At 48.0% G+C, this 72089-nt stretch overlaps 2 protein-coding genes and 1 long non-coding RNA gene across 6 annotated transcripts; 2 read left to right on the top strand and 1 right to left on the bottom strand.

Moving 5' to 3' along the window:
• Positions 1-9490: 9490 nt before the first annotated feature.
• Positions 9491-12382, bottom strand: LOC143473434 (uncharacterized). Its single transcript, XR_013120529.1, has 4 exons — positions 12304-12382; positions 12160-12202; positions 11010-11122; positions 9491-9687 (listed from the first exon to the last, which is right to left on the bottom strand). It is a non-coding gene; the product is annotated as an uncharacterized LOC143473434 (long non-coding RNA).
• Positions 12383-26812: 14430 nt separating this feature from the next.
• Positions 26813-63003, top strand: ccny (cyclin Y). 4 transcript variants are annotated; one of them, XM_076970981.1, is made up of 12 exons: positions 26813-27553; positions 47672-47746; positions 48541-48561; positions 49816-49850; positions 50880-50903; positions 51587-51690; positions 52252-52287; positions 52461-52518; positions 52696-52815; positions 55898-56064; positions 58833-58995; positions 59340-63003. In XM_076970981.1, the coding sequence occupies exons 1-12, from the start codon at positions 27400-27402 to the stop codon at positions 59454-59456; spliced, it is 1074 nt and encodes a 357-aa protein (XP_076827096.1). In that variant the 5' UTR covers positions 26813-27399; the 3' UTR covers positions 59457-63003. The 4 variants fall into 4 exon arrangements, with proteins under 4 accessions (XP_076827096.1, XP_076827097.1, XP_076827098.1 ...); XM_076970982.1 differs by lacking the exon at positions 48541-48561 and having other exon boundaries at positions 26835-27553; XM_076970983.1 differs by lacking the exon at positions 50880-50903 and having other exon boundaries at positions 26837-27553.
• A 2687-nt stretch (positions 63004-65690) lies between these two features.
• On the top strand, positions 65691-69712 carry gjd4 (gap junction protein delta 4). The gene is made up of 2 exons (XM_076970825.1): positions 65691-66121; positions 66854-69712. The coding sequence occupies exons 1-2, from the start codon at positions 66067-66069 to the stop codon at positions 68044-68046; spliced, it is 1248 nt and encodes a 415-aa protein (XP_076826940.1). The 5' UTR covers positions 65691-66066; the 3' UTR covers positions 68047-69712.
• The last annotated feature ends 2377 nt before the right edge of the window (positions 69713-72089 follow it).

Below are 72089 nucleotides of genomic sequence, written 5' to 3'. Positions count from 1 at the left end.
CTCTCTCTCTCTCTGTCTTTCTTCTTCCTCATTTCTGTCTGGAGAGAGGGAAATGTGGTATCTTAAGAGATAAGGAATCGGCTTCTGTTCCTTTTTGATTGGATCAGATCTAGCGCGGTAATGCTTCAAGGTCTCCTCTCCCTCTCGGTCCGTGCTCATGTAAAGTGAATGATAAAGTTGCCTGTGACCATACATAAAGAGGAAATGATGCTCTCATGCTAATCCACAGAGATGGATGTTCTGTGCTGGGGGATCTTTCCTTCCATCGTGTCCCTGGGTGGTTCAAGGACACGCTTTTTTCCTCCTTGATTTAAGTTTGATTAAAGGTAAGAAAATGACAAATGGCACGAAAGATAAAAACTGCATACGGGCTATATAATTATCAAGGAAACAACACCAAAAAAAGTCATTTCAGATTTGAGTGATGATGTCAAAACAAGTAGCTGTTGCTCTCTTAAAGCACACAGTGCTTGACTGACTGCACTAGAGGTCTCCGCAGTGCCCCCGCAGGCCCAAAAGTGCCCTGCGCCAACACACCATGGAGGTCAGAGGTCAACAGCAACATTTGGAAAGTACTGCTGTCCAATTAATTCTGCAAACATATTTTTGAACAAGGCAAGAAAAGTTTGAGAAAACATAAATATGAGGATATTAAGTTTGACTGTGAAGTGTGAAGACTTTTTATTGTCCTAAAATATTGCTTTTTACATTTTAGAGTGTGTGGCAGAGTCTGTTGTTTGTGTGCTAGTTTGTATTTATACTATAGGAGTATAAATGTGATGTCATTGGGCAGTAACACCCCGATCCTTCAGGGCTCCGGCTTGGCTGGGGTCATCTTGCTAGGGTCAACTCTTCCCCCCTGAGGTCAGAGCATGAGTCAGATAGGTGAGGATTCCAGCGTATCCTCCCCTCATGGCCTACACACAGGCACACGCACACAGGGACACGCACACACAGGGACATGCACACACAGGCACACGCACATAGAGACACGCACACACAGGGACACGCACATAGAGACACGCACACAGGGACATGCACACAGGCACACGCACACAGGGACACGCACATAGAGACACGCACACACAGGGACACGCACACACAGGGACACGCACATAGGCACACGCACACAGGGATACGCACACAGGGACATGCACACAGGGACACGCACATAGAGACACGCACACTCAGGGACACGCACATAGAGACACGGACACAGGGACATGCACACAGGCACACGCACACAGGGACACGCACATAGAGACACGCACACACAGGGACACGCACACACAGGGACACGCACACACAGGGACACGCACATAGAGACACGCACACAGGGACATGCACACGCACATAGGGGGACACACACAGGAACACACATACAGGGACACACACACAGGGACATCTCTCTCTGAACAGAGAGACATATACATGAACACAGATGTATATACACAGGGGTATGAAAACGGGTATGTACACATTGGTATGAACACATTGGTATGAACACAGATGTATATACACAGGGGTATGAAAACGGGTATGTACACATTGGTATGAACACAGATAGATATACACAGGGGTATGAAAACAGGGGTATGAACACAGATATATACACACAGGTATATACACACAGGGGTATGTACACAGGGGTATGTACACAGGGGTATACACACAGGGGTATGAACACAGGGGTATGAACACAGATGTATACACACAGGTATATACACACAGGGGTATGTACACAGGGGTATGTACACAGGGGTATGAACACGGGTATGAACACAGAGGTATGAACACAGGGGTAGGAACACAAGGGTATGTACACAGGGGTATGAACACACGGGTATGAACACAGGGGTATACACACAGGGGTATGAACACAGGGGTATGAACACAGGGGTATGTACACAGGGGTATGAACACAGGGGTATGAACATGGGTATGAACACAGGGGTATGAACACAGGGGTATGTACACAGGGGTAGGAACACAGGGGTATGTACACAGGGCTATGAACACATGGGTATGAACACAGGGGTATGTACACAGGGGTATGAACACAGGGGTATGAACACAGGGGTATGTACACAGGGGTATGAACACAGGGGTATGAACATGGGTATGTACACAGGGGTATGAACACAGGGGTATGTACACAGGGGTATACACACAGGGGTATGAACACAGGGGTATGAACATGGGTATGTACACAGGGGTATGAACACAGGGGTATACACACAGGGATATGAACACAGGGGTATGAACACAGGGGTATGTACACAGGGGTATGAACACAGGGATATGAACACAGGGGTATGAACACAGGGGTATACACACAGGGGTATGAACACAGGGGTATGAACACAGGGGTATGAACACAGGGGTATGTACCGGTGTACTGGTTAGTGTTCCATCCGTCTCTGCTTCAGAGCAGAAGTAACATCCGAGCCCACATGTTTCTAACGCACGTTTCTTTATTTGTGTTCTGACTTAATGGACAGAGAAGCTTAACACACCAGGGAGCCCAATAAATCACTGCACCCTAGAGTCCATATCAATCCCTCAACCATTATGAAAAACAGCCATTTGCTCAATATGGGTCACTCACCCGTGTTTGCTTGCTAATGGCACAACATTTATTGTGAAATTTTCAAACAAGACATGCAAAGAGGCAGCGATCGAAAGGTAATTTACGCTGCATTATGCACCTGCTCCATGTACAGACCTGCCACACAGACCTGCTACACAGACCTGCCACACAGACCTGCCACACAGACCTGCTGCTGCACGGACTTTGAAACGTTCTGCTACCTCCTCTGATGTTGCCATCTCCTTTCTGCTTATGTGACTCAGCTTTCAGTGTGAAATGTGATTGGAAAAGCAGATGTGAGTCTAAGCGGGTTAATGAATTGTTCTTACAGTAAATGACGTCAGTAGTCTTAACTTGAAACTGCTGACTGATCTTATCTTTTTGTAAGGGTGAGGGGTCACGTTTCAAAGTGCTTTAAGGTCAGATGGCATTGCCAAGATAACAGGGTCACAAGGTCAAGGAGTGCTGTGTTTATTTCTCCAAGTGATACCAAAACTGAAAACATAAAAACTCCTTCAAAAGCCCTAAAATCCCCCTTATCAGTTCTGTCAACTTTCCATGAAGTTTTATTAACTGCTAGAACAGCACCTAGCACTGCATATCCAAGAGTGACTCACACCTAAACCTCTGGCTCCACAAAAACCTACAAGTGACCTATGACCTCTGCCTGTTCCTGCTGGGGCGAAGGACCGAATAACAAGAGCAGACCTCTGGTCTCGTCATGGGCGCAGGTCGGTGCGATGCGGAGATAGGGTCCGGTTCAGCCCCGCTCTCCCTCCACTGGGCTGGACAGACACGCTCCAGCTGTCAGCACGGCATGTTCTCCGGTCTGATCGAGATCAGTCGTGGAAGGGGGATGAACCTCCACGTTCATGCCGTTTCTGCATGGGTCTCCACACCGCCGCGGGCCTTCCCAGATGGTCACGTGACCAGGCTCACCTCCACATCAAGCCTCTGCCGCTGTGATTTGGTTTCAACATGTGACGGCTTCCACAAGAATCCCAGGAATCCCAAAAATCTACAACAAATGGTTGTTTTGCTTCTGTTGCAGGCTGCGTACATTTGACTGCAGGCAGCAGGGTGGATCGGGGAGTGTCCACACATCTGTTCAGCATAAGAGCATGTTGACAGCTGTACTCTCTCTCTCTCTCTCTCTCTCTCTCTCTCTCTCTCTCTCTCTCTCTCTCTCTCTCTCTCTCTCTCTCTCTCTCTGTAATACAAACACACCCTTCACTCAGTAGGCCATACGTAGGGATCAAGAATGAATAACTCTTGAATCCCAAGCACGTATCGCTTGGCAACTCGCAGGAAAGGTTTTGGTATTGCAATAACAGAAGAATTTGAACTACAACAACTTTACGAGTCCTCAACATTCCAGGAGGAGTGTTGTGGGGAGTCCCGCCTCCTCGCGGGTCTGTGTTCGGAAAGCTCCGCTCCACCACCGGACCACATTGTTATTTTCGCTGCCTTTTCTTCTGCTTCTGTGTAATAACACAGATTGTTACTCACTGGAGAACTCTCAATATATCAGAAAAAAAAACAAAAGCAGGGAGAATTCACATCATTAAATGAAACGTCCACCAAGATGCCAGACAGAAACAATGGACACACATTTATACCTGCATGTCATTCATTTTAGTCATTAACGTATGTAAAGGTGTTTCAGTGCTCGCTGCTGTCACTCCAACGTTACAGCAGTCAAGAAGATCTTCCTCGGTGAGGATCAGAGTCCACTTGGGTTTGTAATTGGGAAACCTGCCATCTGGGCTTTTGGAGACATCCATCTGTTTTTAAAAGGATATCGACCGCTAGCTGGCATTAAGGAGATCTGCAGATCTAAACGCTTCCACCAGCGCTGAGTGCATTTCCTGTTCTCCAGATATGTGCTGTTAATTATTGCCTAGGAGTGCCAGTTCCGAGTAGGCTGTTCGGTACCACGCACTCATCACGTGCCGTAAGCCTCACCCTGCACACAGCCTGCCTTGGCATAGCAGGGTTACATAAACAGTACATATGTAAACAAACAAACAAAAACATTGTTGTTATTTTCGCTGTTGCTGGTTACCACTCAAGCTTGATATAGTATTAGTATAGTATTGATATAGTAGTATTTCAGTATGCAGCAGTGTAACTGTGAGGTAATTGTAATTGGGTTTCTGCTGGTCCTGCTCTACACTGTGCTTCTATACTGTGGGAGTGTGAGGCTCGTTCTCAGTGTGTTTCACTGTGCCCTTTTAAAAATGGCCAGCACAGAGAGGACGGAGAGAGTGTGTGTGGAACCAGCAGTACTTCACTCCACTGTGGGCCTGACACACACACACACACACAGGCCCAGAGTGATCACTGTGGGCATTGACACACGCACACACACACACACACACACACACACACACACACAGGCCCAGAGTGATCACTGTGGGCATTGACACACGCACACACACACACACACTCGCGCACGCACACACACACACACACACACACACACACACACACACACACACACACACACACACACACACACACACACACACACTCACACACACGCATACATGGGCCCAGGGAAACCACTGTGGGCTTGACAACACACACGGGCCCAGAGTGACCACTGTGGGCCTGACACACGCACACACACACACTCGCACACACACATACACACACACACACACACGCACGCACACACGCGCACATGGGCCCAGGGCAACCACTGTGGGCCTGACACACACACACGGGCCCAGAGTGACCACTGTAGGCCTGACACACACACACACACACACACACACACACACACACACACACGGGCCCAGGATCACCGTTTGACTCAGGACAACGTTGTGCAATTGCAGGCGTAGGTGAAATAGAAGTGAATGTGTTTATGAAGAAATGGGGAGGGGGGTATTAATAAACATTTAAAGCCAATAATTGTTGGCAACCAATGATGAAGCAGTAATGCAGTTTGAACCAATGTTTGAATCCACACAGGTGGATGAGAGCTTAAAGGAAAACCAATAGAAAAACATAACCCATCAATATAGTGATACACATATAGAAATGCAGACCATCCCCAGCTGACCTCGATTTTAGATCAAGATGGCAGCGAATCATTTGATGAGTATGACAATTATGTAAATCAGGTGCCATGGCCTTCACAGTCAGCAGATCTCAGCTGAACAATGGTGGGAGATTTTGAAATGGCAAGTCAGATCATTCTTTCTACCATCAAAACCTCAGTTGTGAGATGAGGAGAATGAAGAACACAAGAATGGATGAACCCCTGGAGGTGCAGAACTTCGCTGGGTCCATGTCCAGGGTCCCAGCAGCTCACCTTGGGGGACTAGCGTTTAACTAGGACTAGAGTACTTTTAACTAGGACTAGAGGGAGTAAGTTTAACTAGAATTAAAGTAAGTTTTAGAAAGACATTGATTTTTCCAGTCATTGAGCCTTTGGTGCTGGCTTATGTTAAATTAGTCAATGGTCAAACATCTAAATAATTGAATAAGCTTTAACATTGCAACAGTGGTGACCTTTCTCAGTGGTATTTGGGATGCTCTGACTGAACAAGATTATACAACATGGTTCACTGGCATCACTTTTTAAATGTTTTTTAATTGATTGCAGTAGTGTCTCGTTGATGATCTGATCCATTATGTGTGTTTTGCAGGTAAAGTTTTTGAAGTTTCTGAGTTAATAGTTTTCATCTGCTGGACAGAGATGCATTTTGGTGAACTGAATTCATCTTCCTCTAGACATGGTCTGCTAGCGCTGGCCAGGCGCTGATGCTACCATCTACCTGGGACTGGGGGAGGCAGTGGAACATCTGTTTCACAGTGGCGTGTGAGAACAGTCCCACGGCATGCCACAGGAAGCGAAGCAACACAGGTAGTGACACGCCTGTGGTGACACGCCTCAGAGTGTGTCCTCTGCTTGCACAGGAACGCCACTCACACCGTACAGGCTGCGGGTTTTACGTGCTGCTGTGCTACGCATGCCAGCCGCACACAAACCCTCCGCACCGATCCTCCCGTGCTCGTTTTCGACAGGACGCGGGCGTGTGGGTGAGCGTGCGCTCCCGGTCACGCGCAGCAGGACGACGTCTCGACGGCGGGTCGCCTGACAGCGCGAGACAGCGTGATCCGTGTGAGTGGCGGGTGGGGTTTCGAGCACAACGACAGCAGTACGTTCTCACCTGTCAACCTTTCACTGCCCCCCGAAGGTTCCTGTGAGCTGCTGTTAAATTGGGATTGATCGTGACAATGCAAGTCACACGTTTGAAAAAAAATGAGTGTCATCCCCTCAATGCACACACACACACCCACACACACCCATTCAGCCTTGAGTGTCTATCCCAACACACACACAAATGCGCGCACACACATTCAGCCTTGAGTGGCTCTCCCAACACGCGCACACACACACACACACACACACACACACACCATTCAGCCTTGAGTGTCTCTCCCAACACACACACACACACACACACACACACACACGCACACACACACACACACACACACATCTCCTGTTTTGTTTGACAGACACATGGGGCTTGTTAAGGCAAGTGAAACTGCATGCTCTCTGCACCTCTGCAGTACGAGCTGACCAATCCCAGCCTCTCTTTCTGTGCGTGTGCCAACCTGATTTGACCCTGTGTGGAGCAGAAGTCTGTCCCAGGCTGCAGGGTGTGGACCACCACTCACTCACACACTGCAGCACTGCACTACTGCTAACACACCGCCCACGCTGATCAGTTAAATGTGACAAGTGCATCAGAAGTGGCCTCCTGTTGGTCTCTCTCTCTCTCTCTGTCTCTCGCTCTCTGTCTGTCTCTCTCTCTCTCTCTCTCTCTCTCTCTCTCTCTCTCTCTCTCTCACACACACACACACACACACACACAACCCCCCCCCCACACACATACACACTGTAGCTAAATAAAGCGTTGTACATACCTAAACATTTCAGTAACCAGAAGAAAATTTTATTGTTTTTTTAATCAGCCAAATAGCTCCAAATATGTATATAAATATGTGCCCTCTTTATGCACCCACCCACAGAAACACACACACACATACCCTCACACACACTCTCTTATGTTTGTCATTCTTTCACACACAGACAGACTGCGTTGTAGAAACGTCACTGAGAGAATTAAAAGTATGTCAAGTGCAGATTCTGACTAGACAGTGGCACGTTCCCGAGGGGGGCTTCATTCATTCATTCAGTCAAATGCAAACCAGCGTCCAGGAATGTTCTAGTGAAAATGAGCATGTGTGGAGAACAGAAAGAGAGAGAGAGGGAGAGAAAGAGAGAAAGTGAAAGAGAGGCAGCAACAGCAGAGATGATGGCAGAAATAATGACTGAAAGAGAGCCAATGAGAGAAGGTGTGGGAGGAGGTCTCCCTGTCTTCAGGCAGGTGTGTGTGTGTGTGTGTGTGTGTGTGTGTGTGTGTGTGTGTGTGTGTGGATGAACGTGGGCATGGCCTCTCTGCTGTAGCTGTCATCCAGCCTTTTGTGTTAACCCCACCGCAGTGCCAACACTGTGCCCGTCTGCCAACCTGCTGTCTGTTTCCCTCCCCCAGCCCACCCTTGTCTCCACCCACACATGGAGATCTTGCCACGCCCACTTCCCTGGGCCCCACCCCCTTCCCTGTGTCCCATCCCCACTCTGCTCACACACCATGAGGTTAGCTGAGGGCTGTCAGGCCGTGGTGATGGTCCACACGTCTGTCTGAGAGCAGGTGCTCCTGCAGAGCTTCCTCCTGCATCCTGTGTCCATCGGCATGTGGAAGTGGAGGTTCTTCCATTGTGGATTCATGATGAGTGTGTTCAATTTTTCATGAGGGACGTGGTGTTGAAAATACTCTCTTTCTAATAGCACCATTCCTCAGCCCATTAAAATGAGATCTGAGACACGAGTGTGCACACACACAGATGCACACATACACTCTACCTACACTATCAAGAATTACGGTTATTTCTACAGACTTTTAATCAGTGTTTAATCAGAATGGACCTAACTTTATTAGGGGTTGGGGGTTCTGAAATACTGAGCTAACTACTGCTTTATTCAGCTGTTTCATCTTTGCTCTCCCTGTCTCTTGCTGTCTGTCTCTCTCTCTCTGACTGTCTGTCTGTCTGTCTCTCTCTCGCTCTCTTTCACTCTCTCTCTACTGGACGGAGATTGATTTAAGCTTGTGGAAAGTCTTGTAGCAGTAAGTGGGGGCAACTCACCATGACAGACTACAATATTTTTCCAACAGCTGTATTACAGGTTAACTCAGTATGGACAGAAAGTGCATGAATAATATTCAGACGCGTCAGGAGACGTCAGGATGCAGCTTCTCAATGCGCTGAGCATTCACACTACATATCTCACTGACATCTCGGAAAATTCCTGACTAAGGGTTCTAATTTATTGCTTTCGTCTTTTTCCCTGGAAAACACAGCTCTAAGAGCTCCGGGATTAATTTTAGGTACCTTGAATTTCTTGGTAATTAGGAAAAAGCACATATGCATGCACATCCACACACATATACACACATAAAAAACCCTCAGAAGATTTCCCTGAAAGTTTGAAAGAGGTTTTCATGGCAGCCGTAGTGCTCAGATGCGTGTGGCAGGCTTCTCCACGCGTAAGGGTATGTTATATAATGAAACATGACATAGAAATAAGGGTGTTTATGGAAAACCCCTACCGCATGATAAAGTCTCACTTCACTTTATACTGTGGACAGACCACAAATTGCTAATGGTGAAGTGCACTATGGTGAGTGAGTCGGTGGGCACCTCCCTCCTGCGTGTGGGGGCTGTTAGTGCTGACGCTTGATTACCCCCTAGATGTTTCATCAAAAGACCTGAGATCTAACAACCAGTACAGATACAGCGTCCCCATGCTCAAATTTATTGGCCAATATAAACGTCTCGCCGAGTTAAGGATCTGGGCTTAAGTTGAGCTGGCAACCATCTGGACGCGACGTAGGTCAGTGCAGGAAGAGAGAGAGTGAGAGTGGTACGGATACATCTGTAGCTGCATTTCCACGCGTCTCTCCACACGTCTCTCCACACGTCTGTGCTCTCTCTGTCCAAGGGCCACCAGCATGCTAAGACAGAGGAACAAAACCAGGATGAGACAGAACATTCACTTCATGTACTGGTGTGACCTTTAACCCTGTGTGTTTTATGCCCACACATACTATATGTGCATGGTACACAGAGAGAATGAGCAGGAGTGAGTCTGAGATGCAGAGAGTCTGATATGAAGTGAGTCTGAGATGCAGAGAGTCTGATATGAAGTGAGTCTAAGATGGAGAGTCTGATAATGAGTGAGTATGAGATGGAGAGAGTCTGATAAGGAGTGAGTATGAGATGGAGAGAGTCTGATAATGAGTGAGTATGAGATGGAGAGAGTCTGATAAGGAGTGAGTATGAGATGGAGAGTCTGATGAGGAGTGAGTCTGAAATGCAGAGAGTCTGATATGAAGTGAGTCTAAGATGGAGAGTCTGATAATGAGTGAGTATGAGATGGAGAGAGTCTGATAAGGAGTGAGTATGAGATGGAGAGAGTCTGATAAGGAGTGAGTATGAGATGGAGAATGTCAGAGAGAGTGAGATTTTTTTGAGTCTGAGGGATTTCTTGGTCTTTGGGAAAGAGGAAGAAGCAGACTGTCAGAAAGGCCTGCAGGTGGTGTGTGGGTGTCTCATCACATCAGGACAGGTGGAGGTGTTTCATCACATCAGGACCAATGGGGGTGTCTCATCACACATTGTCTGGATTCATTAGTGCACCAGGAACAGGAAGAAGTCAAGCATGCGTGCGCGCTCGACACCTGTGAGCACCGCAGGTTTGAGCCCTGGCCCACGAAGCATCGCCCATGATGCATATTTCATGCTAATGGAAAATGAATGAAGATGAGAGGTTCAGAATGCATGACCATGTGTGTGTGTGTGTGTGTGTGTGTGTGTGTGTGTCAGAGAGAGGCTGTCGAAAGCCCAGTGCAGTGGCTCTGTCCCGTGGACAGTGAAGCACACATGCACAGTTCTCTCTGACTGCTGAAGATATGAGCATGAAATTCCACAAGGCTGTAAAGAATGGAGCAGAGTCTCTAATGCATCTCCCACAAAGGCCAAGTCAGGGTTACATTCCTGCAGTGGGCAAGTTTGTGCGCATGTGTGTGTGTGTGTGTGTGTGTGTGTGTGCGTGCGTGCGTGCGTGCGTGCGTGTGTGTGTGTGTGTGTTCAAGTGTTTAAGTGTTCATGTGTGGTTCTAACCATATTTTCACCAACATTTAATTTGAGAGATAACAATAATAGAATAGAATAATAATAAACTCAAGTCACTGTTCCAGAAAACTACACACATGAATGCACACACACCCACACACACACACACACACACACACACACTGTGTACAATCAAAATTACCCTGGACCAGATTGGAACATCTTGGCGGCGGCCCCAGTCCTGGGCCTCGTCTCTGTTTTCATGCACTCTGGGCCTTGGCAGTAAATGAATGAGGATCTGAGCCGGGAGCATGTCTGAAGGAGAAAGACATCCAGTGAGAGACCAGCTCCTAATAGGAGACCAGCTCTTAATGGGAGACCAGCTCTTAATAGGAGACCAGTTCTTAATGGGAGACCAGTTCTTAATGGGAGACCAGCTCCTAATAGGAGACCAGCTCTTAATAGGAGACTAGCTCTTAATGGGAGACCAGCTCTTAATACGAGACCAGCTCTTAATAGGAAACCAGTTCTTAATGGGAGACTAGTTCTTAATGGGAGACCAGCTCCTAATAGGAGACCATCTCTTAATGGGAGACCAGCTCTTAATAGGAGACCAGCTCTTAATAGGAGACTAGCTCTTAATGGGAGACTAGTTCTTAATGGGAGACCAGCTCCTAATAGGAGACCAGTTCTTAATGGGAGTCCAGCTCCTAATAGGAGACCAGTTTTTAATGGGAGACCAGCTGCTAACAGGAGACCAGTTATTCATGGGAGACCAGCTCCTAATTGGAGACCAGTTATTCATGGGAGACCAGCTCCTAACAGGAAACCGATTCTTAATGGGAGACCAGCTCCTATCAGATGCTCCAGAACATAGCTGTCATCTGCCCAACCACCCATCATGGCGTTGACATGCATGCAAGACTGACAAAACTGCACTCCCTCTCTCATATCATTGTGTCTGTCCCCCCCCCCCTCCCTTATCCTCAGTGTCTAGGAAGCTTTGGTCTTGGTTCACTACGCTCAATAAAAGCCTGGTCAGTGGAGGAGACACACAACGTGACAGAGATGATGTCTCTGAAATACTGCCTCGTCAACCGCGCACCAGCAGAGCCTGACGCTACACACTTACACTCAGACAGCGTGCATGTGTGTGTGTGAGTGTGTCTGTGCATGCACACGCCTCTAGGTCATCACTGTTTTTCATTAATTGGTCAGACATTTTAATTAGCAAGGTCCTTCCAGAGCACCTGAAACCGAAAGGCGCCAGGAGATTCTCAGAAGTAAAGACAGATGAAGGTGATGAGGCCATTTGACCACATTGTCTTCTCATTTTATTCTGATTGTTTTACCTGCAGTCTTATTTCTCTGCTCTTCCTCAGAAAAAGCATGGACCTGCAGAGGAGGCAAATTGATAATAATATATGTCTATTTTTCTGTATGTGATTACATAATATAATTTAAAGCTTAATAGAATTTATATCAAACCCAATCACATTTATAAAGCTGCGAATGAAAGCTGGATGTCTTCATTGTTTTAAAGACGCTCCCATGATGGTAGTGGCCACACTGCCCTCTTGTGGTTGTGAGGGCAAAGCCGTCATTGGTCCAAGCAGCTGAAGTGACACATGAGCCCGCCTCTTCTGTGACCTCCAAACTGTAGGCAGAGGTTCTATCTATGGTATGTTCAGTGGCAAATAGGGAAACCCCAGACAGGTTTTCACTTTCTTTATGCACAGACACACACACAAACACAAATATGGAAATGAAAGTATAATGATCATTACGTAAGCAACATAATGGTGATGAATGATAACCGGTGGAGTTCACCTCAGATGAACTCATTGATTATCAGATTCTGCTGAGGTCACAGGCTCAGGTTTACATTTCAAAAGAGAAGTATGACTAAAAGTGTGAATAAAACCAATAAATAATTGGTGCATTAATATAAATAATGAAAAAATAACCTGTGCATTCATATAAATAATGAATAAGTAATTAGCTCATTAATAAATGAATTAATTCTTTAGTTTAGCATTCTCCATGGTCCTGTCTCTGCAAGCAGGGCTTATCTGAAATCACGTCCCAGATCTGCTGTGAACAGGAAGACTATAAACGGCATCAATGAAGGAAAAAGCAAACGTTCCTCGCCAAGCTGGAAGTGTAAAGGCGTTCCTTCACCGTGTCCTGTTGGGAGGAGTTTTTAAGCCCATGCAAGGGCACCATACTTCGTCTCTCCGTCTCTCCTGGTCACCAGCAGGCTGCTCCCTGATCGTGCCTTCATGGCTGATCTCAGATCAGGGGAAGCGTTTCAGATCTCACCACTATTATGTCATAGGCTGGTTGCTCACGAAAACAATCACTTCTCTGTACAAAGAGAGTTATGTCTAGGGGGTGGACATGAATAATGCTGGCTTAGTTTGCTCTCATTCTTGCTCTCTTTCTCTATTTCTTTCTCCCTGTCTGTCTGATATTTGCCACTACACCATGTTATTTTGATCATACAGAAAAATATGAACTTGATATTTCAAATGTCACCCTTCTTTTCTCCCCAGTAAATCTGGAGTCACTTGCCTGTCTTCTCCTCGTCTGTCTTGGCGTGTACATTGTATGCGTTTATTGTTGGGTAGGACTGCTTGCTGCTTGTAACTCTGCCTCAGGAAGAGGCAGGTCGTTTGAGGACACGTCCACGACAGCCAAAACTGGAAAAAAACCTTCACCACTATTCACCACCGCACATTTTTCTTCTTGCTGGGAACCATGTTTATGACCCAATCAAGATGTGTGCACACCACTTTCTCTCTCTCTCTCTCTCTCACACACACACACACACACACACACACACACACACACACACTCCAGACACGTCATGCAGTGCCCCAGTGAATGCTATCCTGCTGAGGGACTTCCTCTCCACTCTCCTCGTACAAGTACGGCCTCATGGCAGGAAATCAAGAGAAGTATCACTCAACCTGTGGCTGCTGCAGAGCACTAATAACCTCCAGATGGATTAGCGTGTCATCTGGATTAGCGTATCAGATGGATTATCGTATCATCTGGATTAGCGTATCAGATGGATTAGCTTATCATTTTTTTGGTTACAGCTGAGTGATTCCAGTAGGTGCAGCGCCCCCATCAGGAGGGGCAACTTTGCAGCACGTCTGAAGCATTAGAGTGCTGTGAATAGGACCTGCTGCACATTACTGACGGTGAGAAATGGCCTGTCTGAAATATAATACAGCAATTGAGGCACCGCAGAGAGGGGGTTTCCCTCTCTCCAGGAAGCCAAAACCTTCTCGTCAGGAAATAGGTTGCACCGCAGTGAGCGGCATGGCCAGATTGATCTCCAGCTTGTAAACAAATCGATTGCTTTACTCGTGACTAAACACCAAAGGGTCTGGAAACGGAAACGTGACGTTACAGCGGAACGGTTAAGGAACCGACAGCTTCTCCTCAGGGGTGGTGGCTGGTGCCCACAGGGTGGCGGGTCACGTGGCAGGTCACGTGCCGGGTCACGTGAGGTGTCGTGAGGGGGGTGTCACGTGGGGTGTCACGCTGACATGCTGAGAGGGTTGATTGCTGAGGGGTTGATTGTCGCCCCCTTCATCAACACACACGTTTTTACAATTGTGTGTTTCTCTCTGTGTGAGGGACGTGCATTCGCCCTGTGTCTAATGTGAGTGGTTCTGTGAGCAGTTCTGCCTCTCTGAGTGTGAGCTGTTCTGACTCACACCAGCTGCTCCTGGTTGCTCTGTTTTCACGAGTGAAACACTTTCCCCTTCAGAAACTGTCAGACTGCACTTTTACCAAACCACAGTTCTGAGCCGAAAGTCTCCCACTGGTTACAAGGTCAAGTTATAAATTATAACATTATATGATGAGCAGGACATTGTAAAACACCAGCATTTCCACCTCAGCAGAATGTAGAATAGCGGAGTGACAAAGACTGAGGTGAGGAAAACTGAGATGAGGAAGAGGACCAAGAGGAAGACCATGGTGAGGAAGGAGACAAAAGCCCAGGGGGTCTCCAACGTCTGAGCAGGTTCCGTTCATTTCGCCCAAACTGCTTATCTCGTGTCCTCAATAATAGAGTGAGTGCCTGCGTGACGTTTGCCATTTTAAACTCCACACCATTGGGAGCTCATAATGGTGCCCCGTCCTTGGGACACGTCATTCAGACCCTGGGCAGTCTCGAGTGACTGGGGAAACCAATCCAGCATCAACACACATGGAGTGTAAAACCAAAACATGATGAATGAAAACATGTGTGTGGAAGTCTTTTAAAGTAGCTACAACAACACCCTTACACCACCCCCAACTCTCAGCCGCCAGATACACGCTGGGCACCTTAAAGGCTTGTTGGGGGGGCTGTGATGTAAAGACTGTGCTGCTGTGAAGAAGCCATACAGCTGGCAGTGTCTCTCCTGTGTCTCTCCGGTGTCTCTCCTGTGTCTCTCCTGTGTTTCTCCTGTGTCTCTCCTGTGTTTCTCCTGGGTCTCTCCTGTGTCTCTCCTGTGTCTCTCCTGTGTCTCTCCTGTGTCTCTCCCTGCTCAGCCACCTCCACACCACCAGGGCCTTCCAGATGCACCCCAGTCAGACGGCCACACTAACTCCCGCATCAGCGGCGTGGGCAGGATTCCTCCTCTAAGCCTCCACTGGGCCTCCAAGTTCTGGGCCCGCGACCCAATGCGGAGCCGACAGCCTTCCCAGGAGGGACGTAGAGCCAGGGCTGTGACGTGCTCTAAGACAGCTGGCCCACTGAACCATGGGAAACTAGCGACTGCTCTCGCCTACGCCGAACAGCTTCACCCCTGCAGAGAGTTACAGGAGCCCTGCGGAGGTCCGATAGTGGCGTGATTCTTGTGGTGAGCACGGCTACTGATGTTTCTCTAATGTTGAGAGTGGGCTGCCCCCTATAGGTCACATGAAGGAATTGCCCTGATGGACAATCAGCAAGGAAGCCATTCATTACAATGTCGGGGAGACAATAATGTCGGATAGGATTGAACCTGTTGTTGTGTAGGGGCCTGACTGAGTCAGTGCTTTCTGTCAGTGTTTGCAAACATTATTATTGGTAGAGAGATTGGATGAGTTGATGTGTCCTGTGAGTGTTTGCAGACAGAGTGATCTTAGCTGATGTGTGTTGTCAGAATTTACAGACAGATCAGGTTGAGGTGTTTCCTGTCAGACTGATTGGAATAAGTCTATGAGTCCTGTCAGTGTTTGTACACAGACCAGCCTGAGTTAATATGTCCTACAGTGTTTGTAGACAGACCAGCCTGAGTTGATGTGTCCTGTAGTGTTTGCAGGCAGACCAGCCTTCAGCCAGTCGAACCAGAAGACATTCAGTACAGTGTGTGACAGAGCACAAACCCATGAGTCACTCTCTCCTTTAGCCTTCTGAGATCACAGAGAACCATCTGGAAACCTGATACACAACCACATGACCTCACCTGTTTGGACACAAGCCTTTCATATATGCAGTGATGTTCCACTTCAATACACTGTACTGTTTATTTAAGGACCAGAGCTGAAGCACAATTACCTCTAGAATCTAGACATGGATCTGGAGTCGACTGTCTCAAATGGGTTCAGATTTCAGGCAACAAGAAGAGGCCTTATCACAGCCCAAACTGTAATAGCTTCCAGTAGATGGTGCATTATTTATGACATGTAGTTAAATTTACCCCCTGCCACCTTCTAAACCATGTGCATATGACCAAGATAAGGGGCAGGAGTGTCTGTTCGACAACCTCCAGAACCACTCCCTCATCCCTGCTGCCGTTATGTGTGTGTGGTGTAAGCATGTGTACGTTTGTGAATGTGTGTGTGTGTATGTGTGTGTGTGTGTGTAAGCTCAGTGCTGAGTCAGTGAAAACAGGCTGTAGTCATCATCCCGTCCGGCCCAGATGAGTCAGATCAGAGCTGGAAGGACTGGAGCACGTTCTCCAGCAGGGTGGCACCAACGCTGGGGAACTTTCCCCTACAGAGAGTGGGGGGGGGGGGGGTTCACGTCCCCACACCCAGAGGCCAGGCAGGCTGGACACAGCCCGGGGCAGGCCCCACCTGGCACAGGACAAGAACACACACACACAGCAGCGGAAGCTCAGGAGTCTTCAGGGTTTCCAGCTGCGTGAGAACAGTCACCACGAGCACCGGCGCTCAGAACATGGAGACCCCGGTGTGCTGGCCTGACAAAGAGCATCACATCTTGTGGACATTGGCTATGTGGACTGTTCCAGAGAGAGAGAGGGGGGGGGGGGGGGGGGGAGAGAGAGAGAGAGAGAGAGAGAGAGAGAGAGAGAGAGAGAGAGAGAGAGAGAGAGAGAGAGAGAGAGAGAGAGAGAGAATATGAGGTTGTGTTAGGTGGAGAGTGTGAGGATGTGTTAGGTGGAGAGTGTGAGGTTGTGTTAGGTGGAGAGTGTGAGGTTGTGTTAGGTGGAGAGTGTGAGGATGTGTTAGGTGGAGAATGTGAGGTTGTGTTAGGTGGAGAGTGTGAGGTTGTGTTAGGTGGAGAGTGTGAGGTTGTGTTAGGTGGAGAGTGTGAGGTTGTGTTAGGTGATTCATTGTTTTAGTGGCCATAATAAGATGATAATGTGTGTCTTACAGGGCAAGTGTGTGAGAGAGACGGAGAGGGAGAGGATGAAAAGTCATTGCGCATGTATGAAATTCCAAAACTGCAGGGACAGGAAGAAGGGATACATTTATGTAATCAATGAAGTCATGAGTAAGCTCCTGTCTACATTTCACCCTCAGGTGACTGTTCACACACACGTGCACACACACACACACACACACACACACACACACACACACACACACACACACACACACACACACACACACACACACCCATGTGTAACACTTCATCTTATGTAGGTCATGCTGCAGAGAGCAGATCTGTCGACCGTCCGTTCCCTAGCTCAGTATCCTGTAGCACTGAGGGCTGGATCTGAACCGGGCCCTGTAGAGATCAGGGTGGATCTGAACCGGGCCCTGTAGAGATCAGGGTGGATCTGAACCGGGACCTGTAGAGATCAGGGCTGAGTCTGAACCGGGCCCTGTAGAGATCAGGGTGGATCTGAACCGGGCCCTGTAGAGATCAGGGTGGATCTGAACCGGGACCTGTAGAGATCAGGGCTGGTTTTGAACCAGCCTTTGGGTCCCTGGCGTTATAGCCTCCTGTGTGAGTCAGATGCTGTTCGATGGCCACTTACATCAGCTTCCCAGTAGCTGACCTCACCAGAACTCATCACATCTCTCATATTAAACATCACTTCCCAGTACTGACGAGGGAAGAGTCCTTCAGCGGCTCTGCCAGATCTTGTCATGTAGCAGCACAACTGAAGCGAGGTAGATGCTTTTCCACGGAGATCTGATGTAATGTGATCTGATTTAAAGTGAGGCCATAGATGGACATGCCCACCTTGATAATCGCCATGGTAATCACCATGGTGTGCTGAATCAGATCTGTACAGAAATGCCAGAGGTGAAGTGCAGGTCTAAAAATACTCCCCAACTCTGACACGTACGTGATGTTCTCCGCTGCTAAAAGAACGAGACATTTCTAGCGTAAATGCCATCAGAAGAGCCCCAGTGGCAGTAGAACAGATCTTCACTCTGAGAAAGGTTCCACAGCCTCCCTCTTTACCTAGTTCTGAGAACATTTATATTCCCCATGGAAAATATGTGTTTTGGTGGTGGAGGGTAACTCAACTTGCCGGTGGAGGTAACTCAGCTTGGTGATGGTGAGTAACTCAGCTTGGTTGTGGGGGGTATGTCATCTTATTAAAGATCTGCATGAGTGGGAGTGTAGGAGTATGGGAGTAGGGGAGTGTGGGAGTATGGGAGTGTAGGAGTAGGGGAGTATGGGAGTGTGGGAGTGTAGGAGTAGGGGAGTAGGGGAGTATGGGAGTGTAGGAGTAGGGGAGTAGGGGAGTGTGGGAGTATGGGAGTGAGTGAGTGTGGCAGTAGGGAAGTGTTGGAGTGTGGGAGTATGAGAGTATGGGAGTGTGGGAGTATGGGAGTGTGTGAGTGCGGCAGTATGGGAATGTGGGGGTATGGGAGTATGGAAGTATGGGAGTATGGTGGTATAGGAGTGTGAGAGTGTAGGAGTATGAGAGTGTAGGAGTAGGGGAGTGTGGGAGTATGGGAGTGTAGGAGTAGGGGAGTATGGGAGTGTGGGAGTATGGGAGTGTGTGAGTGCGGCAGTATGGGAATGTGGGGGTATGGGAGTATGGAAGTATGGGAGTGTGGGAATATGGTGGTATAGGAGTGTGGGAGTGTAGGAGTGTGGCAGTATGGGAGTATTGGGGTATGGGAGTGTGGGAGTGTAGGAGTGTGGCAGTATGGGAGTATTGGGGTATGGGAGTGTCAGAGTGTGGGAGTGCACTGAGCCTGCAGAGCGAGTTGAGCTCTTACTCCTGCCTGTCTGGTCTCCCTGCAGGTGCATATGCACACGTGTGTCAGGGATCTGCTGCTGTCGGGACATGCAAGACACCAGCAGGAAGACCGTGCCAACACAACCACGGTGAAGTCATACTGTTTATTTCCCCAGGTGTTAGCCACACCCTCCGACTAGCTCAGCCAGAGAAGCTCCATCTTAAATGACTCACCCCTGTGTGATACTGCCTCGGAGCACACGTGTGCTGCACGCAGGTCAGTCCTGCTTTTAACGCAGTGAGATTAAGATGAAAAATGATCCAGGATCAACATTTGTACTCTTGGACTCCTTTATGAATACAGATCCTGGTTAAATATTTTAAATCCACCGCATGGAGCCTGCATAAAGCTGAGAGGTTATTGATACAGTCATCTGCACCCTACACCTCCCTTAATCGAATATGAATAATAATTCCTGCCCACCCGTCAACCCGGACTGATTAATCCTGGTTTGAACTTGCCATGCAGGCCAAATTAAAAGCTCACAGCTATCTTTAGGCAGCAGGAGACAGGCCTAAACAGGTCTCCGTTCAAGCCTTGCAAAACTAACAGGCTTTATGCAACATGGGCGGGGCTTGGAGTGGGGGGGGCGGAGCTGAATGGAAAGTAGGGTGGGGTTTGGAGAACAATGCTTGCGTGTTGCTTTAATTTATGCAGAAGATTGAAGCTTGGCTCTCCGCCCCCAGCCTGTCAGCTCTGTGTTTAGTGGCTGACGGTGTGGCACTGCCAGGGTCTGGACAGCCAATCAGAGAGGATGGAGGGGTTTGCATGGAAGGACAAGACACAGCATAAGGTCACATCCCCTATGAAACGTGTGTCTACAGTGCCAGTGGGTGTCAAGGAGGAAACAGGGGGAGTGCTTTAGCTTGACGTGCTCCACACCCCTGGGCTGAGATCGGTTAAACAGACGATGACTACGTGTGGTCGCTGTGTCCTGAGAGACAACGAAACCTCCTGACCCAATTTCAGTGTGCCGTTTCTGAGCCCTGGGCTGTCTGAGCACGCTCAAATCAAACATCGTCACAACGCTCCGAGTTCTCTCTTTCATGTGACACAAAAGCGAGACAGGAGAGAGGGAGTGTGTGGCGTCTGCACTGGGGGACATATTGCGAGGTGTTGTCTTGGGCAGAAGGCTTCGGCGGTGTCTTCGGCGGTGTGATTCAGACGCCATGTCCCAAACTGAAGGGCATGTCCTACTGCGTTCAGCAGGCTGTATGACAGAAGACCCACCCAGAAAGCAAAGAGTTCTAATTCGATTTGAGGCACCGTGTGAAAACACTGGCTTGTCCTTTTGCTGTGTATCGACATTGACAGCTGCCAATACAATGACTAACATCTACATCATCCCCGAAATAGGAATATACAACTCTGTCAGCTTCCCCAGTGGGGTGGATATCTCCAGTCCAGAGCAAGGGAAAAAAGTGAGTGAGAATAAATCACTAGATGGAAAGAGAGAGAGAGACAGAGGGAGAGACAAAAAAGAGTGAGAGAGAGGGAGAGAGAGAGAGTGGCAGAGAGACAGTACAAGTGAAGGAGTACACTCAGCACGAAGCTGTATAAATGCATAAAGACACTGTATGATATTCATGAGATCACCTGCCTCACCCTCTGGTACATACACAGGCCAAATGAAATAAGCATGCAGACGGCGTCCTTCCTGAAGATAATGTCATTTTATCGACTCGGCCATACCGCCTGCAGAGCGGATCAAAGACTTGACCCTTACAGTTTAACCCCGGGGACACGCGGCGCAAGGGACTAGTGTTACATCTCCCAATCTGTCCATCTGATTGACCTCAGAGCTCTCTGGAGGAAGAGAGGAGCTTAACAAATTCTCCCCCTCCCTACCAGCGAGAGCTTTTCCACATAATGTGCCCACGTCCCACCCCCTCTCTCCCAGGTGAATAACGCGACTTAAACTGCTGGTTAAAATTCAGACGGGTTCTCTACTGAGGACAATCAGCGCGCCTCGCTGGCGGATGATACGGCGCCGAGCATTCGCATCCGTGTCGCGCGCCACGAGGCCCTCCGCCGGTGATGAAGCGTGAACCCGCGGCGCGCGCACCTGCTCCCGCCACTTCAAAAGACGGAGACGTGTGAACGATGTTTACCTGCTCAAACAGTCACGTTCGGCTATTAAGAAGAAAACCAAACACCGCCTTGATAACGAGTTCGATTAATATACGGAGCTGAGCACAAATGCACACAGAACAGTACATGCATGAATTACCTAAAGCCGCTCAGAGCAATAGGTCAATAATTTCCCATTATTCACCAGCCAATTGAGAAGAGGCCGCGGCGAACGGGGGGAAACAACCACAGTCTGAGGGAAACTCGGGCTTTGTGTCGAGAGAAGGCAATCTGATCTCCACTCGAGAGGTCAGAAGTTAATGAAATGCTCCTGTTTGGTTAAATACTCATTTACGTAATATACTGCAGTTCACCTCTCTACTCATAAATCACGGCGATTTAATAAAGCTTAGAAAAATGACGAGACATCCGCCGAGGACACTTACTCGCACAGCTCATCCTAGTTTAATAGGTAGAGTGTAAAACAGGAAAACGCCAGCCCTCGTTTGGATGGAAATACATCAGCGGTAATTAGGCTCAGGAATGAGGTCGACATTCACATATAGCAGCAATATTCGCATATACCAGTTGACTTCCAGTCACCCCCGCCCCACGCGCACACGCGCGACCTCAGTCACATCAGCGCGTTTGTTTGTTGGTTTTGAATTTCTTACCATACGTGCAAAGAATATCGATCCAATACTTGCACTGAAACATGTTTTCTAAATAGCCCCAGTAGTGCCATGGTGACCATATTTACAAGAATAAAATTAATACAAAACATCCTGCACTATTCACAATTAGTTGAAAACACACCATTCCAGTGTGTGAGAAATAAAGAGACCTGAATACATCGAATACAGAACTGCGATCAAAGAGTTTTTCTTGTGTGTGTGTGTGTGTGTGTGTGTGTGTGTGTGTGTGTGTGTGTGTGTGTGTGTGTGTGTGTGTGTGTGTGTGTGTGTGTGTGTGTGTGTGTGTAACAAATACTAATTATCTAATTATACAGTTATCCATTTTTTCCGCATCTTTAGTGGTGTAAATATCCTTTAGATCTACATTGTATTGACTATAGCACTTGCGCGGTCTTCAGAAAAAGAATTGCTTACCCCATACTGCCCCCAATGGGTCGAGAATGAACACTACAAGCTGAAGCAAGCTGCCAAAGACCTGTACGACGTCTAAGGGCCCTCACTGCGTCTAATCGGTCTTCACGAAGCGCTCTCGTTCTGTTTGGAATTGGAGTTTGTGACCTCAGCCCTAAAATAAAATGAAATAAACCGTCGATTAAGAAAGACATGACAACTAAATCTGACACAGCAGTCAGGGAAGCATTCCAGACTTCAGCAATCCAGACTTCAGCAATCCTTTAGCTGCAAATGCCACAGAAACAGTTGTCAAGTCCTGCCATAATGTTACATTTCTCATGACATTTTGGAGCTATTCACTGTAATTCACTTAGATATGCAAATCCAAACCATGTAATCTGATTTCCATAAATGTCATTCAAAATTTGAATGGAAATGAGGGGGTATATGTCATTTCCACAGAAGATGAAGGAGGAGGAGGAGGAGGAGGTGGTGGTGGAGAAGAAGAAGAAGAAGAGGAAGAATATAAATGTGTGTACGGACCGATAACAGCGTGTGTGTTGGTGGGGAGTGTAGAGACTGGTAGTTTATTAGACACTTTTGATTTGGTGCTTGCGTGTCTGACTGATAATTGTCTTGGGCGCATTCATCACTTCACTTCCGCCGAACATCCCGGACGTAATCTTGGTCAGGGATGTAATGTCTTATAAAGGTTACATCTTAATTAAATTCCTTATCAGCAACCATTTTTAAGACCATCACATAATGAAAAGCTGATGACTATCAGTATTTTGTTTATAATGACCTTATAATGACCTAGTTATCACGAGTAAATAAGATCTCACTTTAATTACGTTTAACCCCGTTGAGATGAAACCACTGAATTTGACTGTTAAATGATTAGATGAACCACGTGATGATGGATCTGCACTGTGCCAGCAGTTCATGTTCTGTTTGAATCAAAACCGCAAATCAAACTAGAAATCAACAACCTAACGACGTGGTTACCTGTCATTGCTGTTATGGATGTCACGATTTGCTTGCTCAAACACCTAGTAAAACACTTCCGCTCCTTTACGTTGCTACTTTATAGTTTAAACGCAACGTATTTCACCATATTTTTGTGTCAGTACCGATTCCTACTCATTACACACCCTGTTGGCAAATACGGTCGTCTGGGCTTCGGTCCATATGGGACACGGTTTCCAGCACGAAGCTATTCGCAGTGTTTCGTCTCGGTTCGCAAACACAGCTCATTCACATTCACGGTTGGTCTAAACATTGGTATTGACATTCTGTCAATCTCTTTTAATCACCACAAACACTGATTTTGAAACCATCTCTTGATACTTTTTTGGTACGACTTCATGTTCTACAACAGGGAACCTCTACACATTCTACACATACTATACATTTAGGCTACTACACATTCAAATGTTAAAACTGCACAGTTCCTCACGTTCCTCAAGTGACATCCATTGGGAAACAGATGAAGTTTGAAAATGTCTCATTGTTTAACGTTTTGCTTTTAACAATTTTGCGGATAATTAAACTATTAAAACAAAACAAAGCTCTAGATAATATCTAATGAGGCTTTATTACAGCAAAATTGCCAGTTTTGGAGGATCAACCATAGTTCTTAAGCGTTTCATACGTGTTAATATCTACTGTAAGGGTTTTATCGATTTCAGCCACTAGGTGGCAGCATTGTATAAAAACTACCCTTTCCCTAATAAAACAACCATTTTTTGTGTACTTATCTTATTAGTTACCTTACTCATAATTTAGGCCATAGAAAACCCAGACAAGCATTTTCAAAAAAGTGAACTCGTGTCTCTCACAACCTTACTGTGACAACCTTAGCATACCTTAGTGTGTACCTTGTCACAGCTTTGGGGAAATGCTTGAATCATAATCATCTTGTATCTTACAGTATTGTTAATTGTCATGTTTAGAATATATTCATCTGACCATGATACTACTATGTCAATTTAGGTCAGTGGGGAGAATCACATGCTTCTTATTGCTATTACACATCAAGAACATTTGGGAACAAAGTGCTAATAAAAACCGTCAGTATACGTCCTGCTTATTATCTGGTAACTTCCTCATTAAATGTGCCATTTAGTAAACGACAGCACCCTGCTAGCTGTTGTGTTGTAATTGCACCATGTGGATGCTCTTAAACAGGGTTTCTCAATCCTCCTCTGGGAAAACATCTGTTCTACACACATTTTACTGTGTTTCTCGCCCTAAAACACCTGTGTCCTCGTGAATTGCCTGCAATGGAGGGTGTCAGATGTGCTGGATTGTGCAGAGTAAAATGCTGGTGTGCTGGTCAGTCTGCTCACTGACGTGGGCCTGCTGGTTGTGACATCACATATACAAATATGATACAAATTTTGTTATTCTCATCTAATCACACACCGTTTAAGGAACATCAACCCAGATGTTCTGTTCTGAGAACAACAGCCCTCCCACCAATAATCAATAAGGTCAGTAGATACCCAAATGAAGATGTGAAGTGACTGTGTGTTAGGTTATATTAGTGGTTTAAAATAAAAAAGAGGAGTATGTGGTTGGTTTAAAAGCTTGGAAGAGTGAGGCTGGAACGCCAAACCTCACAGCAGAGTCTACTGGGCGTGTCTTACTTAATTCAGTGAAACACAGAGGGATGTGCCCACCTGGTCAACCCTGAGAAGAACTCACGATGTTGGGGTTTCAGGTATTAAGTGCAAGGCCTGGGTCCTGTGTGAAGATCATTTGACACAAGATATTTGACATATTATCTTGTGTAGGTCCATGACTACAATACCGATTTTTTTTTATAATGCTAATAAAATGCAATGTTTGTTTGTCACCACTAGAGCGCAGTCATATATTGACGGTGTCAAAATGTAATTTAAAGGCTGGGCATGACCAAAAAAAACGCAATTAATCTTTAGCACCAAATCTATAATAAATACACACACACACACACACACACACACACACACACTTTATTTACATGGCAAAATCTCCAATCACGGATTATATAATGTGGGGTATGTTTTATCACGGACTGGTCAGGCTTTAAATGCCACAATAAATACAAGGCTGAACGCAGTTGTCGATAATTTATGAAACTGAGACTGATTACCACTCGGAGCAAACATGATTTGAAATACATTTTTATTTGAGTTTGGAGAGAGAGGGAAATGTTGAAGCCTAAGAACTGTAATGGCCGAGTAGCACCGATCATACAGTGTATGGTGTAACCCACTGAGCTCTCCAGCCACACTGGACAGTAGTTCTCTAGGGTCTCTGACCCCCAACACTGGGACACCAGATCTCAAGAGTGCTGTCCTGGAACAACACCCCAGATCTCAAGAGTGCTGTCCTGGGAACAGTTAAGATACGGCGCAAGGCCTTTCAAGCTCCCAGGACTTTGGTAGCGGACCCGAGCTTGAAGGAATAAGACCATCAGAGGGGAGGAGAGGTGGGGGATATTTTGACATGCTAAATATTTATATAGCCTATAGTATTACTTTGATGGGGAAAACAACGGAAACAACAACACTCCGTCTCACGCACGTTTCTCGCGTGTTCCGTGTAGTTTGGAGGCCACACAGGCTCACCGGATGGTGAAACACATTGTAGTGTGTTATCAACTCTAATGATCTCACTGCAGGAGCCTCGCTGAGATCAATACACGGTGACGGTGCGGATGCCCTTTGGCTGACATGTTGCATGGCAATCATACTTCTTCCACTTTGGACACGGTGCTTTTTACAAACTTTATTCTTTTAGATAGAAAGACGCTAGTTAATATAGACATATCAAACACAGTCGAACAACTTTTACCCTTTTATTTAATGCAAATGTTACTGACTCACTCACTCACGTTTAAGTGGGGCAACGAGCAGTGGCCACAAGATATATAAGGAAAACCAAAGCACAACTGAAACCGATTTAGTTTTTAGTTTTTTTTTTTGGGGGGGGGGGGTCGTCACGTGGATCGTTCACCATTTCTGGTCAATTTTAGTGGCGCTTTAGCTTTCATTTGTGGTGTACGCATCTCCAGTTTCATTTAGGAACGTTAAGTGCGCCTAGTACAACAGTGATACGCTGCACCCAGTGACGTTCTGGCATATTTTGAGATAAAATAGTCATGTTGTGAAAAGAAAAAATATATATATTCGGGACTCATAAATAAAAGGGCGAACTACGCCCAACAATGCAGCACCGCTAAACAGGATGTACGGAGAGCTATTCAAGAATTAGCCTTCAGTTAAAAGTAGCTAAATAAAAACAACAATAAAAAAGAGCTACAAATAGAAGACATAATTTCCTCGGGTTTTGTGAAAGAAGACTGCATCATATTACGGCATTTGTAATTCACAAACAATCTGCACCCACGAGCGGCGCCTCGGCGAGGTCAAATCTGTGTAAACCAATTAGCCAGCCGCCCACTTGACCCGGAAGCGCTTGGCCGCGGCTGTGTTGCGCGTATCTAAGCTCGGTTACACGGTGACAGCTGCCGTCGCGAGAGGCTGTAATGTTGCTCTTGTTGTTATAATAATACCCAACAAATAATTCGTCAGCGTTGAATTATTATTTTGCTTATTATTTTTATTTATTTTAGCTCGACTAGTTCGCAACGTTTATCTGTCGTTTCATGAGGGCGACGTACGTTTGGGGTCGCGCGAGCCTGGCGACGGCGTTACATTTGGTAACGTTACTGGACCCGTTTGGTTCCGACATTTGGTAACGTTACTGGACCCGTTTGGTTCCGACATTTGCTGTCACCGCGACATATAAATGGCTATTCCTTCCAAACGGCCGAGAGCAGGACCGGACGAGGGCGTATAGCACACACTCCGGTTCCGCCTACATCGCCATCAGGCGCCGCGGCGGTCCGCCCATCCTCGGCTCGGGTGGGCAGCGTCCACAGTAGAGGAAGCGAGGAGCTCCGGTCCAGTGTGCGCGTCCAGCCCGCCCTGGTGTCACGACATGGGGAACACGACCTCCTGCTGCGTGTCGTCCAGTCCCAAGCTCAGGCGGAACGCCCATTCCAGACTGGAGCCGTACGGGCCCGAACCGGAGCTGAGCCGAGAGGACACGGGCTGCAACCTGCAGCACATCAGCGACAGGGAGAATATCGACGGTAGGTTCGACAACGGCGCCGGTACGACACGGAACCGTGCGGGTTTGGACCTCCCGTGATCACGGGCTTGAAACGAGAGCCGTAGATCCGTGAATGTGGATCAGCTCCCGGGTGCAGGTTCAGTCTGTTAGAACATTAACGCTGTTTCAGTTTCCATCTTGTTTTTGTTGTTTATGTTTACACCACACAACGTTATTTGTTTAAACCCTCCTTATTTGTTTGACTGGACTATTTCAGCCAGATGTAAATGGGCTGAAGGTGGACTGGTCTTCAGTACTGGTCTCACTCCCTGTGGGGGGCGAACACGGGTGAATGTGATTAGGGTCACGGGTCTGGGTGTCTGCACTTCATCTGGGCGGTTTTGAGCAGGATCAGATGGTGTGTTGACGGGGGCGTGAGGTGACTTGATATATTGTGTGTGTGTGTGTGTGTGTGTGTGTGTGTGTGTGTGTGTGTATTCATGATCTTTATTTAACTGCCCTGACTGTAACCAAGTACAAGAAGTACATCTTTCTCCGTGTATGTGTGGGTGTGTATGGTGTGGTGTGTTTCCTTGAGTCTCACCAACCTTGAGTTTAGGCTCGTGGCTAGCTCGTACCACACACCTGTTGGATGTTTGTGAATGCTTATGTTGGGTTCTGCAAAGGTCTGTTGAGCCAAAAGAAGAGAGATGTCTTAGGGACCCTAGCTGGTGCTCAGGTTTAGGGTATTGTCAGGGTCAGGGTTAGGGTCAGGGTTGGGGTCCAGCTTGAGCTGGTCTGGTCCTGAAGGAGAACATCATGCTCGTTCCCTCTCTTCCTCCCTGATGACTTTCCCAGTAGGGATGTTCACTCACAGGTTCAGTTCCAACACACACGCTCAGCTCTGAAACTGCAACGTACCTGGGACAGGTGTGTGGGGACAGGTGTGTGGGGACAGGTGTGTGGGGACAGGTGTGTGGGGTGAGTTGGAACAAATCAGCAGGCATGTAGATGTTAGATGTGCACTCAGCTGAGAATGGTGTGTCTAGTTGATGCCACTGCTCAGAGTGTATGTAGTTCATATCGTTCTCAGAAGGTGATCAGAACATCTTCATAGCTGAACCTGAACAGACAGCCCAGAGTGAAGTGAGCAGGGAGCTCTTCCTACTACAGCCCTTCCTTCTTCCTCCTATGGCTCTTCCTCCTACGGCTCTTCCTTCTTCCTCCTACAGCCATTTGTCCCACGGCTCTTCCTCCTACAGCTCCTCCCCTTATAGCTCTTCCTTCTTCCTCCAATGGCTCTTCCTCCTACAGCTCCTCCCCTTATAGCTCTTCCTTCTTCCTCCTATGGCTCTTCCTCCTACGGCTCTTCGTTCTTCCTCCTACAGCTCTTCCCCTTATAGCTCTTCCTCCCACAGCGCCACTCCGTCTCCTTCACGGCTGGATCTGAGGACCCATTTCAGGCAGCTGGTGTGGGACGTCTGCTGGTGCCAGGCTGGGCTGTGAAGGGGAGACAGCGTATCGTCCTCGGGCTTTTAGGCTACATTTGTGTCTCCAGACGTCCCAGGACGCAGCCATGTTTCTTTTCCGGCTGTGTGAAAGTGGCTTGGCTGATCCTGAGAGTGTGTGAGTCAGGCGTCCCTCTCGCTGCTGGACGTGTACATAGAACCTTTGTGTTTTTGGGCCGGTTCACCTCCATGTGTTCAAATATGTGATATGTGCTTCATGTTTGCCTATGTGAGGAGAGAGATTATAGAAGCACAGTCACTCCCATTCTACAGGTGAACTGTTGGACATTTAATCACTGCACACATGCAGGACTTCTAGAGTTTAGTTACACCATGGTAGTAAGAGGAAATGTGTGTGTGTGTGTGTGTGTGTGTGAGAGAGAGAGAGGGAGAGGGAGAGGGGGGGATATGTGTGTGGCACAGAAACAAATAAAGACAGGAATAGACATTTGTGAGAGAGTGTGAGTGCATGTGAGCTTGTGTGTGTGTGTGTGTGTGTGTGTGGGTCACTGTGTGTGTGAGGGCCAGTCTGTACCAGGCTCCTGTGAGGAAGCAGCACAGTGCTCCAGACGCCTCCTGATTGGGTGGAGTGTGTGACTCCACCCAGAGCTGCTGTCATCCACACACTCCAACTTCTCTGCCCTGTGTGCGTTCCTCTGACCTTCCTTCTCGCAGTGAAATGGGAGGGCAGCACTTCCTGTCTTACATTGTTACTTTTAGTTATCACTGGAATCCAATTGCATAAATTATAATAATCTGCTACATCTCAGCAGCACCAGACATGAGGAACTGGCCAGTCAAAACGACCTTGAATTGCTTGAAGTTTAGCAGTGTGGTACTGTGGCTGAAGTCCTCTTGTTGGCAGTTGGTTGGCTTTGTGCTGAAGCTCCGTGTCAAGTCAGTCATGGCGGGAGGAGAGGTGGGCAGAGGGGTGGACAGAGTTCCAGTGTGAGGCGTGAACCCCACAGACTCCACCTTCCAAAGCCAGAACCACACAGACATTGTGCTTTAAGGGCTTCTGAAGGGCAGGGTGGCCGTGTGTGTGTGATTTCTGAGCTGAGGTGAGGTGTGTGTGTGTGTGTAATACCGTGATGTCTTGCGTGTTTGCCTCCACCGTTCCAGGCGGTTTCTCTGCTCCATAACCAGTGAATGTCTGTGAAAGTCCAGAGAGGTTTGAAATCGTGCTCCTGTTAGCGGTTGTGTGGATGGTTTGAAGCCCAGAGCACACTCACCTTACCTCATGTTTGCATTTGGCTTTGGAGAGGATTTGATATATTTATTTATTTATGGCCTCACAAGCCAAATACACTTGTCTGAACATCAAGGGATTTTGGGAAGAACTTCCAGCTTTGTCAGGTCATCACAGGTATGAAACAGCCTGTGTTGTGATGTGTGCAGGTCACACAGGCACACGGATATCAATCAAGTAACACAGGAGGTGTAGATGTACACAAGGGTGTAGATGTACCTGGAATCTCACTTCATGAAGCAATGCTCCATGCACAAAATATATAAGCAAAAGTGAAGTCACAGGTCAAGGAATGTAATCTGTGCGTTTGTGTGTGAGACAGTGTGGCTGTTGTGTCTGCGGTGTGTGTACAGGTGTGTAACTGTAGGTGTGTTGGTGAGTGTGAGAAGCGTGAAAGGTGAGTCAGCTGTAGGCTCAACCCAGCAGAACGCAGTGTGGCAGCGTTAATACTCAATCAAGCCTGGCCCAGCTGGTTGTGTCAAACAATGAAGCCCCACCCAGCTGGGTGTGTCAAACAATTAAGCCCCACCCAGCTGGAAACACAGCTATCTTCTTTTCATTGAGCGTCTTATAGTCAAATGTCTGGAGTTTGGTAAGGAGCCAAATGTTGCTTGTAATGTACATCCTTCTCTAAGGAAATGACCTGCTTCCTTTGTATTTCATGGTGTATGCAAGGGTGCAAAGGTCACGTTCCATGGCTGCTTTCATTGTGGTCCTGTAGAAATTCAGAAGTCACTGATGCTGCTGTGTGTGTCCTGGGGAGGGAGGGAAGGCCCCGATGAGACTTGGAGGGGGCCTGACGTCCATGTCCGGTTTGTCTAGAGTGGTCATTATCGCAACGGATGAATGGATGAGCAACCCAGTCCAGCAGGGGGTTCCCCATGGTCTCAGATCAGTGTAATGGCCCCCATCTGGTAACTTGCTGTTAGCAAAAATGTGAACATGACCTCGTGTGTGTGTGTGTGTGTGTGTGTGTGTGTGTGTGTGTGTGTGTGTGTGTGTCTTCTCCCCCTCCATCCTGATGCTGGCTCTTTATGAGGAGCTGTCCTACAGCAGACGTTGTGGAAGAGAGTGGGTCAGAGGTTGGGAAAACGGGAGGGGAAGGCAGTTGTAAAGGGTGAAGCCCTGGACACAGAGAGAGGCATTTGGGAGCTAGCTTTTAACACTGATCTGAGGTCAGTTTTTGCACTGTGCTTTATATTGGTCAAGGCTTCATTGCAGGCTCTAGCGTCTGGCCCTGGACCAGCAAGACGTGGAATCTTGTCAGAGGATCCCCAGAGTGGGGCTGTTTGGAGGCTGTTAACATTTGTAGCGTTTGGCACCTTCTTCCCTCTGTAGACGCACTGGGGGAGGAAAATGGTGCGTGTGGTCAGCACACAGCAGCACACTGGAGTCACTACAGCCTACAGCTGAGCCTTCACACAGTGGAGTCATCAAGCACATATAAATGCACTTATTGTGTGTGTGTTTGTGTGTGTGTGTGTGTGTGTGTGAGAGATAAAATCGGCTTGAAAGCACATGGATCCTCCCCCCAGACCCTTGAGCATGTTTAGCTGCCACGTCTGAAGTGGTGAGCACTCTTAACCCGGTGATCTATAAATCATTTGGATCATCTGAGCTCTGGAGAACTTGTGTGCTCAGGCGTCTGCGGTGAGGGGGGGGGGGGGGGGGGTGCTCCGTGCCTACCTCTCCTGGAGGCTCTAACATTACCTGTTAACCTACTGCCCCCACCCGCATCTCTCATGAGGGGTGAATCACTGGCTGCTGGATCGTTTGATAGTGTCTGAATGGCCTGTTTGCCAAGAGTTCACGCTAGCTGAGTTGAGCTGTTCATAGTCTTCCTGTCATGGAACAGTTCTGTCCTGATTTGTCTTCCCACAGCACACACTGTTCTTTCACACAAGTGTGTATTCTACTGCGAAGCATCATGGGGCTTTCATGTGCAGACTGGTATGCCCGTTCAGACTGGTTAAACGCTGAACGATTGGGCCTCCATGTGTGTATCAGTGGAAAGTAGCCTGTAGGTAGGGTTGAAGCGGTAACCGGTTTCACGGTATACCACGGTATTAAAATGCACGGTTATCATACCGTGTGCGTTTGCTTATTACTGGTAAAAAGCAAGCCAGCGGAGAAACTGACCCGCGCATGCGCAACTCCGCTCCGGTTCAGCTACTCAGCACACAGCAGTGAGAATGGCAGAAAGTGCATCAGACTTAACACATTTTTTAACAAAAAAAAGCTAAACTAAAATCAGCGGCGAAAATGACGTAATCGCGGTGGCTCCGCCCGGACATACTTGGTCTCGCGCGCTGTCGATTCGCGAGGTCGTGCACCTCTCGAATTTTGTAACTTTGCGCGCGCTGCGCCTCAGCGCAATGAACAAAGTCATGTTTGCAGGGTTCATACACCTTTATAAGGTGGAATTAAAGTACTTGTACGTAACTTTAAAGGTCCGTTTCAATATTTCCCAGCACCTTAAACTTAATTAAGTTAAATATTTATAAATTTACTCGAAATAATTCGCTTATTTAATCACATTATTTAATGGTTGTTTATTTCCAAAACGCCCAATCTTCACGTCTTCACGTTCTCTCATGTTTCGTCCTGGAATTACAAGAGGCTCGTATTTGTTAACGTAAGACAAAAGAACTGTGCGGAGTCGCGCGCTACGGTCACTAGTGAAAGTATAAACCTAGCTTTTTAAGGTCCTTTCTTTCACTGGATGTGAAAGACGCCATTAATTTACATTAGGGATGTCCCGATCCAGCTTTTTGAACTTCCGATCCGATACCGATATTTATTTGCACTTCCGATCCGATACCGATATCGGCCGATACCGGCCTATCCGAGCATGTATTAAAGTTTAAAGTTATTTAGCCAACTTACTTTGTTGTCAAACTCATGTTGAAAAGCGTTTTACTCTTGATAACAAGTAGCCAGCTGAATTAGGTGTGTTTGAATAATACACAATGGTTGGTAAGGAGAAACTGACCTGTTTATTTAGCAATTAATAAACTCAAAATAGATAAAATATTAAATAACAAACAGAAATAGCATCAGTAAACCAAGGATTAAAAAGCCACAAGTGCAAATAATATTGTAAATTATATTTAAAAAAAAACACACAACCTGAGAGGAAAATAGTCTATTATTAACATTAACATCCATCAGTGCTCTTGAACAAGTGTAAACCAAAGCTTAAAAAAATCCGTGCACATATCGTAAACTAATTAAAAGCAAAATGCCTTCTACTCCACACTTTGCTGCTCCATCCCCATCTATACACTCCCTTCAATTCAAACGTTTCTGCCAGTGTTAGTTGTGTAGGACCTTTCTTTTTGTCTTCGGTTTTCATTAGAAACTCGTCATGTTGTTTATGGTGGTATTTCGCTAAATGCTTGATTAGATTGGTGGTATTAAAAGTTCTTACAGCTTTACCACAACGCTTGACTTTACTGTGGCATATGTTGCACTCTACCTCTTCGTCTTTGTCATCCTTTAAGGTAAAATAATCCCACACAACTGACCGATAACTTCAAATTTACACGGCGGTCCGAGATGCCACGGAGCTAAATTGGGGGCTCGTGTGCTGAAGGTGTGCTGGAAAATGCGGACCGGATTTTACTCTCACTAGCAAAAACTGGAATGGATTATCTAAATGGGTGCGCTGGAAAACCGGGATCGGACTTAAAAAAACTGGATCGGGAGTCTGGATCGGCATTTTCTCGTGTCTGCCGATCCGATACCGATACGCATTTTTTGCTAATATCGGCGGCCGATCCGATCCAAATATCGGATCGGGACAACCCTAATTTACATGCGTTCATTTTCAAATTCTAACGTGCCTGTTTTTGATATGTTAAAACCAGACTCGGTGTGAAAGCCTTAAAATAGAAATCTCTATTGTGAGGATCATGTCAGAAATAAATCCTCTCTTCCTGCAGTATCTGGTTATATTCTAACTTGGAAGTACAACGGACGTTTACAACAGTTGTTGATCAGACAGCGACCCCGGCTGAGTTTATCAGATATTAAATAATTTAAACTTAAATAATTGTACTGAAATCCATGATTTAGGTTTCTCTAATTTTGCAGTATTTATATAAACATGTGTACAGCTTATTTTTTTAAAGGACACATTTTGTATACAATAGTTCCAGGTTTCTACAATAAATAGTTAATTGAACAAAAATAACTTGTTGTAATTTCTTTAAGGGTCAGTGTATCTTTTAATAATATACAAACTAACTGTGATACCGTGATAACCGTGATACCGCGGTATTTTCTGAGACGGTTATCATACCGTGAAAATCTCATACCGTTGCAACCCTACCTGTAGGGTGTCTTTTGTTCATTCAAAAGTGTGTGTGTGTGTGTGTGTGTGTACCCGGAGGATGAAAGGAGAGGTGACTACACTACAGCCTCCACGGGAAGCCCTGCGGGACCTGTTCTTGGCAGGATGTGTGAGTCAGAGCGTCTCTCAGCAGCCTGGCGGGACCATGGCGGCGTGTTGGTTAGGGCCGTGTGGTGAGAGAACAACCTCACGCATGGCCGCCAGCTGCCCTCCTCCCCCCCCCCCCCCCCCCCCCCCCCCCCCAGGTAGTGCCCCCCCCAGGGATTGCCCTCGCCCCCCCCCCCCCCCCCCCCCCCCAGGGAGTGCCCTCGCCGCCCCCAGGGACTAACCCCCCCCCCCCCCCCCCCCCCCCCCAGGGACTGCCCTCGCCCCTCTGAGCCGTCTGCCCGCTGTCCTTGCGCGTTTTCATGTTCCGCATTCTGTCCGTTTGCTCTCGGGTTTTACACTTTCAACTAGTTTTACTTTTTATCTCCTCACTCCCTATCCCTCTCTCCGTCTCTCCCTCCCCCCTCGAGAGAGATAGAGAGACAGAACGTCTCTCTCTGAGCCTGTCTCTCTCCCTCTACCCCTTTCCCACTCTTTCTCTCTCCCTTTCCCTCTCTCTCTCCCATACCTCCCTCTCTCTCTCTCTTTTTTTTATTTCTGTCTCTCCCCCACCCCCACTCTCCTATTAGGACACTGCCCCTTCTCCACTGTTTACAGCACCATGGCAACATGTCCTGGCCCGGTATTGGCTGAGCGTGTGGCGCTGTGTCTCAATCACGACTCTGCCCTCCAGGAGGCGGAGGGGAGGCTGTTCCTCCTCCTGCTCCTCCCTCATCTCCTCCCCCTCCTTCCCTCATTCACTCTCTTAATCTAATATCTGTAATTGACTTTACAGCATGCTGGCATACGTCATCCACTAAGTGCAGGTTTAGGATCCCTGCCGTGTTTCAAGTGTCGAGGGTAATAGAGTACGGCGTGGCGTGTCTCCGAGGGTAATAGAGTACGGCGTGGCGTGTCTCCGAGGGTAATAGAGTACGGCGTGGCGTGTCTCCGAGGGTAATAGAGTACGGCGTGGCGTGTCTCCGAGGGTAATGGAGTACGGCGTGCCGTGTCTCCGAGGGTAATGGAGTACGGCGTGGCGTGTCTCCGAGGGTAATGGAGTACGGCGTGGCGTGTCTCCGAGGGTAATGGAGTACGGCGTGGCGTGTCTCCGAGGGTAATGGAGTACGGCGTGGCGTGTCTCCGAGGGTAATGGAGTACGGCGTGGCGTGTCTCCGAGGGTAATGGAGTACGGCGTGGCGTGTCTCCGAGGGTAATGGAGTACGGCGTGGCGTGTCTCCGAGGGTAATGGAGTACGGCGTGGCGTGTCTCCGAGGGTAATAGAGTACGGCGTGGCGTGTCTCCGAGGGTAATGGAGTACGGCGTGGCGTGTCTCCGAGGGTAACGGAATAAGCCTTTCGCTGTAAGAAGAACTGTTTCTAAAAGCGCCTGCTCTTCTGAGCAGACTGCATTAGCCCACACACCACCACACCGGACAGCTGAATGTTCAGAGAGCAAACACACCCCTCATCATCAGTGCTGGTTCTGATTCTGAGGCCCACGCTTTTGTGGGGTGGTTCTGACCCTGTTTCTACCAGGCCCGTTACTTGAGGTCTGCCTCATCTGTTCATCTTTCCCCATCTCAAATGTACCCTGAGTAGCTGTCATGCCCGTGTGTGTGTGTGTGTGTGTGTGTGTGTGTGTGTGTGAGAGATTGAGATTGAGATTGAGGACTACAGGAATGCTCAGGGCATGGCATTCAGAAACACTACTCCAGGGGCTGACATTAGGCTTTGGGTAACCATTACCAACCTGTAGGACCGCCAACAGCGTGTAGGACCGCCCACGGTGTGGTTGATGGCGGCCGTCCAGCCCAAACCCTCCTGTGCCAAAATAATTGTACAACTAATCCGCAATGAGTCTGCCCTGGGTACATGCTTGGAGAGAGGACACACCCCCCTGGGCCCGTAATCCCAGCTGTGTGTGTGTGTGTGTGTGTGTGTGTGTGTGTGTGTGTGTGTGTGTGTGTGTGTTGGGGCAGGAGCTGAGCAGGCCCCTCTCTGGCGTGCAGGTGTCAGGGTAATTACCCAGACCTCCCGCTGCCGTCTCTCAGCAGCCTTCAGTGCATCCGCCTCTCCGGCTCTGTTAAGTCAGCCTGGCAAAATGAGGGGGTGTAGGCAGGAGCAGCAGAGCGCAGAGTCAACACCACATATGAGCAGGGAGGAAATCTTAATGGTGCTACAGTGAGAAAGTGGTGCTGAATATGCTTGAGTGAGCGGAATCTCTCTCTCTCTCTCTCGTATATATATGTGTGTGTGTGTGTGTGTGTGTGTGTGTGTGTGTGGTGCATGCACGTGTTTGCATGAACGTGTGTGAGAGAGAGAGAGAGACACAGATGGAGAATATCAGGTAGGCAGTGCTCTTTGCTCTTTTGGCACAACTGGCGTCTGTGAGCTGCTCCACTCTTCTCTCTCACACACACACACACACACACCATGGCTTGTTTCTTCAACACACACACACAGGGAATTTGATCTGGCCCATGAATAGCATTTTGAGAGATTTGTCTGCGTTTGCACAGATAAAATGCTTCTGCCTGCTGCCTGTCCATCATCAACAGCAGGCGAGCCAGTTGCCCTGGCGACCACACAGCTGCCCGCCCCCAGGCTGTGTGGTACTGGCCTGATATAAAGCAGTCTGTGCTCCCAGACGTCTGAGCTGGGACTGCTGGCTTCTGCTCCTCATGATCTTCACAACTGCTTGTGCTGCTCCTCACGGCAGCAGTGAGGGCAAACATGCCTCTCAGATCCTCCCTGTACCTACCCCCGCCTCCCCGTACCTACCCCCGCCTCCCCGTACCTGGACCCAAGCCCACCACTCGTGTCCTGAGCCTGTTAATGAAAAGCTTCATGTCTTACACTGATGGTCATGCGTGTCCATCTGAAATTATGATGGAGAAGGAAATGCAGTTATTAATGAACTCGTTTTAGAGGATCATGTGTGCAGCATGGAATGTGATGCCAGTCCCAGCAATCACCAGTTTCACCCCTCTCCCAGTTCCACTCTCCCCTCTCCCTGTTCCACTCGCCCCGTACCTCCCAGTTCCACTCGCCCCGTACCTCCCAGTTCCACTCGCCCCGTACCTCCCAGTTCCACTCGCCCCGTACCTCCCAGTTCCACTCGCCCCGTACCTCCCAGTTCCACTCGCCCCGTACCTCCCAGTTCCACTCGCCCCGTACCTCCCAGTTCCACTCGCCCCGTACCTCCCAGTTCCACTCGCCCCGTACCTCCCTGTTCCACTCGCCCCGTACCTCCCAGTTCCACTCGCCCCGTACCTCCCAGTTCCACTCGCCCCGTACCTCCCAGTTCCACTCGCCCCGTACCTCCCAGTTCCACTCGCCCCGTACCTCCCAGTTCCACTCGCCCCTCTCCTCCCAGTTCCACTCGCCCCTCTCCTCCCAGTTCCACTCGCCCCTCTCCTCCCAGTTCCACTCGCCCCTCTCCTCCCAGTTCCACTCGCCCCTCTCCTCCCAGTTCCACTCGCCCCGTACCTCCCAGTTCCACTCGCCCCGTACCTCCCAGTTCCACTCGCCCCTCTCCTCCCTGTTCCACTCGCCCCGTACCTCCCAGTTCCACTCGCCCCGTACCTCCCAGTTCCACTCGCCCCGTACCTCCCTGTTCCACTCGCCCCTCTCCCAGTATAGAAAGAGTGGGTGTTGTGTGAGTGGGTGTTGGGTGAGTTGGCGTGTGGTTGGGTGTAGCTCTGCTCTGTGTGTATGTTTTGCTTGCTTTCCCTCTATCCCTCTCTCACTCTTTTCCTCCTCTTCCCCCTCTCTCCCTCCCCCACCCCTCCCCCCTTATTGTGTGTCAGCACTTCCAACCAGCTGAGCTTGTGTAGGGACCATGTGGCCAGCTGCACAGCAAACCGCTAAATGATAGTCATTTTCTGTTGAGGTGTGTGTGTGTGTGTGTGTGTGTTAAACAACGCAGAGGTTTTTTTTATTCTGGTCTACAGAGATGTATTTCCTCTTTTCAAGTGTACGAGGTCCCAGAAATGCATTTTTTTTTTATGTTTGCGTATGCGGTCTGTAACAGCTGTCGGTAATGCTCTTAAGGTCTGTGATCTCGGAGTGTAGTGTTATTGAATTGAGATTTATACCACATTAATATCCTCCTTTTCTGTGTGTGTGTGTGTGTGTGTGTGTGTGTGTGTGTGTGTGTGTGTGTGTGTAGGGATGAAAGCCTGTGTGTTCATCTAGCTTTGAAGTGTTAGCTGAATGACCAAATCTTTTGATGCCTTCGTTGCCTGGTTACAGTGAGCTGCGTCAGTGACAGGAGCATCTCTGATACACACACACACACTCAGAGAGAGAGTGACCTCTGGCCACTGTGAAACCTCACCCTTCCTCAATATCATACACGCACAGTTTGCTTTCAATGATGGATGCGTGTGTGTGTGTGTGTGTGTGTGTGTGTGTGTGTGTGTGGAGAGAGTGGTGTCTCCAGCCACTCTCAGACATTCCGGTAGCTCTGACATATCGAGGCAGTGCATTAATGCACATTGTTGGTGATTACATTCTGATTCCATTTGACCACATGAAACCCCGGCGTGACCCCGCCAGAACCCACAGATCAGATTACGGGCTGAAAGGCTGGGTGATCCACATCCGTGTTCTGGTAGCATTAGCGCCTGTCCAGCACTGCCTGCCTGTTTAAGTTCTTAATTGAGCACTAACTCTGCAGATGACACTTATTGACCTTGTATATGAATTGTATGTTTATCTGTCTATGGTCATTTGCGCTTCTTGGTATAAGTTATAATACCTGTTGAAGTGAGCCTGTGTTTAATTGTATTACTAGGTATTTGCATTGACTGCTGTAGTTTAGTAGTAGTCTGGTTCAAGGGTGTCTTGAATTCTGACCTGTCTGTGCTGCTCTCCTGTATCCTGTGAACAGACGCACTGTGCAAGTCCTTCTGGATAGGAGTGTCTGCTAAATGCCCTGAAAGTGAGTGTAAATCAAATCAAATCAAAGCATCAGAACTCAAATGCAGAAATGAAAGCATCTGTAAGACGAGCCCTTCTCCTCTGCTCACGCTGAAGATCAACCTTCTGCTTTACATGGATGCAGTATTTGAAAGTGTAGAATACACCAGTAGTAGCGTGTTGGGAGCAATGTTTGCAGAAGGACTGAGGCGTGGCACCCTAGTGATGTGTTGGAGATGATGGTACTCATAACTAGTCCACCAACATCTAACATCTTATGTAGGACTCCCCCTCCCCTCTAGTAGACCTGTAATGTAGGTCTCACCCTCCCCTGTAGGAGAGAGGGGTGAGAGGGGGAGAGAGAGAGAGAGAGAGAGAGAGAGAGAGAGAGAGAGAGAGAGAGAGGAGGAGGAGAGAGGGGTTGTATGGAGTTGAGACACAGCCTGGTGCTTTTCTACTGTTTCTGCCATTGCCATGGTGCTGGGGTTGGTGCTGGGTGGAGCAGGGTGACGGTGACAGGATGGAGCAGGGTCTTGACACTGTTTAATTACTGTTCTCCATCCTGAGAAGAAGCTTCTGCTCTCGCTCTCTCTCTGTTATTCTCTCCCTCTCTCTATCCCTAACCCTTACCTTCTCCCTCTCTCTATCCCCCTCCCTCTTCCTCTCTCTATCTCTAACTCTCTCCCTCTTCTCTATCCCTCTCTCTCTCCCTCTCCCACCAGTGCATCCGGTCATGGGCTACACAACCTGTTAGAGGCTTTTCAGTTTAATATAGCCAATGCACAATCTCTCTCAAATTCAAATTCAAACTGCATTATTGGCATGAATTTTAACAAACTGAAACAACAGAATTTGTAATATGAAAATTATTTAAAATAAATGCAAAAATTAAGGATTGAGAATAAGGACAATTGCGAACGAGGACAAGAATAAAAATAAATAAATGAATCTCTTATAGAGTTTAGTACTAACACCTACTGTAGATTAATGATTGTGTGTGTGTGTGTGTGTCTCTCTCTCGCTCTCTCTCTCTCTCTCTCTCCCTTTCACGCCCCCCTTCTCTCTGTCTCCTCCACTTATTCCATCTTCATCCCCTCTTCCTCCCTCTCTCTCCATCTACATCACCTCAGCTGTGTTCTTGTTCGCTGGAGCCCTTGGTGCTAGGACACTCCACTCCTCCGTCAGGCTGTGTGGTGTAGCAGACACACTGAGCACAGTTCCCCTTTACACTGAGCACAGTTCCCCTTTACACTGAGCACAGTTCCCCTTTACACTGAGCACAGTTCCCCTTTACACTGAGCACAGTTCCCCTTTACACTGAGCACAGTTCCCCTTTACACTGAGCACAGTTCCCCTTTACACTGAGCACAGTTCCCCTTTACACTGAGCACAGTTCCCCTTTACACTGAGCACAGTTCCCCTTTACACTGAGCACAGTTCCCCTTTACACTGAGCACAGTTCCCCTTTACACTGAGCACAGTTCCCCTTTACACTGAGCACAGTTCCCCTTTACACTGAGCACAGTTCCCCTTTACACTGAGCACAGTTCCCCTTTACACTTTACGGTGTGCTGTGCTCCGTTTAGCCCTCTCGTTTATTTACCCTCCCGCGAACTCACACAGGTGTTCACAAATGAGGTGACCGCTGGGCGAGTGTGTGTGTGTCTGTGTCTGTGTGTGTGTGCCTGTGTGTGTGTGCCTGTGTGTGTGTGTGCGCGCGCTGGTATTCTTTAGTTGAGTGCATGCGTAACCACTAGTGTTCCTGTGATTCACTGGAGGAGTTCACATGCATCAGCGCTGTAGTGTTCCACCAGAAAGAGGATATGACCTCGTCCCAGCACAGGAAGCTCTGAGCCATCTGGTGTTCGCAGGAAGCACAAGGACCGTGTGCCAGCATGTTTGCTGCTGTTATGATCTTTGACTAATTCCTTGCCGTGATGCAGTGGTTCAGATCATCACCACCACCACCAGGACTAAATGAGTCCGTGGTCTGTGCACCACAAGCATCCATCACGTGTAGACAGTTGGAGAAAGCTGGAGAGTGTCGTACGATTCAGTTCTTCACACCTGAGGCATATATCAGTATTTGTAGTCTGCAGTATTATTTGGATGAACACTGAGATTTATGGTAGGGGGGATGCTGGCATATTTGCTGTGGCAGATCAGCTGGGTAAGGCCCGCTGATGATTGGCAGAGAGCAGAGAGCCAACTGAGGGAGGCATGATGCTGATTGGTGGAGAGCAGCAGGGCTGAGCGAATTAGTGGGTTTGGAATCAGGGTTGAGCGTGTTGGGAGTAGGGTGGCTAATGACCATGTAGTTAAGCCCTGAGCAAACAGCCTTTAACCACTGAACCCAGTCAGTGCTTTATACGTTATCTGTGTGTGTGTGTGTTTTAAAGGGTGAGGCAATGAGGGAGAGATGGTGAGACTCTGATTTATTGCTCAATTATTCTTTATATCAGTTCAGACAGCGTTTAGGGGCAGTATGGGTGTGAACTGTGTGGAACAGAGGTGACGGAGTCAAAAGACCGAAAGAACTCACACAGCATGTGTCTTATAAACACCATTATAAACACTAGACCTGCATTGTAGCTGCTACCCAACACTGGGCTGGGTAAGGTGTGTGTGTGTGTGTGTGTGTGTGTGTGTGTGTCTGTCTGTCATGGGGCAGCTGCCTGAGGCACACCAGCCCTGTTCATGAAGGTTTTGATCCTCCCAGAGCCCCAGCACACTGACCCTAGGACAGCACCATGCCGTCTGCTTGTGGAATGGTAATGCGCTTTTCACAATGTGTGTGTGTGTGTGTGTGTTCTTTCTTTCTTTCTGTTTGTTTTTCTTTTTCTTTCTTCAATCAATCAATCAATCAAAGTTTATTTGTATAGCGCTTTTCACAACACATGTTGTCACAAAGCGCCTTACAGGATTTAAAGGTTAACAATACTATGGGTCCAGAACCCTAATGAGCAAGCCAAGGGCGACAGTGGCGAGGAAAAACTCCCTATGATGGTGGGGAATAGGAAGAAACCTCGGGAGAACCAAGACTCAAAAGGGAACCCATCCTCCATTGGGCGGCCCGTTAACACACAGATTACACAAAATACAGACAAATACACAAGTCACACACAAATCACACAATCAGACTAAGTAAAGGTAAAAATGAAAGTTCTGGGTTATGATATTGTCACTGTAAATGTCTGTTGATGAACGCCAGGCTTTCATTCCGTGTCGGAGCAGCGATGCTGGTATTGTAGGCTCCGACTGCAATGTTACTCTCCAGGTGAACCTCTTCATAGCACAGTGTGCATCTGTGTACTTGTTTCTGTGTGTAAGAGTGTGTGCTGGCCTATGTAACTGTGTGTGTGTGTGTGTGTGTGTGTGTGTGTGTGTGTGTGTGTGTGTGTGTGTTGGCCTGTGTAAACTGGCGCGAGGTCGTGTACGTCAAGAGTTTTTGTTAAATTGTGCCTGTCACGCTTCAGCGGAATGAACAAAGTCATGTTTGCAGGGTTCATACACCTTTATAACGTTGAATTCAAGCACTTTTCAGGCACTTTCAAAGTCCATTTTCAATATTTTCCAGAACCTTACAGCTGTAGTAAATTACATATTTATACAGATACGCATATATTCAAATGTACATTACAAATATTTATATTACATTACAAATAAGAACTGTACCACCCTTTGTAATTCCAGCGAGAAACTTGAGAAAATGTGAAGACATTAAGATGCGTTTTGAAAAACTGCTATTAAATAAAATATATGCTGGCTTGGTAGCTAAGCTACCTACCGGAGCAAATCTTAACCGAAGTAGCATATACATTATTTTTTTGTGTGTGTATGTGTGTGTGTGTATGTGTGCGCGCGCTGACCTGTGTAGCACAGTGTTTGCTGAGATCAACTCTTCATAACATAATATTCATAACACACATAGTGACATGCCCAGTCCCATTTCACCCCTCCCCTACCACTTAGCCCCACCCCTCCCCTACCGCTTAGCCCCACCCCTCCCCTACCGCTTAGCCCCACCCCTCCCCTACAGCTTAGCCCCACCCCTCCCCTACCACTTAGCCCCAACCCTCCCCTACCACTTAGCCCCACCCCTCCCCTACCACTTAGCCCCACCCCTCCCCTACAGCTTAGCCCCACCCTTAATGTGCCGTTTTATGGTCAGAATATACTTTTTTCTCTAAAGATCTAAACATGATGGCCATTGTAGTCTTCTAACCCTCATGATTGCTGATTTGCTCATGTCTCATTCTCCCCTTTGGATGCTGAGAAGTGAGTTTACGTGTGAGCTTGCTGAGCTCACGCTGGTGTAATGTGGGTGCCGGCGGACAGGTCTGCGTGCGGAGACCGGCGGTAGTCTGTAACGCATCAGGGGTCAGTGTGCCGTGAAGTTGAAGTTGTGAATGACGGCTGCAGCGTGCAGGACTGATCGGCTCAGCAGGAGACGGCGTGTCACAAACGTCTAGCTCAAACCCATCCAGACTGCTTCCATGAAAACCTTTACAACCATTGATGAGTGATGTGGTTCTTCTTGTCCCGTTCAAGGGGAGGATTTCAACCACCAACCTCTGTAACTTAAGATGTCACTGGAAAACAAGGCTCAGGGCTAAATAAGAAATGTGATTGGCTAATAGGGTGAACCCACTGAACATTGGCTAATAGGGTGAACCCACTGAACATCTCCCGCCTCCAGCGGGGTCTCCTGTTCTCCTCCGACCCTACCAAGCAGCTCGGTGAGGTCTCATGACCGGGTCCTGACCCCTGGATATGACCCCTGGCCCTCAGCTCTGATCTGTGAATGGGTGGGTGTATGTGTGCGCGCTGTACTGGGATCAGCTTACACACACACACCCTACTCTGAGACTTTGATGTGGGGTGCATCTGGGCTCCTGTGCTTTAAGTGAATGTGTGTGTGTGTGTGTGTGTGTGTGTGTGTGTGTGTGTGTGTGTGTGTGTGTGTGTGTGTGTGTGTGTACGTACTGTAATCCCTGGGAATTCTGATCCAAGCCTGCAGTTGTACAATGTTCCCTCCATCTCTCTCACTCACATTTTCTCTGCAGTATCATTTCACACAAGTCTGTTTGTCTTTAATTAGCATGAAGTCTCTGATGAGCATGGCAGGTCCATCAGAACGAGGCTGCGCTATCAGGGTTCCCACCAAAGAACAACGCTGACAAATGGCCTAACTTTCCACCCTTAATGTCCTGAGACTGTGGACCACGTCAGGCATTCTGGGAAATAAACATAACTCCTAAAGCCAAACCTCAGGCTCTCACGCCCTCACACCTCCAGATCATAGCGCAGGTCTCAGCCGGCCCGAGGCTCCGTCTCCTCATTACCGCTTCACGCCCAGTGTTCCGCAGTGCCGCTCTGTCCAGATCAGACCGGTGGAGTTGACGTTAGATTTCTGCACATGTGCTACTGTGAGAGTGTTCCTGCAGTACTATTGTCTTCCTGTCTTCATCAGTCTCTGCCTCTCCTCCTTTGTGGGGCTGTACAGGTGTGCAGGTGTGGTCACTCGTGCCTTATTTCATTCACCTGTCCACAATGACACATTCATCGGTGCAGCAGTACCAGAGTTTCCCATGAAACTAACCACCGACCCTGGAGTTGATAGCACCTTGTTAACGTCCATGTGAGCGACAGGTGTTCCCCTCTCTCCTCCACCTCCCCTCTCCTCTCTCCTCCACCTCCCCTCTCCTCTCTCCTCCACCTCCCCTCTCCTCTCTCCTCCACCTCTCCTCCTCCTCCACCTCCCCTCTCCTCTCTCCTCCACCTCCCCTCTCCTCTCTCCTCCCCTCCCCTCTCTCCTCCCCTCCCCTCCCTCCTCCCCTCCCCTCTCTCCTCCACCTCCCCTCTCTCCTCCACCTCCCCTCTCTCCTCCCCTCTCCTCTCTCCTCCACCTCCCCCCTCTCCTCCACCTCCACCTCCTCTCTCCTCCACCTCCCCCTCTCCTCTCTCCTCCACCTCCCCTCTCCTCTCTCCTCCACCTCCTCTCTCCTCCACCACCCCTCTCCTCCACCTTCCCTCCCCTATCTCCTCCACCTTCCCTCCCCTATCTCCTCCACCTCCCCTCCCCTCTCTCCTCCCCTCTCCTCCACCTCCTCTCTCCTCCCCTCTCCTCTCTCCTCCACCTCCCCTCCCCTCTCTCCTCCACCTCCTCTCTCCTCCCCTCTCCTCTCTCCTCCACCTCCCCTCCCCTCTCTCCTCCACCTCCTCTCTCCTCCACCTCCACCTCTCCTCCCCTCTCTCCTCCTCCCCTCTCCTCTCTCCTCCACCTCCCCTCTCTCCTCCATCTCCTCTCTCCTCCCCTCCCCCTCTCTCCTCCCCTCTCCTCTCTCCTCCACCTCCCCTCCCCTCTCTCCTCCACCTCCTCTCTCCTCCACCTCCACCTCTCCTCCCCTCTCTCCTCCTCCCCTCCCCTCTCTCCTCCACTCTCTTCTCCTCTGCTATTGCATAATGGGAATGGGGTGGGGCACATTTTCCTCTGCGACGTGACGAGCCAATCACAACGTGCCTCTCAGGACGACAGTAACTGATCCTTAGTTAGCTCAGGCACATGAACCTTCTCCTTTTGTCAGTTATGTTGCCGAGGTTCAGTGAGAAGAGACGAGCTAGTGCTCATGGGCTTTGTTGCTTCTCTCCAGATTAGCATAATGTGCTTTAACCTCGGCCCAGTGGTGTCTGAGTGCTGTTATTGCAGCTCTGGTCGGCGTGGTGGATTAACGGTGTAGAGCTACCACGCCTCCTCAACACCCTGGACTCCCCCACAGCTGGATCTGGCACTAGGACAGGGAGCCTGTGCTGAGTCCTAGTGTGTGTTCCTCACTGGGGGGCTGGGTGGGGGTGTGTTTGGGGGTCCATGTGTTTATGTGTATATGCATATGCCTTAATTCTTTTTCTGTCTACTTTTCCCTCTCTCTCTTTTCCTCCATCCCTCTCTATTTCGTTCTCCTTTCTTCGGTCTGTCACTGTACTCCTACACATCACTGAACTCCATCTTTTTTTATCACTCCCTACCTCTCTGCTCCTCCCTTGGAGAACCACACACACACACACACACACACACACACACACACACACACACACACACACACCCACACCCCTTCCAGCCTTGAGAGAGAGAGAGAGAGAGAGAGAGAGAGAGACACACACACCCACACACCCTTTGAGCCTTGAGTGTCTCTCCCACATAAAAGATGGCACTTCAAACAGCTGTGAGCACAGTGATGGGGTTCTCTCTCCCCCCTCCATCACCCACGCCCTTCTCCACCCACCTGACGCTGCATCCACAGAGTGTATCTTGCTTGCAGTGGAAGCGTTTTGCTGTGTGGCATGTTGGCGGGGCAGAGTAACAGGCCTCCACCCGCACCACCCTTACACCACCCACACCACTCTTAGGAAGGAAGGGCCCGAGTTTCCTCTACCGTCTCTCAGCTCACACTGCACACGGAGGACCGCTTCCCTTTCCTGCCCAAGCCTCATGACGTTGTGTGTGTGTGTGTGTGTGTGTGTGTGTGTGTGTGTGTGTGTGTGTGTGTGTGTGTGTGTGTAGGGCAGGGTTAGGGACTCCCAGAGCTCGGACATTACACAATCAGCGCTTTGTTCACCAGCTGCCAATCAAAGCTTTCATGAAATTGTACATTTTATTTCGTCTGATTTTGTTTAGTAGAATTTTCGTCCGTGATGTGTACACCAGTGAATCTCTGAGCACTATATGTCTTTTAAACTGACAATAAGTAAAGAAATTATAATTGTTACATAAAGTTAAACAATGATATTCTCACATGCCCCCTAGTGTCCATACAGTGTTACTGCATCCATGACGCACTGAGCACAGTTCTACAGCTCTCGTTCAAATTCCTTGTTCTATTTACCTATTGGTTCTTGTCACCCTGTAACTCTGTATGTGGGTCAGTCTTTTATCTCCCCACTGATGAGTCTGGCTCTCTGCCTTGCCAATGGTAGCTGCTCCAGTGCCCCAGAGAACCAGAGTCGCGGACCTGACCTCTCTTCTCTGTCTCTTCCTCAGAGCTGAACATGGAGTACAACCCGTCGGACCATCCGCGAGCCACCACCATCTTCCTCAGCAAGTCCCAGACAGACGGTGAGACTCGCCGAGCCGTCAGCCGTAGTACGACGAAAAAGAGAACTAGTCTCATGACAGGACATGACACGGCACACCATCACTTCAGGGAAATGGTGTGACAGAGACGGATACAGAGAGGGAGCCTGTGTTTAAAATAATAGTTTCATTTACTGCACTGCCTTTGGGGGGTCAGGGAGGGGTGGGCCAGACCGGACCAGCTCGCGGCTGCAACAACAGTGCGGTCTGATGGAGATCGTCTCGTGGTTCCTAGTGTGATGTATCTGAAACACACGAAAAACAAGTAAACACTGTAGTTGTAGCATGTGCACCACCCCAGTGCCCGGAGCCCCCCCAGCACAACACACCCGCCCCCCAGCACAACACACCCGCCCCCCAGCACAACACACCCGCCCCCCAGCACAACACACCCGCCCCCCAGCACACACACCCCGCCCCCCAGCACACCCCCCCCCAGCACACGCACACCCCCCCAGCACAACCCGACCCCAGCACACCCGCCCCCAGCACACACACCCCACCCGCCCCCAGCACACGCACCCCACACGCCCCCCAGCACACGCACACGCACACCCCAGCACCCCCCCCCCCCCCCCCCCCCCCCAGCACACACACACCCCAGCACACACACCCCCCCCCCCCCAGAAGGTCTGCTCACAGAGGTCATGGTGCTGGACGTCCCTCTCCCACTTCGTGCAGGGAGACGTTCGAGTGGGTCACAGTTTGGGTTTTTTTTTTTTGTTCTATTGAGGAACCGTTCAGATACGAATCCACTCCACTTCTTGTCTTTTCAGTTGTTCCCACCAACAAGAAAGGTATGTTTATGCCACTTTGATGAAGGTGTGTGTGTGTGTGTGTTGCGCGCGGGCGCGTGCATATGTGTGGGTGTGTGTGAGGGTGCGTTTGTGTTGCATAAGCAGAGATGTCGAACCAAAAACATTTTAAACAGTCTTATGTCATCAATCATTATTCCTTTATTCACTCTAAACTAGCCTAATTATAGCATTTACCCAATGGAATTTGACCTTCCTGAGTTATTATTAAATCTGTTTAATGGGACTGAATATGATTTTTGGAGTGTGTGATGAGAAGGGCTTTTGTTTGTTGACATAAGACTGGCCTGTTAGCAGCTGTGTGTGATCGTGTTGCTTATATGCTGACCTCATGCGCAGGTCTGCCCAGGAGTCCGCTGGGCGGTCTGACCGCCGGTCTGTTGGGTGGTCTGCCCGCCGGTCTGTTGGGTGGTCTGCCCGCCGGTCTTTTGGGTGGTCTGCCCGCCGATCTGCCCAGCGGTCTGTTGGGTGGTCTGCCCAGCGGTCTGTTGGGTGGTCTGCCCGCCGATCTGCCCAGCGGTCTGTTGGGTGGTCTGCCCAGCGGTCTGTTGGGTGGTCTGCCCAGCGGTCTGTTGGGTGGTCTGTGTGGTCTCCCCGTGGCCACTGGGACTCGTGCATGCAGCTGTAAAAGTTATTTGTGCCCAGATTTATGTCGTGAGCACTTTACCAGTGAGTTCAAACGTTTGCCATTGTGTGTTCTTGTGCCGCTTGTGCACACGCCCTGCCAGCGCGTCTCACACACGATGCTTCTCAACGCCACGCCCGAGACGGCAACAGCCCAACACAACATGGCTCCACCCACCATATCCACAGCCCCACACATGGCTCCACCCACCATATCCACAGCCCCACCTGGTCGGCAGTGAGAGGGGTTAGCGTGTCGAACTGTTCAGCTTAATGAGACAAACGCAGCTGTCCATGCGATTGGACTGTAAAACACGCACGACCTCACTGGTAATCTCAGTCTGATGGTTGGTCCTCTCCAGAAGGTCTACTCCTCACCTGGCTGCCTTGTTTGTGTCTGCAATTTTGTCGGAAATCTCCGTTTTTTGTGTGTGCGTACAGTCAGGCTGTCTACGGGGGGGTGCTATAAAGTTGTACGGTTGGTAGACTACAATAGTTGTTGCCTATAAGCTGCTAGTGTGATGAGGTTCGTCTTAGCTTAGCTTAGCTGCTAAGTAGATGGCTTGAGTTTGCTGTGTTGTGCCTTACTGATGAGGGGTTTTCTCTTTTCAGTTCGGGAAAAGAGGAAAAGTCTTTACGTCAACCACGTAAGTGTCGCCTGCACGTTCCACACACCACTGTGTTTTTGAACAGAGCGTCTGAACCTCTCAGTTGTGATGACACACACGCGCACACACACACACACACACACACCCATACACACACACACACACCCATACACACAATCAATCAATCAATCAATCAAAGTTTATTTGTATAGCGCTTTTCACAACACATGTTGTCACAAAGCGCCTTACAGGATTTAAAAGGTTAACAATACTACGGGTCCAGAACCCTAATGAGCAAGCCAAGGGCGACAGTGGCGAGGAAAAACTCCCTATGATGGTGGGGAATAGGAAGAAACCTCGGGAGAACCAAGACTCAAAAGGGAACCCATCCTCCATTGGGCGGCCCGTTAACACACAGATTACACAAAATACAGACAAATACACAAGTCACACACAAATCACACAATCAGACTAAGTAAAGGTAAAAATGAAAGTTCTGGGTTATGATATTGTCACTGTAAATGTCTGTTGATGAACGCCAGGCTTTCATTCCATGTCGGAGCAGCGATGCTGGTATTGTAGGCTCCGACTGCAATGTTACTCTCCAGGTGAACCTCGGAGAAAAGATACGAGATGTAGTAAATATGTAACAGATTACATTTACACACACACACCCATACACACACACACACATACACACACACACACACACACATACACACACACACACACACACATACACACACACACACACACACCCATACACATACACACACACACACACATACACACCCATACACACACACACACACACACACACACACTCTCACACACACACACACACACACACACGTACCTGGTGGAAAGCTTCCCTCACGTGGGGGCGGAGCCTTGGGTGCACAGCGTTATCTGTGGGCGTGTGGTTTTTTTTCATAGATTTAAAAAATAATTTTATTTGCATGCATACACCACAAATCTAGTGCTGTTTCATGCCAGCCACACATGCATGGTTGTTATGTGATAAACCGCTAATACTCTGGGTTATAATTTGCTTTATTGTTTTGCAAGTTGACACATATTTTGGAGTCAAAGGTACAGTATAATGGCATTTATATTTATCTAAATAATCAGTGCGGATGCTCATATGGAAATGGAATGTGTTGCAGTATGTTGTGTGTTGTGAATGTATTTAAGTATGTTTTCAACATGTTCTGATGTACTTTATGATGTGCTATGTGGAATATGGTATAAAGGCGGAGGAAGTTGTGGTAATACTGATGGACATACACATACAGCAGTCTCATAAGTCAGAGCACAAGACAAAAGTGATCAGGAGTGATAATCAGGGTCTCTTCTGTCTCAGTGTCTCCTCTGTCTCATCTCTCTTCTAGTTCTCTCTTGGTCTCTTTTACTCTCTCTGTGGTTGTCCTCTCTCTCTCATATCTCTCCACTAGCTCTGAGCTCTTGTCCTTAATCCTCTCATTCTCTCTCTCCATCCCTCCTCTCCATTTCCCTTTCTTTCCATTCTCTCCACCGCCTCTCCTCTGTCTCTCCTCTATCTCTGCTCCCTTGCTCCCCTCTCCTTGCCCCCTGTTCTGTGTGTGTGTGTGTGTGTGTGTGTGTGTGTGTGTGTGTGTGTGTGTGTGTGTGTGTGTGTGTGTGGCCCACTTTCAGATGTTGCATGTTGTCTGTGTCTGTGTGGGTGCATGCTTGGGGCTTGATGATAACAGCAGCCGTGTGTTCCGTGTGTGTGTGTGTGCGTGTGCGCATTTCAGCACCATCCATCCGGCCCAATGAGACGGAAGTACAGCTCCTGTTCCACAGTCTTCCTGGATGATAGTACCGTCAGTCAGCCCAACCTCAAATACACTATAAAATGGTACGTGTGTGAACGCTGGTGATGTGATGCTAGTGAGCGTGACGTCCTGCAGACACACAGTGGAACAGCTGTTAACTGCAAAGGTGTCACCTCGTATGCATAGTGTACAGACCTTTGCGAGCAGGTGTAAGGTATTAACCATGTTTCAGTGGACCAGTACACCTGTTGTTGTGTGTTTGTATTTGGTGAAGTCAGGCTGATTAGCACAGAAGTGTAATTCCCCGGTTTTGTCATTATTCAACATATTTGTTGCTTAACATTAGACACTTTTATTACCTTGTGTTTCTAGTGAATTCTGCTGGAGTTTATGTAGGAAACATTAATGCAGTAATATAGTTTAATAAAGTTTAATGCAGTAATATAGTTTAATGCATTTTTATGCAGTAAAAAATGTGTTGAGTTCTAAATGAATGTTGAGGTCAGGTGTGAGTGGCACTGTGCGTGCTGCTGCTGGTCCTCTGGGTGTGCTGGGTTGCCGGGCGACCACCCAGCTGGACAGACTGGTGGCTGTTAACGCTTTCACATTAATGCTTGGTTACATCTTCTCGTTCCTGTTTGCAGTGTTGCCCTAGCGATCTACTACCACATCAAGAACAGGTAGGTCCCTCACTGTAGCCTACACATCACTGCAGCATGCGCTGGCATGGCGTCCTCAGTAGCCAGGGGTCGTGTGTGTGTGTGTGTGTGTGTGTGTGTGTGTGTGTGTGTGTGTGTGTGTGTGTGTGTGTGTGTGGAGCATGTGCCTGACCTTTGTCTACCTGTTGTGGCAGAGACGTGGATGGACGGACACTGCTGGACATCTTTGATGAAAAGCTTCATCCTCTGTCAGTAAGTCATGCAAGATGTACACGCACGCACACGTGCACAGGCACATAAACGCACACACACGTTCACGTATATGTGCACACACACACACACACACACACACACACACACACACACACACACACACACACACTTGCTCTTTCAGCCTCAGAGTGGTCTCTGTGCTCCGTGTGTGTTCAGAAGCTGGAGGTGCCGGTGGACTACGACAAGCACGACCCTGAGCAGAAGCAGATCTACCGATTCGTCCGCACGCTCTTCAGCGCCGCCCAGCTCACCGCCGAGTGTGCCATCGTCACGCTGGTGAGTCCGCAGCTCACCTGACCTGGTGCTACGCCGCAGGTCTGCACACAGCCCTGCCCCGTAACGTCCTGGACTGTCCTGAATGCCGGTGCTGTAAATGTCCACCATCTAGACCTTTTAAGAGTCTTGGGTCCCAGAGGCACATTCCACCTCGCAGCATGCGAACGCACGGAAGCAGTGATTCACCACTGTGGTTTAGCACCGGTCTAAGGCTGATCCCTATCTGGGAAGTCAGTCATAAAAGGGCTATTTGTGTGGTTAATCTGTTCCCATACGCCATTCCACAGATGCTGAGGGAATGAACAGGTGGTTCAGAGCCAGACACGCTGGGGGCGGGGCGGGTTAGGGGGCAGCGGGAAGCCCATCCCACCAGGCTGCAGCCAATCAGCTGTGGTGGGGAACACGAGCTTGTTATAGCTTAATGTTTAGCCTCACAGGAAATGTGTGTGTGCGTGTGTACCCTGATTTATAGCTTTTTTCCCCCCATAATTTCTCCCCTCATTATATATTGTTTTTGCAAGTAACATGAAATAATATTTTGCTCTTAGCACAATATACACACAGCCCCACCCACCCACACATAGCCCCACACACACAAAGCCCCACCCACACACACAGCCCCACCCACACACACAGTGAGAGAAATTCAGAGACTTCCATACACTCATACATCACAATGCCACAATAGCCAATCAGCACTCATCTGTCATACTCTACCCCCCCAGTCCCTCTAACCTAGCCAACCAATGATGGCTGAAGGCCACGTCTGGGTCTAGGCTGGACCACGCCCAGTGGTGCTGTTTCCATGACACCCAGAAGTCATGGGAGACTTTGTATATCTGAACTCAACAGCGCTCATGGAAGTCTTCATTAAAGTCTCAGATTGCCTAGTGAACCCTGTCTGATGGTAATGAAGTCTCAGCAGGGCCCTGCCGTCCTCTCTGAGCCGTGGTCAGCCAGGGATGAGTGGATTACATGGTAGACTCACAGTGTACAATCAGTGTACCTGTGTACCATCTAATCCAGACTTTGAGCCTGTTTACCATCTAATCCAGACTTTGAGCCTGTTTACCATCTAATCCAGACTTTGAGCCTGTGTACCATCTAATCCAGACTTTGAGCCTGTGTACCATCTAATCCAGACTTTGAGCCTGTGTACCATCTAATCCAGACTTTGAGCCTGTGTACCATCTAATCCAGACTGGATTAAAAATGGATTAGATGGTACACAGGCTCACAGTCTGGATTAATCCCATCACACGCACCAACATGCACACACACACTATCCTCTTTGTTCTTGTTGTTCCGGGTCATGATGGTTATTTAGTTGGTGTGTGCTGGACAGGCACGTCGTGTCCAGATAATGATCTGAACTCTCCGAGCTGATGTTCTCCAGATGCTCAGAGACAGGAGTACAGACAGCAGAGCTCCAACAGGTCTTACTGCACACCAACTCTGAGATGGCTCTGATCTGAACCTGACTGCTGACTGCTGAGCGGATTGCCTCGGGAGACGTCAGTACATCAGGACGTCTTGTGATTCAAATGAGACACAAAACAAAAGCATGCAGTTAGATCCAGGTTGCTGTTGCCATGGTGTGTTCTGTGGGCAAGATTCTCAGGGCGTTTCTTATTGATCATGTTTAGATGATGGCGTTTGCACCCCCTACAGTTCAACTCCATCCATGCATGTGAGGTTCGTCCATGCTGACTTACTTACACACGCACACACACGCATACACACACACACACACACGAACAGAGTTAGGGTTGCCCACAGGCAAACACCACACCACTAGCTAGAGGGTTACTGAGATTGAGACTGTGATAAACCATGATTCACATTCTGGGTGTCGTGTGTGGTGACCCTCCATGCTAATGTGTACGTGTGTGTGATGACAATTCATGCTGGTGTGTGTGTGTGTGTGTGTGTGTGTGTGTGTGTGTGTGTGTGTGTGTGTGTGTGTGTGTGTGTGTGTGTGTGTGTGTGTGTGTCTGGTGAACCTCCATGCTGGTGTGTGTGTGTGTGTGTGTGTGTGTGTCTGATGAACCTCCATGCTGGGGGGTGTGTGTGTGTGTGTGTGTGTGTGTGTGTGTGTGTGTGTGTGTCTGATGAACCTCCATGCTTTGTGTGTGTGTGTGTGTGTGTGTGTGTGTGTGTCTGATGAACCTCCATGCTGGGGTGTGTGTGTCTGATGAACCTCCATGCTGGGGTGTGTGTGTGTGTGTGTGTCTGCACAGTGGCGTGTGCTGGTCCACAAGGCTGCCTTTGTCCACTGCTCTCTGTGGTTCCACACTCAGTACTGAAGCATGCCAAGCCCATGTTCTTTAAGCAGCCTGTTAGACACACAAGGAGCTGCGCAGTTGCTATGAGTAACACACACACACAATGAGCTGTGGGTTTGCTATGCAACTCTAATTATAAGCAAAGCCACATCCAAGAGCAGGCTGCTTTGTCTTCTGCGTAGGGTAAGACACACACACACACACACAAATGTGTAAATAATGCATTCCTGTGTTGTGCTGGAGAAAAGCTTCAATGACAAGACGACTGCAGGTCATTGTTACAGTACCACCCATGTCCAGCTAAGAGGAGCCCTTGGGTTGCCTTGAAACTGAAGAACTTAACAGGCCAAACCTGACACAGCAGGGCAGGTGGGCGGAGTCAGAGCAGGACAGGTGGGCGGAGTCAAAGCAGGGCATGTGGGCGGAGTCAGAGCAGGCCTTTCTGCTGTCACCTCACACAACCTCGGCCCTTGGGATTTTGACTGTGACAGCGAGTGACGTGTCTGTGGGGAGTTGTAAACAGACAGGGAACTTTAATGAGTCTGTCCTAAGGAATCTCAGCCCCTGTCTGGAAGTCTCATTCAGTCATGTGGCCTGCCTATTTCTGGAAATATATCGGCTCATATTAACGGGTGTGTGTATCCTCACCCTGTTTCCCAGAGACTGGAAAGGCATGAAATGTTTCAGTAGTGAAGCTTTGTGGTTTTACAGCCCATTGTGTTGATATACTGCAGCCAAATGTGTTGGACATGCTGGTGCAGGTTGTGTGTGTTCTCACACACCTCCCCTCCCTCCAGGTGTATTTGGAGCGACTGCTGACCTATGCCGAGATCGACATCTGCCCCGCCAACTGGAAGAGGATTGTGCTGGGTGCCATTCTGCTGGCCTCCAAAGTGTGGGACGACCAGGCTGTGTGGAACGTGGACTACTGTCAGATCCTCAAGGACATCACCGTAGAGGACATGTGAGTCACCCTGAGTGTGTCTGCGTGTGTGTGCGTGCGTGCATGCATGCATGTCTGCATGTCTGCGTGCTTGCGTCTCCCCTCAGTCTCTGAATTTCCTCAACACTTTTGCCCCAAACTAATTGTACTGTCAGAGGCTTATGTACATGTGTAAATGAGGTGTATGTAAATGAGACATTGTCTCCTTCACCTTTACTCCGCCCACCTGACACTTGTAACAGACAGACTAGCCAGTCCCCTTCGGGAAGAGTGGAGACTCTTGGCTGTACAGTGACTGTGCACTGTTCGTGGTGCACTGTAACCCGCTCTCGTCTGAGAGCCATGTGACCTACACAGCCCCAGTGCTAAAGGCCCGGTGTCTTTACAGAGTGGAAGAGGCTGCGTTCTGTGGGAGGGTGGGTTTGGCCCTCGGGGGCTCCACGGGCTCAAGGCTGGTGTGGAATCCTGTGACCTGTGACACAGTGATAGCTGAGCCGCAGAGCAGGACGCAGGCTCTGACCTCTGACCCTTCCTGAGTTCACAGTTATTTTAAAGGCGGTGTGCTGCCCGTGTGCCTGAGGAACTGGAGGAATTTATGAGAGAGATACTACTCAGACACCGAACTGTGTCTGTGTAAGAGAGAGAAAGAGGGAGATGCTTCTCAGACACAGTGTGTACTAGGGGTGTCGCGATTAAAAAATGTATTCAAAATCGATCGAAATTGTCAAGATCTCGAGCCTCGAAGTCAAAAAGAGGATCAACGATCCCTCCCTCTAAGCTATGCAAGCACCCACACTACGCAAAGTAAAGCCTGGTTTATACTTGACGCATCGCGAACGGCGCGAAGGTCCGTGCGCCGAAAATGACGTGATCGCGGTGGCTCCGCCCGTGCGCAGATCCTCGTTGTGCACCTCTATTTTTTCAATTTTGTAACTTTGTGCACATCGCGCTTCAGCGCAATGAAGCAAGTCATGTTTGGAATTAAAGCACTTGTAAGTCAATTTCAAGGTCCAGTTCAATAATTCCCAGCACCCAATTACCTAATTAATTTTAATATTTATACATATACTCATAATCATTTGAAAAAATTTTGCTTTTTCATCACATTAGTTAATGTTTGTTTATTTTCAAAACGCCCAATCTTAACTTCTTCACGTTCTCTCATGTTTCGTCCTGGAATTACAAGAGGCTCGTATTTGTTAACGTAATACAAGAGAACTGTTCAGTCAGATAGATATTTGTTGTGAAACAAAGTAGTTACAATTTCAAGCATTTTCAAGTACTTTAGCCTAAATTCCAGCACTTTTCAAACCTGGAACACAATGCAATATAAAAATTTGTCAGGTAAATGTTCCTTCCCCTGTTTTTGAGGGGTGTTTCTTTATACTACCACATATCATTTCAGACACCACTGCAAAGAATGTGACGCGCCAAGTATAAATGCCTCCGCCGTTCATGCAGGTTTGCGCAAGGTGTGCGGAGTCGTGCGCTACGGTCACTCGCGAAGTTTAAGGTCGCATCTTACAACTAAAGTGTTGCCCTCCATGTATGAAGACACTAAAGATATTGGTTTTTTAAGAAATTTTGTAGGATGGAGTTTAGTTTGTTAAGGCTCTATTTGTTCTATTATTTTGTACATGACTTCCTGTATTTTTTTTATTATTTATTTTATGTTGCACATTGTTGTTACCAAAAAAAGCCACTAGATAGCAGGTACCCTCTGTGACCTCATTTTTGTTATTATTATTTATTATTTTGTTGTTATTATTTGTTTGTTTTTGTCGTTTTCCACTGAGAACAAGATTGTTATATTTATCTTAATCAAATTATTTAAATGTGATCATTAGTGCCTAATGTGGTGTATTACAGATCACTTGCATCACTTTGCATCACTTATATCAAACCCACCTTTTGAAATAAGATATTGTAAATTTGATTAATCAAACCAATGACTGACCATAGACTAATCTAAAACTGGCATAGGCCTCTCTGCTGTAAATCGAGAATCAAATTGAATCGTGACCCTAAAATTGGAAATACAATCAAATTGAGGATTTAGAGAATCCTGACACCCCTAGTGTGCACGTGTATGTTTGCGTGTGAATTTTTGTTTGCGTATTTCAGAGCCTCCACTTTCAGCTGTATTTTGTGTGTGTGTGTGTGTGTGTGTGTGTGTGTGTGTGTGTGTGTGTGTGTGTGTGTGTGTGTGTGTGTGTGTGTGTGTGTGTGTGTGTGTGTGTGTGTGTGTGTGTGTGGGGGGGGGGGGGGGGGGGGGGGGGGGGGGGGTGGTTATTTTTTACCAGCCCACATGAGCACTGTGTTTTTCCATTAGAGTTCAAGCCCAGAGCTGAGATCAGGTCTTCCAGTTTCATCTGCCCACGTGATTGGTCCCCTTCACTTCTGCCTGGACTCACATGCTGTGTGCTCTTTATTTTTATTTTTGAATCATGTCCTTGTTCATTTCCATTTCTATGTCTTGTCACTTCCTGTTTTGACTCCTACTCAGCACAAGCTGCTCTGCACCAGTAAACTCCATGAGAACTCCATGAGAACTCCATGAGAGTTCACGAGATCAGTCCAGCAGTAATGAGGGGATAGTGGGGAAAAAAACAACTTTACTCAAAGAATAATGAGGGGACATTCTTTTGACAACTTGCATTAGGTCGACACAGGTCGTGTTTTACTGTGCCGTTCTGACTCCATTGCTTGCTGTCTCCCTCTCTCTCTTTCTTTCCCTCTCTCTCTCCTCCTCTCTCCTTCTCTCTCATTCCCTCCCTCTCCCGCTGTAGGAACGAGTTGGAGAGGCAGTTCCTGGAGCTGCTTCAGTTCAACATCAATGTGCCGTCCAGTGTTTATGCGAAGTACTACTTTGACCTGCGCTCCCTCTCTGAGGCCAACAACCTGAGCTTCCCTCTGGAGCCCCTGAGCAGGGACAAGGCCCAGAAACTGGAGGTGAGGCAACCTCACACACACCCACACACAAACACACACACACAAGCTGTGAATGCTGTATCAGTGCAAGGGGCATTGAAGCAGCAGGAGAGTGATTATCCATCCAACATACTGCTGGTTGGATCCAGCTACAAGTTCTATAAGTGTGTGTGTGTGTGTGTGTGTGTGTGTGTGTGTGTGTGTGTGTGTGTGTGTGTGTGTGTGTGTGTGTGTGTGTGTGTGTGTGTGTGTGTGTGTGTGTGTGTGTGTGTGTGTGTGTGTGTGTGTGTGTGTGTGTGTGTGTGTGTGTGTGTATTGCCGTATTGCCCAGCTAAAGTGTTGCGTCTGTCTCCCTGTCCTCACAGGCTATCTCCAGACTCTGTGATGACAAGTATAAGGACTTGAGAAAAGCAGCCAAGAAACGCTGGGTGAGCGCGGACAACCTGGTGGTGGTACGCTGGTCCCCGGCCATCATCTCCTAACGGCAGAACGACCCCAGGGTCAAGGGGCGACAGAGAGAGACTGTCCACACAAGCCTCCTTCCCAGGGTGCACCACGGTGTCCGCTCAGTGGCTCCCTGGAACGCCAGCACCTCCACTCAGCCTGGGGGGCTTTTCACCCTCAACACGTGTAGTACATCTGAAAAAAGCAGCCAGGTAGAAATGTTGGACATTCAGCGGAGGGAGAAAGGGTCAGAGGGAGAGAGGGAGAGAGAGAAGGAGGGAGGGAGGGAGGAGGTTCGTAGAACTGCTTCAGCTGAATGACAGCATCACTTGCCAAGGAGTCTCTTCAGGTTTGGTCTGGCACCAGGACTGGGTCCCCAAGCCCCCAGGGCACCATGGACCATTGGTGTTGCAGGTTAGGAAGTGTTCACAACAGGTTTTTGTTTGACAGCATTCCTTCCTTCCTTTCGTTTGTAGCGTCTTTGCTTCCCCGTGGTCCTCTGTGAAGTGCTAGGACAAGAATGATGGTGTCCCAAACAACAGCAGTGCATGCTCTCAGCCTGGCTCCGCATGGCCCCTCCCACCACGGCCCCTCCCACCATGGCCCCTCCCACCATGGGCCCTCCCACCATGGCCCCTCCCACCAGAGGCCTCCCACCACCACCTCCTGCTGCTGCCAGGGCCATAAATGCTGCGTTCAGACTCTGCCTTTATTCCTCTGTAGCTCTAAGTGCCATCCTGTAACGTTTTGGTACCCAATCTTGGATTGTTGTTGTATGCTGATTGACCTTTGTCCTGATTCATCTCTTTTGATTATGCATTCCGTTTGTAATCTTGCTTGGGGATCCGAACCCGTTCCTGTGTGTCCAGACCGCGGGGGAGCTCGGAGGAGCAGAGTGCCTCGTGTTGCCACGCTCTAAACACCTGCCCACTCACTGCAATTTCTTCCTGCGAAAAGGAACCCAGATTTTTATTTATTTATTAAAAGGGGAAGCCGACATGGACATATGGATGACCTGAGTGCTGTGAGGCGCTGCAGGTGGCCTACGGGGGCTCCTGGTCCTGTTTGCAGGGGCCCTCCACTGTTCTCTACCGACACAAAGCCACAGATCAGCAGGAGATCCCAAACATCGAGAGAAAGTGGGTTACAAAATGCCGTAGAAATGCTCTCCTGTTGCCATAGAGAACACGAGAAGCCCTGTGCTTCAAACAGAGTGACCTACTCCGTATCAAGCCAAAAAGACACCAGTCCAGTCCAACTGCCCGCAATATGGCCACCTTAAAAATAAATCAGCGACCACCCCAAATATCATTTTGATGCAGGCTTCACTCCACTTGAGTAACATTTCATTGACCTTACACATAATTTGGCCTCTCGGACCAAGCAGTGAGCAACCCAGCAAGCAAGATCAGTGAGAGATGAAAGATCCAGAATAACTGAGATTAGCGTTTCAGAGCTTGAAGTCTTATTTATTTCTCTGCATTCGTGCGTCTGCAAGACGCAACTGGAACAGTGACTGGTCAAAGGAGTTCATTAATAACCTTTTTTGTCAACCTGGTTTTACAGTAGTATGGTGTACTGCAGTTTGCTCTGATGGGTTTTGTCTGTAGCCAGTAAAGCTGCATCTCGGATAATGGAACAGAGAGACCGAGCTGGTGTGAAGTCCACTCCCATTGGTCTACCTAGGGGACCTGGCCGTAGCCGACACAGAGATGGCCTTAGCCTCCAGCGTGTGAGATGTCACGCTTTCTCCACCGCACTCCACTCATCAGCGTGGTGTTTTAAGTTGTCATTATATATTAAAATAACGTTTGCTTGAATTGCTGATCTTCCATTTGAAAAAAAGGTGTTGAAGTAAATGTTTTAAAAAAATGTCACCTGATGTATGTATAATTTCAGAAATATTTATTTAATAATACTATTCATCTGCAAATAAGAGACTGGTATTTTTTCTTCTCGGAAAAACGAAACACTCAGATCAGAGAAGCATTAAAAATAAAGATAACTTTTTGAAAATAAATTTTGTACAGTGTACATACTGTGTTCAGAAAGATCATAGTTTAAAATATTATGTTGAGATATTTATGAATAATCAGTGTTTGTGTCCAGCCGTGTCTAAATAGTCATCGCTGGGGATGAGGCCGATATTTGTGTGGAGGCGAAATAAAGACGGGAGCTAATTAACTGGATGGAGCCTCGATACACGAGAAAGAAGGAAAAGAGATTCGCTTTGGTAACCGTTAATGTGATCGTGGTTTTACCAGACACCATCTGAACCCCATCTCTTCCTCTTCTCGCTGCTGATCTTTCTCGTGTTTGGAGGCGGGGTTTAGGGAGGTGGGGTTTAGGGAGGTGGAGTTTGTCCAACCTGAGCATGGCTGTGGGGTTGACCTGTGTTTTCTCTTTGTGCATTAGTGTTTCTACAAAAACGGAAAATCTTCTGGAGGGGTTTCCTGTCACTAAGGATTAGTTGTTGGCTATTGCGTTCCTGTTGTTTCTTTGATTATTTTTTATTTACATATACGCTTCTAGAATTGATCCCATCCTGTTTATTACCTGGGAACTGTATTTATGCTTTTGTGAAGTGTAGACACTTTAGAGCCTTCACTGCCAGTCTGTACGTTTAAACCACTGCATCGCCGTCTGTGGAACGAAATGTCCAGCGTTCGGAGTGTCGCGTAGCCACTAGACCCCAGGTGTGTTCCCAGGCGAGAGCGGCTTCAGGAGGAGGTGCGCTCTGCACGTTCACACCACACTGCACATCATCGAGGTGAATGGTGAACTGGAAACCCGTGAGGAGCAGGGGGACCGACGTGGTGGAGTCACCTGGAGAAGTATGCACAGCATGATGGGAGTGTTGTTTATAATGTACTTGCACAAGTGTGATGAGGTGGCTGTGTGTGAGACTAGCGTGACTTCAGTGGACCGGCCTTGCACTGAACTCTACCTCTGCATAGATCTTCCTTTGTCTTAAAGGTAATATACAACCTCTTTCTCTTTCTCATACACACAAACTCTTGTTGATTTATTTAATCTCACTGATTTTTCATTTGAATTTATAGAATTTACTATTGTCCATTTTCAATGTTTTTATACTGTTGGTAGTTTCCTGTGCTGACTAACACACGCAGAAGCTGCTGTCGTGTTTTTTTTACTTTATTACCGTTGTTACAGTTGTTATGGTTGTTACGGTTGCACTGTTTTCTTCATTTCCATTTGATGGCTAGTCATAGTTGTCTGTACCTGACTGAATGGCCCACTGTTGCTGTATTCATGTTGCTGTCCTTCACTGTGAAGGCCCCGCCCTCAGGAAGTGCTGTCTATCTGCAAACCAGGCTTTGTTGCTGTATGATGGGGGGGAGGGGGTCTGTACTCTGCAATGTGGGGTCTGTACTCTCTGCAGTGGGGGGGTGGTCCTGTTCTAGTTATAATGACCCAGTAGAGATGGAAATGGCAGCAAGAGTGTTTCCTACTTTTTAACCTTCTGATTTTAACCAGAGCTCACACTTCAAAGAGCAATGTTTAGAAACTTGCACAGGAAATAAACTTTTAAATGTTGCAATAAACGTTTTCTGGCTGCTTGTATTTGCTGGTGTGTGTTTAGGGTTTTACATTTTGATATATGTAGATACTGCATTTAAGTTGGATTGATATTATCTTTGTCAGAAAGAATTGCACCAATCTAAAATACTGTCGTTATAGACACTGCTTTATTGTTAATGGGATGGGAGCCCTGATCAAGGACACCTCAGCCGTGGTTCCTGCTGGTCACGAGGCTTGAGTCTTTACGTCCATGAAGCGTTCACACCAGACCTGCAGCAGCTGCACCGCTTACCTGTTACCCCAGGACCGACTATAAAATTCTTATTCTCACTTCCAAGGCCCTGTGTGGTCCAGGTCCGGTCTATCTTACCCAACTCCTTCAGGTTCATTTGCCCCCGTAGATCTGCCCAAGCCGCTCTGCTAACTGTCCCACATATTAAATGTGCAAGCATGGCTGTGACTGCTAGATCCGTCTGCTGCTGCTCCACTTTTATTTTGGACCAAGGGCCGTGTTTCAAACCTGAGAAGAGATGGCTGTCTAATACTAAACACACAAAAATACATATTATAATGGCAAAGCAATCAAACTTACAGTCCTATATATTATATTAATATACAAATCTATGAACCTACAATCCTATATAAAATAACAAAATACAAGCCAAGGAACCTACAACCCTATGTAATGTATTCCATCAGCTTTCACCTCTGTAATAATATATCCCATCCAATATCACCTCTATAATAATATAATGTATCCCATCCACTATCATCTCTATAATATAATGTATCCCATCCACCATCACCTCTATAATAGTGTAATATATCCCATCTGGGTTGAATGAGTGAGAAGGCAGAAGCACTTTGCATAGGAGCATCCCTCTCCTCCCATATGTCACTGTTCAACCGTGGGGGGGGGGCTGTAACACTAGGAATGATCCCAAACACCAGACAGACATTCATAAAGTATCAAAAAGTGTCATTCATAGAGTATCATGTCTGGAGAGTATGAGATAGTGGTGATGTTGTTGTGATGTCCTGTCAAAACATGACATGAATTTCAAGAGAGAGGGGACTATCCCTATGCACACTCCGTACATTCACACTGGGCACACTCAGGTACATTCACACTGGTCGTCCTCCGTCACATTCACACTGGTCATCCTCCGTCACATTCACACTGGTCGTCCTCCGTCACATTCACACTGGGCACGCTCCGTCACGTTCACACTGGTTGTCCTCCGTCACGTTCACACTGGTCGTCCTCCGTCACGTTCACACTGGTCGTCCTCCGTCACGTTCACACTGGGCACGCTCCGTCACATTCACACTGGGCACGCTCCGTCACATTCACACTGGGCACGCTCCGTCACATTCACACTGGTCGTCCTCCGTCACATTCACACTGGTCGTCCTCCGTCACATTCACACTGGTCCTTCTCTCTTCTTTGTGCTTCTCTGAAATGAAGACACCGTCCCCTTCACCTCAGCACAGACAGCAGCGTTTCTCTCTACTGTTTTATAATAGCCAAGTTCACACGTTATTCGAAAAAATTCTGTGTATTGTGATTTCAATCAGTCTGCAAATATTCCACCTTTTCTTAACACTTTAACACACTGTCAAACACATGAGATTTCATTCTCACCATCTCTTCCCACTTGTTGTGTTGCTCTGGAGCCCTGTGGAGAGCAGCTTCATGGCCCGAGCCCCCGGCTCATTCCCCAGGAGACAGGGAGAGTGCTGGGTAATGAGCAGCAGCCTCCTGCCAGCTGCTGACAGCACCAAACCTTCCTCACTAATGAGAACCAGAAACCCTGTTTTGCTTTCATTTTTAAATGTAATTAGTTAATTGGTGATTATTTCATAAATTGTTAATTAAGTAATGATGAATAAGCATCTCTCACACATGGAGACATAGAATACAGTGATGTCAGTAATGTGTTTTTAATGTAGGACTCAGTGCTGAGCACTCTGCTCTCCTGGGGGTTCCTGAATCTGTGGATTGAATCGGCTCTGATGCTGCCAGGCTCGCACACACACACACACCTCCGCTTCCCTGCCAGGCATCTTGTCTGCCAGTCTGCACACAGGGCTCCATGCAGGAGAGTGCAGGGGGCCAGAGACAGCACACTAGCCCTGTCCAGATGTCCCTCCCCGAGGTCCCCCAGATTCAGCTAAAGGCTTCCCGAAATTCCACTGCAGCCTTCTCTGAGCCCAGGAAATCTAGCCATGCCAAGTGTCATCATTACAAATGACAGACATTTTGATTTTTATTGAGGCACTGGTCAAAGAAGCCATAATCCACACATAAAACCTGTTTGCACTCCTACTGGGTGACGATGTGAAGCTTCCAAATACAGCCCTCTAGACTTCCGAACACAGACCTCTAATCTTCTGAACGCAGACCTCTAAACTTCTCTGCACAGACCATTCGACTTCAATCTTCAAAGTGTCATTAAAATGGTCATCAGGGCTGAACCAATATGACTACTCTCAATTACAAAGATTATACATTACTGTTTACTGCATTAAAGTGAAAATCATCACATAAAAAAAAAATCCTGGTCTGTCCTGGTTGAGACTCCTGAAATCTAACCTCTACGCAGCAGTGAAAATGTTTTGCGGAGAAGACACTACAGACACCGAACACACTGAAGACACTGAAGACAGTGTGTTTTCTCCTCATGCTGCTGGCTCTCCTGTAAGGGTGAACAAAGCTGAAACCATCTCAGCAATGCTCGCGTGCTTACGGGCCTTTGGGAGGTAAGAATAGCACCACAATGGAGCTTCTGCCCCCCTCTTCTGTTGTCTGAGAACAGCTGTCATCCTGGACAGAGAAAGGGACAGACGTAAGACAGGAAGCAGTGCAGAAGGTCTTCACCGCATGACAACAGACCTGCCCCGCATGACAACAGATAACAGATTAGACTCATCCGGCTGCCGTTTCACACGAGGGCTCTGAATCCGCTTCAGCAGGACCGCGTTCCTCCCTCCTGACACGGTGCACTGTGGTTCTGTTGGACCGCTGGGGTCTTCTCCTGGAGTGAAGTCAGATCACAGGGCTGTGCCACCTGGGCTGTGGCATCAGGCCTCGATCAGAAGATATGGGGGTCTCAGAGACGGTCTTCATCGCACTGAATTGCAACATCACCATTGTAGGTAAGTAACGCACAGATTCAGTACATACTGAAAAAAAAACTTCATAAGCATTTTATCTTCTAATGAAATCACTATATATGAGCAATTTTGAGAAAAAAAAAGTTTCTAGTTTCATATAGTGCAACTGGAAAAGGACGTGAACTGTATATTTAAAAATGTGATGCATTTACTTGTAACAAAACCTTAGTTTTCCTGTTTCATTTATATAAACAAGGTAAAGTAACATCTGATATCTGTCCATTAACCGGGTTTCTAATGCTTCTGCATCCATTTAAATGAAACGCGTTGCACTGGTGTTGGTGGGACAGAAGAAACCGCGTTAAGATCATAATGACAGGTGTCAGTTAGCAAATTTAGCTCTGCCTTTGGTCCTGCATGCTGACCTTTAGTGAAGGATGAAACCGTTTCCTTACTCCAGCCAGAAGAGCACCGACGTAGCTTATGCTCCGACACCCAGAGTTTACATCACACTGCCATGATGCCCTGGTTCACTTTGCTGAAAATATACTTCCATACAGCTGTGTATTTTATGTGTTCAAATGAAAATGTCACCCGATACATTTAAATAAAAGAGCTGTCTTATCTGAACAAAATAATAAATACAATGGTGACGCCTTACTGAAATAAAAAATTTAAATTTTTCATACTATTTCATAATTTTTTTGTTTTTAAAAATCTGCTTATTAAGGCATGCAGGGGATCCATAACTTTTTTGATTTGTTTATCTTTCAGGGAAGGTTTGGCTGGTTCTGATGATCTTCCTACGTGTGCTGGTCTTGTTATTTGCTGGCTATCCCCTCTACCAGGATGAGCAGGAACGATTTGTGTGTAACACCATCCAGCCTGGCTGTGCCAATGTGTGTTATGATATATTTGCTCCCCTGTCCCTGTTCCGCTTCTGGTTGGTCCAGCTTACGTCCGTGTGTTTGCCATACACTGTATTTGTTATCTTTGTGATCCACAAAGTGACGTACAGCCTACCCATAACTCCTGAGCCGTCCGTCGTGATGAAGGCCAGATCTGTTCAGAAGACCCACCAGGAGCCTTATGGTGAGGCACGTCTGACAAAGTCCATCGTAAAGCCTGAGGTGAGGAGGTCACCTCGTTTCACGAGGGCCTACACTCTTCAGCTTCTCTTCCGGATCCTTCTAGAAGCCGGATTTGGCGCCGCCCACTACTACCTATTTGGCTTCGGCGTTCCCCAGAGTTTCCTGTGTCAGCAGACGCCCTGCACAGCCACGGTGGACTGTTACCCGTCCCGACCCTCGGAGAAAAGCATCATGCTCAACTTCATGCTGGGGACGGCCGCCGTCTCCGTCCTGCTCAGCGTACTCGACCTGGTCTGCGCCATCAAGCGCTTGGTTAGGCAGGAGAGGAAGAGGAAGCGGAAGATGCAGGTGGAAAAGATGTACGAGGAGGCGCGGTACTTCGTCTCTGGAAACGCAGCCGTGGATCCCGAGGACACTGTGCCACAGGGTCTGCTCTCCGGAAGCTTCCGGAAAAGAGCGGGAAAGGCGTGTGCCTGCGATAATGCCTCACTTCAGTCAGGCTGTCACATGCCTCCACCAGATGATGGAGCCCCTCCGGATATCAGCTCTGGGTTGCCCGGGTCCGGGGACGGTGATGGAGGCGGCGGTTTCCCGGCTGTGCCGGATGAAGGGGCAGAGCGTGAGGGCAGTGAGGTGCCGCTGTGCCCCCCGGAGCCCCCGCCCACCCCCAGGCCCATCTGGGTGAGCAAACGCGGTCGGCTCAAACCCCCACCCCCACCCAGACGTGACCGGATGGGCAGCGCAGGAGTGCTGGACCTCTCCGGAGCGGTGTGCACAAGGAGGGTGGGGCAGTACACACTGGTGGAGGTGGGCTCTGGGAGTGAGGCACCATCCAGTGGTGGAGAAGGACTGGAGAAGAGGTCGGAGTGGGTGTGACGGTGGGAGTCGCCATGGTAGTATGCCGTGATTGATACAGCGATTTGACTGTCGCCGTGGAATTATGCTTTGATTGACACCACAGCACTATACTGTGGTGTATAGTGTGCTGTGATTGACACGTCCGCATTTTGACTGTTGCCATGGTAGTGTGCTGTGATTGACACCACAGCGTTTTGAGTTTTAGGTCAAGCCTGACAGAAAACAGCTAATGAAATGGCAACAGATGATGAAATACTGACCCCCTTTGACCTTGGAAGCTGGAATTTTCTGGAATTTTCAGGAACAGGAGCCAAAGAAGGCTACTGAAAACCCTGAGGCACAACACCCTACCCGACCTGCCCACAACCTTCACTCCACCTGTTGCTTGTGTTTGTATTAGCTCAGGCTCTATCACCACACACAGCCTTCGACCTCTCTCGGCTTGTCTAAGCGCTGCAGGGGTTAGAGGTCATTCTAAAACCAGAAAGAGAATGAGAGGTAGTTCTAAAATGAGATGTCATGTATCCATGGAAGGTCTTATAAATTGCTTGGTCACAGCCACTTTGTGTGTTGTCCCTGCAGTTACATGAGAGGGGAGCGTAGTGCTTTCCATGGACATCACCTTGCCAACATTAAAGGTGTTATCCACATGAAACCAGCCAAGTTTAAGTGACAGGTGGAGTAAATGAAAGCCTCAGCTGGCACAGGCTGGGCCCGCCTGTCATTCATAATCACGTTTACATTTTCAGCCGAAATGTTCCTTAACCCATCAGCGGGCTTCTCTCCAACTTCAAAGAAATGTTCCTCATGCAGTTACAGTACAAAGCAATTAGAGTCCAATGGTGGTTTGTCACAATGCATTCAAGGACCCAGAGGGCTTTGAAGCAGGACCTTCAGGACATATACAAACACTTAAAATAGCACTCGGCAAGCCAGCCATACACCAGCGTTTGATAATGCCCCTGCAGAACAACTGCTGTGGATGCGGTTTACCTCTATGGTCAAAGGAAATCAAGACCGGGGCCTTTTTTGGGGATCACCTGCTCGTGTGCAGCTTACACTTCCAGGTCGAAGCATTTTTACCCTTCCAGGTTGAACCACTGGTTGGCTAAGAGTTCTTAACAAGCTCAGACTTTGACAGACAATATATGTAGTAATGTGGAATTAGAGGTTTTTGATTCAGGTGGATCTGACGAGGAATACTGTTTTTCAGGTGTGTGTCTGTGTGTGTTTGAGAGAGTCCTAAATTGCTGAGGTATTAAAGCAAAGAGCAAATTCTAAAACTGTAATTTGATTCAAATATGTTTAATGCTGGCTCAGTTTTATTGTGAAAAACTGAAATGTCATGTAAGTCATTATATTAATGAAGTCAGCCTTCATAGACTGCATTTGCTGTTAAAATTGATGTTCCAACGCTTTTAGACAAATTATGTCTGTCACAAATGTCTAAAATGGGTCATTTTATTTTCTATCTGAGCCCAAGTTATGTGCATGTGCTTGTTGTAACAGAATCTTTGTTCTTGGTCTTTGGGGGCTGTTATATCACACACAGTCCACCAGGCACTACATTGCACACACACACACACACACACACACACACACACACACACACACACACACAGTCCACCAGCCACTACATTACACACACACACACACACACACACACACACACACACACACAGTCCACCAGCCACTACATTACACACACACACACACACACACACAGTCCACCAGCCACTACATTACACACACACACACACACACACACACACAGTCCACCAGCCACTACATCACACACACACACACACACACACACACACACACACAGTCTACCAGCCACTACAATACACACACACACACACAGTCTACCAGCCACTACAATACACACACACACACACACACAGTCCACCAGCCACATTACACACACACACAGTCCACCAGCCACAACATTACACACACACACACACACAGTCCACCAGCCACTGCATTACACACACACACAGTCCACCAGCCACTGCATCACACACACACACACACACACACACACACACACACAGTCCACCAGCCACTACATTACACACACACACACATCACACAGCAGCATTATAACTCAGGATTTACAGGAAAGCTTCTTGTTTCCTGGGTGATTCTTTACAAACACTTCCTGTATACAGTTAAGGACTATTCTAAATTAGGCCTTTAGATTTGCAGTTGTTTGGATTTATTGCATTACATATTTTATTGTGGATTTTATTTTCCCCTTCTGGAATATAAAGTTTCATATCACAAAAGATTTCAAACTACATTTCAAACTAAAATATTTGAGTAGTTGTCTCATTATAGCGTGCTGCCCTCTAGTGGATTAAAGGAACACTCCTAAACCTTGTAGTGAAATCAGCATACACTAACCAGGAGTTCACATGGATTGGCTAATCTCACATTAGACATATTTGTGTCTATGTTGTCTAATGGAGGAGGAGAGGTGTTAACACATGCAAACAGAAAAAAAAATCACACTCCAGGCCTCATATCTCAGCATCAAGCAGAGAAAAGATGACAAAGTCTAAACCTGTCTGTTAATCTCACAGAATGTCTTATGTGTATGTTCAGATTTTGACATTATAAAGCAAACATGTTTTGCAATAATTAAGTTGTAAATCACCTGACATTCTCCAACCCATAACCCCAGCTCATGAGTGCAAATCCGTCCGTCTATCCATCCATCCATCCATCCACCCACCCACACACACACACAAATATCCATCTATCCATACATCCATCTCCACATCCATGTCTGGGTCATTCCTAGGACAGGAGAAAGATATAATCAGTCCAGCGTGTCTTGGGTCTTCCCCAGGATCTCCTCCCAGTTGGACAAGCCTCACCAGGGAAGTGGCCAGGGTCAACTGGACCAGATGCCCAAACCACCTCAACTGGCTCCTCTCTACATGGAGGAGCAGTGACTCTACTCCGAGGAAACTCATTTCAGCTGCTTGTATTAGCGATCTCTTTCTTTAGGGTACTTCCCAGAACTCATGACCATAGGTCAGAGTCAGAATGTAGATTGACCAGTAAATCGAGAGCTTTGCCTATTGGCTCAGCTCTCTCTTCACCACAACGGTCTGGTACAGCATCTGCAACACTGCAGCCGCCACACCGACCCACCTGTCAACCTCCCGTGCCATGTTTCCCTCACTGGTGAACAAGAACCCAAGATCCTTGAACTCCTCCACTTGAGACAAGGACTGACCCCCGACCTGTAGAGGGCACTCCACCATTGTTGTACTGAGTACCATGATCTCAGATTTGGAGGCTGTGCTTAGTCAAAAAGCAAATGAGATTAAAGGAAAAGGAAATACAGCCTCAACGACCCCTTCTTAAATACTATATTTAATATATTTCTATATAAATATTTAATTATAATATTTATATACAGTATATATTAAATATGACATTTTTACGCCACAGTGGGTGTGAGAAGCTGGGACAGTGTCCACCCTCTTCCATCTCCGCTGACGTTTCTGCATGGGCGTTGAAGTTTCTGAGTGTCTTGGATGTCTGATGACAGAAGAGGTACTGTTCATTCAGATATCCCACTGAAGCTGACTCTCAGCTCTGAGGTCGCCCACTCGAATGGTTCCACCACTCTATCCGTCTTTCACACCATTCCTTATTTGGTTATTTACATGGTTTTTTTCATTTGAACTTTTACCAAAAAAAAATGCCTTTCTTATTTTGCTTCTTCTAAATGACAATACATTTGCCAAAGCAAAAACAATGTTTGAAAAATGAATGTTTAATTTTCTCACTGTTACAATTTCACTGAAAACTCATACCAGACTCCTGAAAATGGTGCAGGTCTGTTACTATGCCAATGCTGTTACTATGCCAATGCTGTTACTATGCCAGTGCTGTTACTATGCCAATGCTGTTACTATGCCAGTGCTGTTACTATGCCAATGCTGCTCTCTTGTGCCTCAAACCAACATTACACTCTCCATATACAACCTGGTGTCTAAAGAAAGCGGCCAAAACAACACAACTCGAACTGCAGGACAGAA

The sequence above is a fragment of the Brachyhypopomus gauderio genome, chromosome 13 (genome assembly GCF_052324685.1).
Source record: "Brachyhypopomus gauderio isolate BG-103 chromosome 13, BGAUD_0.2, whole genome shotgun sequence".
NCBI lineage: Eukaryota > Metazoa > Chordata > Actinopteri > Gymnotiformes > Hypopomidae > Brachyhypopomus > Brachyhypopomus gauderio.
This window is presented reverse-complemented; position numbering and strand designations above follow the sequence as displayed.

Coding starts and splice junctions, on each gene's coding strand:
- ccny (XM_076970981.1), top strand. CDS start 27,400: ATGGGGAACACGACCTCCTGCTGCGTGTCGTCCAGTCCCAAGCTCAGG. Junction 51,691..52,251: donor CTCAAATACACTATAAAATG/GTACGTGTGTGA, acceptor TCCTGTTTGCAG/TGTTGCCCTAGCGATCTACT. Junction 52,288..52,460: donor TACTACCACATCAAGAACAG/GTAGGTCCCTCA, acceptor CTGTTGTGGCAG/AGACGTGGATGGACGGACAC.
- gjd4 (XM_076970825.1), top strand. CDS start 66,067: ATGGGGGTCTCAGAGACGGTCTTCATCGCACTGAATTGCAACATCACC. Junction 66,122..66,853: donor TTGCAACATCACCATTGTAG/GTAAGTAACGCA, acceptor TTTATCTTTCAG/GGAAGGTTTGGCTGGTTCTG.